The sequence below is a fragment of the Crotalus tigris genome, unplaced genomic scaffold (assembly GCF_016545835.1).
Source record: "Crotalus tigris isolate CLP2741 ecotype Arizona unplaced genomic scaffold, ASM1654583v1 scf7180000020151.727365, whole genome shotgun sequence".
NCBI classification, from domain to species: domain Eukaryota; kingdom Metazoa; phylum Chordata; class Lepidosauria; order Squamata; family Viperidae; genus Crotalus; species Crotalus tigris.
In genome coordinates, this window is record NW_024097879.1 from 212,340 (window position 1) to 284,428 (window position 72,089).

At 42.8% G+C, this 72,089-nt stretch overlaps 1 protein-coding gene across 2 annotated transcripts; it reads right to left on the reverse strand.

Annotated features, from left to right (window-relative positions):
• Window positions 1-22,748: 22,748 nt before the first annotated feature.
• TRIM29 (tripartite motif containing 29) lies at window positions 22,749-53,302 on the reverse strand. 2 transcript variants are annotated; one of them, XM_039365678.1, is made up of 9 exons: window positions 52,215-53,302; window positions 36,526-36,621; window positions 34,248-34,481; window positions 33,359-33,557; window positions 29,564-29,650; window positions 28,976-29,080; window positions 28,074-28,175; window positions 26,847-26,923; window positions 22,749-23,377 (listed from the first exon to the last, which is right to left on the reverse strand). In XM_039365678.1, exons 1-9 carry the CDS (start codon window positions 53,061-53,063, stop codon window positions 23,315-23,317), a joined length of 1,812 nt encoding a protein of 603 aa, XP_039221612.1. In that variant the 5' UTR covers window positions 53,064-53,302; the 3' UTR covers window positions 22,749-23,314. The 2 variants fall into 2 exon arrangements, with proteins under 2 accessions (XP_039221612.1, XP_039221613.1); XM_039365679.1 differs by lacking the exon at window positions 28,074-28,175.
• Window positions 53,303-72,089: the final 18,787 nt, after the last annotated feature.

Sequence of the window (72,089 nt, forward strand, 5' to 3'; positions counted from 1 at the left end):
TCAGCAGATAGGCAAGTGGTCTGAATTTTGCAGATGAGCCATACAGGTGGTCTCGAACTTACGACAGAAACAGTGTTGAGAAACAGAAACAGTGCTGAGAAACAAGGTATTGATATATTATTGACATACTACATCAAGTATACACAGATAGTCCTGTGTGTACATCAAGTATACACAGATAGCTTCAATGGGTCTGGCTTCCCCATCTGGCTTCCCAGCCTGGGAAGGTTACAAATGATAATCACACGGTCCCCGGGACACTGCAACCGTCACAAATACCAGTCAGTTGCCAAGCATCTGTATTTCGATCACGTGACCATGGCGATGCGGCCACGGTCACAAGCATGGAAAAACGGTCGTAAGTCACTTTTTTCAGTGTTGTCGTAACTGGAACGGTCACTAAATGAACTGTTGTTTAAGTCGAGGCCTACCTGTACAAGGAACATAATGTCTGAACAAATTCAGATCAGAGGTGAGGCATTTAATTCTTCTCGGCCAGCGCAATTCATTACAGGAATGGACCTCGCCAGCATGGCACCTGCTATGACATTTGCTACCTTAGAAATGAAGTTTCTGGCAAGGCATGGGGTGCCTCCTCCATCCCCATCCTTGCCCAATTAGAAAAGGATGAGAGGAAGTCAGTTTGAAGCACCAACTGCCTCCTTTCTCGACCTCAAAAATCTGTGAATGTTTACTAGAAGACGTGCGAATGCAGCCTCTTCGTTCCAGGAAGAGCACAGCAACAGGAACATCTTCAGAGGAACACCAAACACGGAAAGAGGCTATTTTTAGCATCTATAGGCCACTCTTTAACAAAGTCCTTGGGGCAACTCGCAGCCCGTCGTCGCAAAGCAATTCGACCCTGGATAAGCACTAGAGAAAGAGGAAGCCTCAATTCCACTGTAGAAGGGTTGCAGAAGGAAGAGAAAGAACTGCCCCTTAAGACAACCTTGTGGCCCATCTTTGCTTCTCCTATAAGCGCCGGAGCCCCAGATATGATGGAGCTTTTGCAAGCCAAAGGTTTGCATCATTACAAAGGCAGTTCCGAGCGAGGGCTGTTTGCATCCAATCTTCCTTCTGATTCTGCTGGTATGAATACAAATGATGCCTGGGAAATGTGTGTGTGTGTGTGTCTGTGTGTGTGTGTGTGTGTGTGATCATAATAATTGCTGCTGGTAATTTAGCATCACGGATTCCTGCCCTTTGGTTCACTAGAACGGCCCTACTCCCCACACCTCCGATGAAGAAGGATGGGGAAGGTGGGTAGCGCTCCAGCTTAGCTGTGATTGATGCAGCCCCGAATAAAAGCCCTAAGGACGGATGTGTCACCCCAAGCCATTTGATGGCCCCGCTCCCCAACTGTGTTGTCATCGGATTATTTTGATCTATCTCTTTTCAGGACACAGCGATTGGTAAAGCCAAGAGATTTGAAGCGGGACAAAAATCTTACTTAAAGGGATTTGCCTTTTTCTTTCATGTCTTCCCTTCACAACATCCTTTTCAAATGTATTTTATTAACAGGTCTATTCAATCCAAACTGAAACTTAAACTGCCTCGGAGCTTGAAAAGTTGGTTTTTCTGAGTCACTTTTGCTTTCGCTAATCCCCCCCCCCCATTCTCTCATCTTTCTTCTTTTTATACATTTTGCGTTGCTGTTTTTTCTTTCTCAGCACATTTTAATCCCGCATCAGACACAGAGTTGTTCTTTCTCCCCCCCACCCTTTGATCTGTTGCAGTAGACAGAGAATATTTCTCTCTTCCCTTTTGCCTTTCAGAGATGGTCCCACTCCCCAATCCCCATGTTCACATGGTTTTCTGCAGTGGGGATGATGGGCTGTGCACACGGCATAGAGAACAAGGCGGCTCTTCTGGTGTTATAACTACTGAAAATGTGGCTTTTATTGCTCCATGGCAAGATAATAGTTACTGGAAGGAGGAGGAGGGGGGGTCCTTTGGGGGCTTGCATTAGAGATTTTTTTTTTCATTTGCTGTTTATTTGATGGGTGAAAAAAAACAGCTTTAACCAACCAAAATCCTCAAAAGAAAGACAGGGAGATGAGAGAGAGAGAGAGAGAGAGAGAGAGAGAGAGAGAGAGAGAGAGAGAGAGAGAGAGAGAGAGAGAGAGAGAGAGAGAGAGAGAGAGAGAGAGAGATACACAGACAGATGATGGATGGATAGACAGAGATGTGTGTGTGTGTGTGTGTGTGTGTGTGTGTGTACATTAGCACAGTCATTAGCACAAAGTATGCTATGTTCCAAAGATCATCAGCACAAAAACATCAGCATGCCCAAAGAAGCTTACAGTCTAATCCTGCATTCAAATCTGTCATGCAGTTTTTCAAATATTTCCCCATGTAAGAGGCTTTGGTTCTATTAACCTTAGTTTAAACAGGGAGGGGGGAGGTTGTTTGATCACTAGAGATAGTGCAGGTGCCACTGATTGTATTTCTTTCTAGCAGCCCTGAATAAAAGCCCCCTCCTTCACTCTTCAGGAAGACTCTTTGGATACCCCCCTCCCCTTTCCAATCCGTAAAGACGCTGTAGGATAAAGTCTTCTCAGGTTCAGTTGAAAAATATTGTCGCATCTGAAAGTCTAGTCATCTCTTCTGTATTGAACAAGAAGGACCATCATCTTGTCCTTCATCTCAGGTTCAAAATGTCTTGGGGGCCATCTTGGGCTGAAGAAGACAAGAGAAATGTATTTGCAAATCCGTGGTGTACGTCTTCAAGATTGGACCAATGTGATGAGTTCTCCAGTGCTTGAAAAATGGCCATTTGGACAAAATTCAAGACATCGCAGAAAGGTCCCAGATAATATTTTGGAAGACGATGCAGGACCTAGAAATGAAGTAGTGAAAGGATGGAGCCCTCCAGCTAGAATTAGTAGGAACTCATGCCCTAGAAAAGGTCTTCAGGGTGACCTAGATAGTCTCCTTCATTGCTCCTTGAAACTGTTGGTGAGTTTTTAGTCACAAGCAGACATCTTCACACCCTACTTTAGGTATGGAGAAATTCTGGATCCACAAATCAAGGAAGGTGATGATTGAAGTGATGCTATTGAGCAGGTACAGCCAGGATTTAGAGATTATTTTTTCATGGCTGGCCAAAGAGACAATTCTGTGTTTCTCTTTGTTTTATAAAGTATCACAAATGACTTTGATATATACATTATATCAGCTACTTTACAACCTACACTGTATTTGCAGACCCTTCCCATCTCAAAAGGGCAAGGGACTGGGGCGCCAGTTCGGGGCAACTCAATCAGAGTGGCTCCAGGATCAATTCCTTTTCCACAACTGAAGAGGACCTCTGTGTCGTCATCATACAACATGCAGTTCACAAGTCTTGACAGTGACTGAATAATCTACATGTACATATATGGCCATGGAGTATTCATAACACATGTCAGTTTCTCATTGTTCAAGCACCTGGAGATATCATTTCGTCTAAACCAAACCAGCCTTCAAAATCTTTCCATTTGTCTTTCAAAAGCTCAATTACTACAATTATTTTCTTTAAAAAAGATTTAATGGGCTCACCTCCTGCCCTGCGGATTCCTACACACACGAGACACGGAATGGAAATTATTTTTCCACTGATTGCTTGGCTGTCCCCAACATTTAGATTTCATACAACCTAATCATCCTCATTAGCATAATTTGGGTGGATTCATTCCATATCTCAGTGACACGGTTGATTATTTATAGGGCCCAACAGCTGATTACAATTAACTTTGATTAATGAAAGACTTTCTGAAAAGAATCCCAGGACAACAGAAACAACAAAGCGTTGGGTTGTTTTTATAGCTCTGCTATCATTTATAATGCAGATGCAGGGTGGTTTTTTTTTTTAAAAAAAAGGAAAATAAATGTAACTAAATCATAAAGCATTAAAAGGAAGCATGAAAGTATGTGTCTCTGTGTGTGCGTATTTGTGTATGTCTTTGTAGTTTCCCTGTTGGCAATTGCTGCCTGTTTTTTAGCTACGCTATGCTAATTTATGCCTCCTAATGAGAAATTGCATTGGGCTGGTGTTCTTTCCTTCCTTGTCTACTGTATACTGAGTTGAAGGCTAAGCTGATGGAGTACGGGGCAGTGAATTTCCTTAATTTATGCAGATGCATGCGCAAAGCCAATATTTTTATATGTGAAGCTTGCAAAGAAAAAACAGGATGGGGGAAAAATGGCTCGTTTTATGAAGTGTCCATGACTAAGCAGACTCTTCATTCTTTCTCCCAAGATTCTTACCCTGGTGAACAGCCAGGTTAAGTGAGATAAATATGCTCATAATGATTCTGAAGAGGGAAGATGTAGACAGCATAACCCAAACTGATGTTTCTTGGAGCTGCAGGAGGGATTAAATACCTCTAACATCTCAAAGTAGGGGTCCACCAACTTCTATAGGATTTGCATCATCTAAAGCCATCAGGGCACTAAATCAAAGATACCTGGAGGAAATTAAGGATAGAAAGGATGTTACAGAGCTAGTAAATTCAGTGAGATAAGTGGCATATTTCAAGAACAAAGGACATTAAGAAATTCTTCCAAAATATGATTCTGTGATTGAAGGATCCTTGGTGCTCTCTGAGCTTGGTGGTTTTCTTGCAGATGTTTCATTACCAAACTAGGTAACATCATCAGTGCTAGATGATGTTAGCACTAGCACAGATGATATCACCTACTTTGGGTAATGAAACATCTGTAAGGAAACAAGCAAGCTCAGAGAGCACCAAGGACCCCTCATTTCAACCCTGAGCTACAAATATTCTCCTTTATTGATTCTATGATTGATTCTATGATTCTATGATTGATTGCTCTACATCTCAATCAGAGGCTCCATTTTAAGACAGTGGAGTATTTCTCGTTGCCCATTCTTCCTCAAATAATCCATTCCTTCTCTCCTTGTAAGTTTTGCCTCTCATGTAGACCTGCCCTCCCCCATAAAATCCATGTTAAATTTACTCTGGTGTGCAACATGGAACACCAGGCTCTTTCTCTCTTGGGTTGTGGGTCTGCTGTTCCAGCCACTTGCTCCACAGGGGGTTGCTTGTAATTCTGTTTCCTCAGCAGGGGCCCAGTGATCTGATAGGCACTCTAGGCTCCATCTGGTTGTGTATCTTCAGATCTTCCCCCTGGTATTTAGCAGCTAAGCTATGAGGGTGATTTTGAGCTTCTTACAAAGAAGCCAGCTGCTAATCTTTCCTTCCCATAGAGAGAGAAAGACAGAGAGAGACAGAGAGAAAAAAATAGTGGAAGGAGTTCAGCTCACTATGGTATTAATCACACTGGTGCACACGTGCCAAACGGAGTTTCCCACCAATGTTGGCTCACAATGGGTGGAATGGAGGACATTAGAAGAAGCCAAGAGGATCTCTCTTTTTTGTACAGTGGTACCCTTTGGAAGTATTACTCTACAGCACCCAAAATCTCCATCCAGCATGTCTGGATAGCCAAGGGGCAATGAAAGCATGAAAGTCCAAGACATCTGGAAGAAAGCCTGGAGAAAGTGTGATTAGGAGGTCCTTCTTGCTCACCTCACCATCAAAGCTCACCAGTCAGAGCACAGAAAAACTCAAACAAATAGTGCAAGATCAGAAGAGATGGAGACCTGGCCCATAGAATCGCCAAGAGTCTGACACAACTGAATGGATAACATCATCAACATCATCACCTTGCCCACCTAATTCTGTATGGAAATTGCCATTGTAAGATGCAGAATGCAAGGGTGTCCAACCTTGCCAACTTTGTGGACTTCAACTCCCAGAATTCCCCAGCCAGCATGAGGAAGTCTTAAAGTTCTACAGGTCTTAAAGTTGCCAAGATTGGACACACCTGTCCTAGAATAATGGATCTATCTTGGTCTAGCCCAGCAGGATTAATGTTTGCACCCGCTACCAAATCTGGCACAATTTGAGTATAGAACAGACAATAACAGTGACAAATTCATCTCTGCAGACATTTCAGATTCCTCCTCCTTTCCCTCCCCCTCTCCCTCTTCTTTGAAAGCTAGTTTCTAGCCCTTAAGGCAATGAAGCTGGGCTGCAGAATGCAGCTTTGTGAGTGACACTGATAACAGTGTTATGCTGAATTGGATTTTGTGGTGCTCCATAAGAAGACTAAGGTCTTTTTCAGAGTTGTCCTCCTCTTTTCACATGCTGGCTAGCAGGAATATCTGGGGTGGGGTTCACCCCCTCAGCCCACTAACCCACATATCTTGGAGCAGAATTCTTCCAAAGGATCAAATGCAAGATAAAAAAGCTTGTTTGCTGCTTTTTCACACCATGCTCAAAATCGCCTGACAACACTGTCTGGCTGAATACTTGATCCTCTGCGATAAATACTCATTCTATATTCATTTTAATTCTGCTCAAGATCAATAATTTATTTGGCATCTTTCTTTCTGTACATCTTTTCTCTCTCTGCCTTGCTAAAGGAAGGAAGAAGCCAGAGAGAACAAAATAATTCTCATGCTTTGCTGATCTCCAAATATTGCAAGGTGTCTGAGTGGTTCTCCAGGTGGGGAGGGGACTTCAAATACATTGACCCCAAAGATAAGGGGAGCAAAGAGGGTGGCCATTATTATTTATGTATTTAAATGTATTGACCACCCATCTCGAGTGAACTCTGGGCAGCCCACAAAACTAAGAGACACATAAAAAAAGAACTAAAAATATCAAATCAAAGATAGCCTGGACTAATATGCTCCAGTAAGAAAAGCTACAAAACCAGTCAAGGGGTCATTGAACAAATAACAAACATCAACCCTATTCCTGAGATTGACTCTTCAATCACATGGATCTATTGTTAATTTACATCTCCAAAGTCGAAAGTAGCATTTATGGAACTTAACGTACATGGGAACACAACACAACAGATCTCAGTCGAGCAGAGAAGCTATTTGCTATCTCTCGATGGAAGTCCAGGCTTCTCTTGACCTCTTTTGAGGTTCTCCATCAGATAGACAGACTTGTAAAAAGACAAGACATTGAAAAACAGCACTCCAGACTATCGTAGACCCAAACTGGCTAATTAAAGACTATTTTAACTTCATTTTTGGTATCCCCCAGAAGTCCACCAAAGCAAATCAGAAGTCCATCCTTGGAGACAGCTGGGTTCCTTCAAGCTCACTGTAGCCTGATAGACAGCCATGTCTGTCTATTAGAATGATAGATGATACCCTGGTGACCAAGCCATAGCTTGTAAATCCAACCGTACAGATTTCCTGACAAAACCAAGTTGCTTTCTTTGGGGCAGCTGAAATGGAGAAGATAAAAATGATAGCTTCCAAGTCTTTCCTCCAAAACTAATGTAGCTTCAGGGCTACAGCATGGGACAGGTGAAGGAAGAAATTATAAACAGGGAGCCTTCATGTCCTGTAGCTCATGTTTTTATGCAGCTAGGGAGTGAAAGGTGTCCTATGTCAGTTAAAAACCTGAGACACCACATTTTATTTCTGTTTTGGGACATGACCTGATAAGAAGAGGACCCAAAATGGATGATAGGATTACTTGCCCATTCACCTGGGACAAGGTGATGAGGTTTTATTGGGCAACGGTGTGCACCCATCCACCTTGCCACTCTAAGTTTTTCAAAATATTCACTTGGTGAACATGATGGGCATGTGGCAGAGCAAGGCACCAATTTTCAGCATGTTTATCTGCAACACTATCTTCAACGTTCAAGTAGTACAAGGGTCTCTCCAAGCATGGCAACTTTAAGACTTGTGGACTTCAACTCCCAGAATTCCCCAGCCAGCCAGCCAAAAAACAGCGAGGTTGATGAGCTAAGTCAGAGGAAGGAGGAGCATCTGACCCATCTTAAACCAGTGAGCTCTGAGGTCAAGTGGGGACTTCAGCGTGGGTCTAACTTGGCAGTGAAGCCCCCAAATGCAACATATGTGATTCCAGACTCCAGAATCAATTTTCTAGCCCAACTTCCTCCCAGACCATGTTTATCGGACTATCAATTTTTTTATGAGCTTTGAACGGCACAGCTGAAAGTTCTGCCTTCTCTGGATTCAATGTAAATGTATTTCTATCCTGCCCTCTTTACTCAGTTGGGCTGTGCTGCTTCACCATGCTGTGAAAGGCTACTTCGCTCTTACGTCTTTATGGAAGCCTCAGCTGCATTAGTGTAATTGATCTATTAGGCTATCCCATTTATGGATTTAATCACCCTTCTTTCTCCAACGTGGCTTGGAGCCAAGAGCCAATTAAGATCAATGCAAGAATTCAATGGATCTTGTATCTGGCTTTTAAGCAGGAGAATTTTTCAACACCTGGGATACACACACACACATTTCTGAAAACTGCCTTTTTACAGTAGTACATTTTCTTTTTGAGCTGCACGTTGGATTAAGAGGAAAAAATAATCCAGGAAGAACATAATAGCAAATCACTTCTCTCTATAATCCCCAGAGAAGCGTTTCTCAATCTTAGCAAGCTTGAAGATGCATGGACTTCAACTCCCAAAGTTCTCCAGTTGGACTTCATGGCTGGAGCAGGCTAGCTAGGGATTTCTGGGAGTTGAAATCCACATATCTTAAAGCATTCAAGTTGAGAAATGCTACCCTAGATGGTGGCAGTAGCATTTAGTCAACCTGGAAGACCACAAGAAACTAAACAGGTAGAACTAGGATAGGAGACCATCCATTATTGCCCAAATAATGGGCCTGATTAAAAAGCCAGAATGTTCCAGAAGAGGGCAGCAAACAGGTCCATATTGTTGCAGGAAAGTAATGTAGATATATCCATGAAGTTACCTTAAGGGTGACTGGGTTGAAAGAAGCTTTACCTTTTACCTGAGCTATTTGGGGGCCACAGATGCAGGACATCTGGCAGACAAAGACAGGCAAGCTTTGCTCAGCAGATAGCAAGCCACTTGTATATGAACAAAGAACTAACACAACTTCCTTCTAGCACTGATATTACCTAGCTGGGTCATGAAACGTCTTCAAGAAAACACCCAAGACTAGAAAGCACCAAAGGATCCCTCACAATGCTCATCCTCCTCCTCCTTCTCTCTACAAACCCCACTCCCTTCTAGCCTTGATGATGTTGGGTAGTTGGGTAATGAAACATCTGCAAGAAAACCACTAAGTTCAGAGAGCACCAAAGGGCCCACAGTCATTGTCATCCTCCTCCTCTTCCTTCTCCCCATAAACACCACTCCCTTCTAGCACTGAAGATGTTACTAGTTAGGTAACAAAATATCTGTAGAAAAACAATCACATTCAAAGAGCACCAAGGACCCCACCATCCTGTCCCTTCTCACAGCCAGTGATCCAGTGGATCGATTGGCTTGCAAAAAAACTGAAATGAGCCACACCATTGTTCAGCCATGAGCTCTCCCAGTTTGAGCATGCTAAAACACATTCTTCATATTTAAGTGCTGTTATCATCACTGTAAACCCTCCAAAGTTGTTACTGAGATGAGGTCTTCTTTTCCCCCTCTTGCACCAGATTCTTTTTTAGCAGCCATCCACAGCAAGTATCCATATGCTGAGATTCAATCCCTGCTATATTTCTTCGCTCTGGCTGTGTCCCCCAACCCAAAATCTCTGCTTTCTACAAGCTGTTAAAAGATAAGCAAATTTTACCTGCCTGGCTCTCTCTGCAATTTGCAATTCCATTTACACTTCAAAAGTAGAAATAGCAGGCTTGCAGGCCCAAAGGAGGTCAGGTTAATGATGGAAGAGGCAGGAGATTTTAATTCTGTTCACCCCAGTGGAACCTCACCAGATCAGTGGATTTTCAACTCCTTTCAGCATTTAAAAGGAAACTCCCTTTGGCACAAACAGGAATGCTTGATTCGGTCCCAGGCAAAGGGTAGTGGGGCGATCCAGATGGGAATTTTAACAGGTTCTCCCCAATTACACATCTCCTTCCCAGAAGAATGCCAAAGCAGACCAAGAGACAGTTGAAAAAGGAACCTAAAGAATGATCTCCAACGTTCATTAAAAGAAAGAAGAGAAGGAATGTCATGTGAGCAGCAACATGGTCTCCAAGGGGGCAGGAGACCCCAATGGTGGACTTTCAACCCATTTTTGCATTGAGCTTCCTATCACATCATCCAGAAGAGTGTTTCTCAACCTTGGTAACTTGAAGATGGTGGACTTCAACTCCCAGAATTCCCCATCCAGCAAGCTTGGCCAAGAGAAGTTGGCATAAGGGAGCTAGCCACTCATGAGACATCAGCAGAATCAACCTCATTTCTTAAAGCTGAAAAAGCTTCTTGGATGAGTAGTGAAACGTCTTCAAAGAAAAACCAAGAAAGTCCAGTTGCCTCCTGAAAAAGCACCTTTGGGACAACCATGACCTGGATGACTGAGAATCTCCACAGACAACTCCATTACTTGTGGTGTGGTGACCACCCAAACATTGAGGGCTGCAGGACTGAGCACCTGGGAGAACCTCAAGAATGTTCTCCTGGTCAAACATCACTTGAGGGAGAGACCTACCATTGTGGACAGTTTTTATTGAGAAGGGAAGCTTCTCTCCATGGACATGTACAGAAACTCAGATCTATACCAGCATGAATTGCAATGAAGCAAAATCCCTACATTTTGGTGGCTAGCAGTTGAACTGAATCTCCTTAGTGTTATTGTGAGAATCCAGGCAAAACTATTGCTTTCCAGCAAATGTTGCAAAAAAAAAAAAAATACAAAAAAACCCTTCACTGCTTTTCCACAAATGCTAAAAAAAAAAAAAATTCCTCCACATCAGACAAAGTTTATGCCATATGCTCCACTCATAGGGAGAAGGAAAGATAGTCATGACCTTGATCTAGAACTTTCTGTGCAGTGTATGAAAAATATATTAAAATTTGTTTGGTTATTTTCTGAGGATTTTTTTTTTCCTTGTATGGCTTGGCATTAAATGAAAATTTCAATCTGGCAATCCTGCTGCAAGATCAAAAGAGACCATTTTACTCTTTAGAATGCGCCTGACCTCCTGCAAAGGGGGAAAGCTTTGGGACCCCTACACTCAGGGGGGCTGAGGGGGGTCACCAAAGGATGCTGGCTAGTTGACAAGCTTCTGCTGAGCAAAAAAACAAAACAGCACCATCTGGGCACAGCTGTATCTCAACTCAGCCTGTAGATCTGTTGGATGAGAGCCTTTTGTTTGTTTGTTTGTTTGTAGCAATGGTGCAGCTTAGGGAACCTGATACCTTTTAATCAAATGTGTTGATTGGACAAGAGGCTAACAGACTGCTTCTGGTTTCCCAATCAGAAGGAAGCCTGCCTTGAGCTTGAGCTTGATACTAATTCATTTGTACTCCATTCACCTTTCTCTTTTAGGGTCTTACATAGCCATGTTATCAGCACATTTTCAGAATACAGAATAACAGAATTGGAAGGGACCTTGGAGGTCATCTAATCCAACCCCCTGCTCAGGCAGGAAACTTACACTATTTCAGACAAATGGTTGTCCAATCTCTTCTTAAATACTTCCAGTGTGGGAGCATTCACTGCTTCTGGAGGCAGGTTGTTCCACTGGTTAATGGTTCTCACTGTCAGGAAATTTCTCCTTAATTCTAGGTTGCTTCTCTGTTTGGTTAGTTTCCATCTGTTGCTTCTTGTCCTGCCTTCAGGCGCTTTAGAAAATAGTTTGACTCCCTGTTCTTTGTGGCAACCCCTGAGATATTGGAACACTGCTTTCCTCCCTAAGGTTGTCTCCATGGAGTCCCTGGTGCTCTCTGAGCTTGGTTGCTTTCTTGTAAACGTTTCAATACCCAAGTGGGGTTGGGAGAAAGAGGGGGGGAGGAGGAGGAGGAGGAAGAGGAGGAGGACTGTGAAGTCCTTGTTGCTCTCTGAGCTTGGTTGTTTTCTTGCAGATGGTTCAATACCCTACTAGGTAACATCAACAGTGCTAGTAGAGAGTGCAGTTTGTTCTGTATTATATAATAGTAGACATTTAATAGAAAGTTCAGTCCTGAGCTACTAATATTTACCTCTATCTGTTGTCTCCCTGCTTGATGTTGAATGTTCATGAGCAGCTCTGCCTTTTAGGCCTGTAACATGAGTCACCCAGCAGGTGATGGACATCTTTTAATTAGCAGGCAAGTGAGTTACACTGATACCAAAAAAGCCCATCTCTTCTTGACTGGCTGGGGAAAGGGAGATTCTCCCATTTTTGATTTAAGATAATAAATAAAAGGTGAGATGGGCAGCATACAAGTCTAATAAATTAGACTTGTTAGATAATGTCTGTTGCTGGTGCCAGCAAATTACAGAATGGATATTTACCAGGATTTGCAAATATTCAGGAGGAAAGCAGAAGACACAAGCAGCCTAGGAATTTATTATAATCTGCTGTGTTTGTTGGTTATATTTAAGGAAAGAGAGAGGTAGAAAAATGAAGCCTTCATTTGGGAGAAATTATAAGTTTGGACAGTTTTGCCAGCCTTTCTGGAATTCAGAAATGGAAGGTCTAACAGGGAAAGAGAAATTTTGAAATAAACTATGAGTAAACAACCTCTTAAGGCAGGGGTCTTCAAACTTGGCCTTTTTTTGGCTTGTGGACTTCAACTCCCCAAATTCCTCAGCCAGCATGCCTGGCTGAGGAATTCTGAGAATTGAAGTCCACAAGTGATAAAAGGGCCAAGTTTGAAGACCCCTGCCTTAAGGTTTTGTGAGTGGCCTCCAGACCATTTTATTTTATTTTATTAATTTAATTTAATTTATTAGACTCGTAGGCTGCCCATATTGCCTTTTATTTATTAAAAAAAAATTACACGGACGTCCAAGTCATACACTGTGACTCTGGGTAGTGTTACTGTGGTTCTAATTTTTTTTTTCAGATGGGACTACAATCATCTTTTTTTAATATTAGTGAACATTCAGTACAGTATAGTGGATTAGAAAAGAGAATCAAAGAAGAAAAAGTCACTGAGTTTTAGGCTGAACACACCCATACCCAAACCACGCTTCTCAATATATTCTCCAAGATTCATGTGTGACTTTGACCCTAGATCAAAGGAAAGTTGGCAGTCTATTTTTCTGCTGTTGGATCCCACCATTTCCCCCGCTAAAATACAACACCAGATGGAAATCCTTCTCCTGAGAGAGTGGATTCTCCACCCCACATTTTTCTGCTCTCTTCTAAAGGAGATTCACACAACAGTCCATTCATCAAAACACAGTCATCCAGAAGCTGGCTTGAAACAGGCCATAAATTCAGACAACCGCAAAACAAACAGCCCTTCAGCCACAGACAATGAATGAATGGAGGAAGGTTTTTCAGAAATGTCTCTATCATGATCAATATGATGTTGAATTGTAGGGCAGGTTAAGCTAAAATGAGAATACAGTGGTTTGTGGTTCAACAAAGCAAGGTAGTTGAACCAGGCCATTACCCTAAGCCAGGGGTGTCAAACTGCCAGCCCGCAGGCCGGAACCGTCACACAGAAGTCATGCTCACCCCATTGCCGGTAATAGCAAAACAGTCCCGCTACATTGCGCAACGTCAAGTGACGTCGTGAGTTTGATATGTCTGCCTTAAGCCAGTGTTTTTCAAACCTGGGTAAATTTGTCCCCAGTTGAGTAAAAGTAGCTTTTCTTTGAGTAATGACATGTGAACTCACCACTCACCACAACAAGGACCTTTAAACTGATTAAGGATTGAGATACTGTATATATTTGAAAATTTCGCAAAGTATTCCTATTCAGACAAAAATCTATGACATTACCAATGGGAATTCATTGAGATGACCTAAGGATCATTCAACCATATTTTATTTAAAATACGGGTAGTCCTCAAATTATGAGCTTTTGTTCCGCCTCTGTTCAAAGTTATGACAGTGCTAAAGAAAGAGATTTACAACCAGGCCTTGAATTTCAATAGGACTTTCAGATAAATGGTTTAGAGTAAAGAAAGAGAAAATTTAGGAAGCATTACAGTAAGCCATAGTAGGATTTACTTGTTTAGGCATCGCATATTGGGTGAATGTCATCATTTCAGCCATTCAGTCGTGTCCGACCCATGACCACTCTGCGGATCAGCACTCTCCATGCCCCTCTATCTCATACTGCCTCCTTCAGATCTGCCATGGTCATCCTGGTGACATTCTTTATAGCAGGGGTCCCCAACGCCCGGTCCGTGGATTAGTACCGGGTCACAGCATGCCAGCAACCAGTCTGCACCAAGAAGCAAAGCCCCATCCACAGGATGTAGGCAGCACACAAAACTACACACCCTTCGGTCCGTGGAAAAACCTCTCTCCATGGAACCGGTCTCTGTTTCCCAAAAGGTTGGGGATCTCTGCTTTATAGTGCCCATCCAGTGGCGATCCCTTCTCCTTTTTCCACTGATCACTCCCAGCATGATTGACTTTTTGAGTGAGTCAGCTCTCATGACATGACCAAAGTATGATGGCCTCTGTGTGGCGATCTGGGTCTCAAGTGATATTTTTGGTGAGGTTCGGTCTAGGACTTCTTTGCTTGTTATTTTGGGTATTATTCTGGGATGCATCATAGTCGCTTCCAGCTCCACAGTTTCAGTTTTCCTATTTGCCTTTTTCAGAGTCCAGGTTTCGCAGCCATAAGTAGCAATTGGGGAAAAAAAATATTGTGTTTACTGATCTGCATTTGATTTTGTGCAAATGGACCTCTTGTTAATCCAGGTTTAGGTATCAGTGTGTGGTGTGAAGCCAACCAGAGGGTTCTTTCCCATGTTGAAAAGATAGAACTTCAAATTGTTCCTAGGGATGGATCTTAAGGGGGTAGGGAAATAGCGCTAATTCCACCAAGGGCTGATTTTGCTGTGTGCTCCTCATTAGAGACCCAGTCCTGTTCTCATGGGTAGCAGAACAGAAAGAACAGCTGTAGCAAGTCAGATCACTTCTGGTCTAAGACTCCTTAATAGAAAAGCTGTGGAAGCCACGAGCTGTATTCACCCATGAAATGAAAGAGTGGCGCGCAGAGATTTATTTTGTAGCAAAAAGTGGGGGAAAGTTTCTGAATTCTTTCTCTCTCAAAGTTCTTTTCACAAGGATAGCAGGAAAATATATGAAGTGTTTAGAACATGGGATTGTTCATCTTCCCCAAAAAATATTGTGCTCGGATCCAAACAGCAACAAAGGAGGGCCTTTGAGTAACTGCAGGTTGTGTGTCAGTTATGCCCTCTCCTTTATTAACAATTCCTGATAACAGTCACTCGTGGCCTAGTTACCTCTTATCTTGATTGCTGCAACGTCCTTCCAGGTCCAAATCAAGATACTAGTTGTCATGTTGAAAGACCTCCGTGGCCTGGGGCTAGATTGTTTGAAGAACTGTTTTTTCCCAGACCCACCAGGATGGGGAGGCAGAGGATTTTATGGGTTGCTCTCTCTTAAGGAGGTCCATCTGGTGAGACAAAGAAGAAGGGCCTTCTCCAGGATGGCTCCCTCCCTGTGGAACATCATCCCTGCAGAGATAAGATTGGCCCCCATTTTGACACACTTTCACAAGATCCTGAAGACATGGTTTTGTCAGTGGACCTGGGGACTCCAGAGTGATATGGAGCCCATCAAGGGGTGTTTGATTGTTGTCACCAGGGGGTTGAGGTTTATTGGTTTTTGTACTTGGTTTTATCTTGTAAGCCACCCAGAGTCATCATGAGTGAGTTGGGCAGCCATATAAAAGTTCTTAATAAACATTTTGATTGTGATGAAACTTGATTTAAGGCAACTCTTGAAATATTTTGGCTTTCTTGATGCTTAGCACTGTGCGTTGCTGGCCCAACCAAGTAGCGTTGGACAAAGGGGCATCTCAAGAACATTTTGGCAGCCAAATATCTTGATGGTCTCCAAATAACTCAAATTTCCCATCCCAACAGCAACTTTTTTAGCTTACATGGAATTGGTCTGGGATGGTGATGAGGAACAGTCAATGATTGTCCAAAGAGCCTGGTCCTAGCTTGCTTAATGAAGCTTGGAAGTCATAAGAGAACTGGGTGATGGCTGATTGACAATCTAAGAAATTAATTCTTTTAATTTACATTGGGAAGAAGGAGGGAAACACATATAAATTAATTATTGCAATTTTCAGGGATGTGTCGGCTATGTTGCTTGACCACTTCCTGGAGGTTAGACTACACATTAACCTCCTGCATTTTCCAAAATGAGTTTATATCTGTTTAAAGAGATTAAGGTTAATAAAATGCTCTTTAGAATGATTCTTGCTAAGCCAGTGGAGGTAGAATAGAAGACTTGGTTCTCAGTTGTTTTAATAACTCCCTGCTGTTTAGATCTGGAAATGGCTCTGCAATTTAAAACTAGCTCTTTCTTTTGAATTGACCATTACAGATCCCATCAGCTGTGGCTAAATTTTGCAGTAAAACCTGGAATTGGCTTAAGCAGTTGCACAGAGATCTCTGAGTTTTATTTATTCATTGCACTCAGACCAGATTGAAAAAATAGAGACCCCCATGTCATGCTCAGCTCAGCCTGCAGAATAAACAACCATTAACTACATTTGGGTAACCATCTAGCTTGATTGTCAAGTCAAGGTGGGGTAGATGGGCTCACAAAACATGCCAAGCCAACAATTGTTGACCTTACATTGTGGGTTGGTGGTGTGAACTCAGCCAATATGTGTGTTAGGAAGGGCCAATGGAGATAATAATTTACAGCTGTTTTTAGAAGAAGAAGAAGAAGAAGAAGAAGAAGAAGAAGAAGAAGAAGAAGAAGAAGAAGAAGAAGAAGAAGAAGAAGAAGAAGAAGAAGAAGAAGAAGAAGACGAAGAAGAAGAAGAAGAAGAAGAAGAAGAAGAAGAAGAAGAAGAAGAAGAAGAAGAAGAAGAAGAAGAAGAAGAAGAAGAAGAAGAAGAAGAAGAAGAAGAAGAAGAAGATACAAAGCAGGACAAAAACATGGTTAAAGAAGATCCATTAATGCATCTACTTCACAGATGAGAAACATGGAAGCAGAGAGAGACCAGCTCTCTATGCAATTTATATTCTTGGACATTTGAGTGTTTCAGGCCCTGGCTATTCTCCCACAGCCTTCCAGAAATCTCTTTTACTTTTTAGATGATGGTGACATTTCCTCTGGAAATAAAAACAGAAAGAAGAGATCTGTAAAGCTAGTTATGCTGAAACTCTCTACTTAGATATTTGTGTAAATCAACTTTATGTCCTGAAGTATCATTAGGTTCCCAAGATGCAGTCTTTCTTATTTGCTTCTCAAAAAACTCCTGCACCCTGAAATCCTTACTTCTCAATAATTTTGACTGTAGCTCCAAAGACATAATGGAAAAAAAGAATCATAAAATTGGAAGGAATACTAAAGGTAATCAAGTTTAACCCTTTGCTGATGCTAAAACACTTGTGCTGTATCATTCTGGGGAATTGCTTCTGTATTAAAAGGCAGGATCAGCTGCTTACAGTTTCTAAGACTGAGAAACAGGGTATTCTACTACTGAGGTACTACAGGCAGTTCTCGGCTTACACCTACAACTCAGCCCCAAATTTTATGTTGCTCAGTGAAACATTTATTAAGCAAGTTTTGCCCCATTTTACAACCTTTCTTGCCACAGTTGTTACGTTTTTTAGTAACACGGTTGTTAAATGAATCTGACTTCCCTCATTAACTTTGGTCGCAAAAAGTGATTACATGACCCCGGACACTACCACGGTCATAAATATGAGACAGTTATCCAAGTGTCCGAACTTTGACCACAAGACCAGGGGAATGCTGCAACGGTCAGTGTGAAAAATGATTATAAGTCACTTTTTTCAGTGCTGTTGTAACTCCAAGTAACAGTAACTAAATGAATAGAATAGAATAGAATAGAATAGAATAGAATAGAATAGAATAGAATAGAATAGAATAGAATAGAATAGAGCTGGAAGGGACCTTGGAGGTCTTCTAGTCCAGCCCTCTGCTCAAGCAGGAGAATCTATACCATCTCAGAGAAATGGCTGTCCAGTCTCTTCTTTAAAACCTCCAGTGTTGGAGCGTCCATAACATCTGAAGGCAAAGCTGTTCCACTGATTAATTGTTCTGACTGTCAAGAAGTTTCTCCTTAATTCCAGGTTGCTTTTCTCTTTGGTCAGTTTCCATCCATTGTTTCTTGTCCTGCCTTCTGGTGCTTTAAAAAAATTAATTGAACCCCTCCTCTTTGTGGCAGCCCCTCAAATACTGGAATACTGATATCTTGTCAGCCCTAGTCCTTCTTTTCTTTAGACTGGCCAAACCCAAGTCCTGCAGCCGTTCTTTGTATGTTTTAGTCTCCAGGCCTTGGATCATCTTAGTTGCTCTTCTCTGAGGTTTTTCCAAAGTCTCAACATCTTTTTTGTAATGTGATGACCAAGACTGGATGCAGTATTCCAGGTGTGGTCTTATTAGCTTTATAAATGAAAGCTTTATAAATGAACTGTTCTAAGTTGAGGATTGCCTATATTACAATACTGATACATTAAGAATTCATTGTACTGCTGATAATTCATCAAGGTAGTAGTAAGTGTTAAGGGACGAGTAGCCTAGAATGGAGTGTAAAAACTGGCTATTACTGACTGAATAATGGAATCTACGACTTTCATACCCTGCCTATCTCTGTCAAACTCATCATGTCCTTTGCCTGCGTGTTTTCATTCTCGACCAACTGTAAATGGGAAAACAATGTATACCTCCCGATCCGAGAAAAGATCAGCCAATGTGACAAGCCAAATATCCAAACCAGAAGCTTCAGGAACACAAAACAGTATAACAGAGCCAACACTGGATTCAATTGCAGTGGGACAGTGACATCTGCTGTCCGTTTCTTTCTCTGCAGACCCACGTTTTTTTTTCCCTGTTGTTTTGTTTTGTGATGCTGCAATAACAAATTACAGTAGCTCGGATCTCAAACCTGGGCACTGAGCAACCGGGTGAGTGCCCATTCCTTGGCCCAGCTCTGCCCACCTAGCAGTTCGAAAGCATGCAAATGTGAGTAGATAAATAGGTACCACTTTGGTGGGAAGGGAACTGTGTTCCGTGCACCTCAGCGTATAGGCATGCTGGCCACGAGACCCTGGAAAATGTCTTTGGACCATGCTGGTTCCCTGGGCCAAGAAATGGAGATGAGCACTAATCACACTTGGCCAAATTATTCTATTCTGTTCTATTCTGTTCTGTTCCGTTCCGTTCCATTCCATTCTATTCTGTATTTCTATTCTATTCTATTATGTTCTGTTCTGCTCTGCTCTGCTCTGCTCTGCTCTACTCTACCCTACTCTTTTCTGTTCTGTTCTGTTCTGCTCTGCTCTGTTCTATTCTATTCTATTCGCAGAGACAGGTTTTGGACTCTATTGTGGTCATAGGTCAAGGGCTGCTGTAGATGATCCCTTTTTCAATATGGATTTTATTACATCACACATAATAATCCATCCCTCCTTTGTGTTTTTCTCTTCTTTATTTTCACAGCCTCTGGGCTATAAAATCTCCCACCTCCCACATTCCCACATGGGCTGCTGGATAGAAGAATCCAACTGATCATGGGGAGAAAATGGCGGCCCACCCCCTCATCCTCACCACCAGCTTTGTTTCCCCAAAAACAACAGCTGGGCCTTTTCACAACTTAACAATCAACGGGATTCCCCGGGAATTGATCTCCTGGTGGGGCCTCTTGTTCAAAAGCACAGCAGTGGGGGTTAACTAAACAGTTGGCAACCTCGCTTTCAAAGGAGTAGATGTGTGTTTTTTTTAAACAAACAAAAAAAGTTATCTGGGTTTATCATAATCTACAAATGGAATTAAGGACACATTGGGAAGTTTTCTATAATCCTGGGTGGGAAGTTTTGTTTCTACGATAAGTGGTTCTAGACCTTCAGGCATCAACAGAGCTCAACAATATTTCTGTCCATCCTGCACACACACACAGACAGACAGACAGACTGCATCCTTATCTGGGTTTCTGCCTCTTTTTTCCAGGAAAACAAAAGCAAGGAATGCAAAGCACTGACGGAAATCACTAATAACAGGGCTTGTTTGCCATCTGGTGGCGCAGTGGTTAGAATGCAGCATTGCAGGCTAACACTGCCAACTGCCAGCAGTTCGATTCTGACCGGCTCAAGGCTCAATCAACCCAGATTGTTGGGGGCAAGAGGCTGACTTTGTAAACCGTTTAGAGAGGGCTGTAAAGCACTATGAAGCAGTCATTTTGCACAGTTTGACGTCTCGCAAAAATAATAAGAAAAAACACATGCCAATTTTGTTTCTTGGTCATTCCAACATTTTATTTTCCGGGAATACTTTTAAGTAAACATATTTGATGATCAAAACTTGGGCAAGGAAACTGACATCAAATCGTCCCTCTCAAGGTTTTGAATGTATTTAAAAAAAAAAAACTAGAGAAAAGTTTCTACCTGTGATTTACATTCAGAAAATGGAATATCACAACATTCCTGCCTCAAGCGGGAGAAAAACAATAATCAAATCAAGGGCTTTAGAAGCAGATCCAGTTTTAAAAGGGGAAAGGCAGGAAGCAGAATGCAGTTTTTGCTGCAATTCGGATCAATCGAGACTCAGCATTTACGAAGGAGGAATGTCCCACTGCTGGTCCTCAATTTATGACCAGGATTGGGACAAGAATTGCTAAGCGAGGTTGTTATTAAATGAGTTGTGGCTTTTACAGTCTTGTTTGCTACAGTTGTTAAGTGACCCAGCCAGTCATTAAGCAAATCTGATTGCCCCCACTGACTTTACTTGTCAGAAACCAGCTAAGAAAGTTGCAAATGGCGATCACATGGCCTTGAACACATGACCTCGATCACATGACCCCAGGATGGTGCATTCATTGTAAATACATACTGGTTGCAAAGCGCCTGAATTTTGATCACATGACTGTGAGGATGCTGCAACAGTCATAAGTGTGAGGACTAATCAAATAGTTATAAGAGGAGGAGGACTGCATGCAATTATTCCATTTCTCCAAGATTCAGACCTGGGAAGATTTTAAAATAAACCTTTAAAATATTTTCACAAATGTCTTTCTCAATGAAGTTAGAATTGTTTTGGCCCATCTAGTTTTCTTTCCCACCTTCCCCCACATCTTTTCCTCTAATTATCCCTGAAATATTACAACATACTTTCCTTTCAATTTCTTGTTGGAAAGGAATCATTTTTAAAAAGAAAAAGAAAAGGAAAAAAAAAGGAAACGTTTTGTGAATTTTTTTGCAATAAAAAAGGTACGCTTTGCAAGAAATTAACTGCTGCGCTAGGACTGACTCACAAAGGTTCGGCTTCCTAGCAGGCTGATCCACCACACTTAAGCAACATAATAAAAAATGGCCAAGAGAAAAGTCAACATTGCAAATGTCTGCAAGCTTTCAGAAAGGACAGAACGACACTCCTCGTTGTGATCTTCCCTGTATTTCAATAATGCCAATAGATGTTGCAGTACTAGGTTAGCACTTACTCACAAATAAGACCAATGGAGCTCCTAGGTCAGTGTCTAGTTGGGTAATCCTAATGTTGTCTTTGTTTGTTTTGTCACACATGCAAGAAGAGATCCGATGCCTGGCTTTATAAAATGGCTTCATTCATTGGTAAGAGCTGCTTTTGACAGTAAGAAGACTAGTCGAGATTGAATTAGCAATCAAGCGATTCTCCCCCCCCCCCCCCAAAAAAAAAATCAGGCTTCTTTTTAGAAGAAATTGAACAGAAATTTACCTTTTCTTTTTCCCTTGCTTAGGGGGACCTACAAGAGGATTTTTTTTGTTCTGCAGCAGAGTCCAACACAAAAAGGGAAAGAAAGAAGAAGGAGGAGGGAGGGAGGGAGGGAGGGAGGAAATAAGGAAGGGGGAAGGAAGGAAGGAAGGAAGGAAGGAAGGAAGGAAGGAAGGAAGGAAGGAAGGAAGGAAGGAAGGAAGGAAGGAAGGAAGGAGTTGCTTATATCAGAAAGGGATGTTCCTTCAAGTCATTTTAAACAATTCCCCCTTATTCTGATCAGTATCCCATCAAAGGGTGCTGATGTGTGTTGGTGTTAATTGCCTACATGGGAATGGACAAGGAAGCCTATCGTGAAAGAACAAAAAACAACAATCCAGAATGAAAACCAACATGACATTCCCTTCTCAACCCAGTCACCCTCTTAAAAAGTTTATCCTAGAAAGGGTATATTAACCTTCCATCTCCAGCTCTCCCAGATTTGGAGACAGATAAGGTCCCCTCAATCTCGTAGGAGATGTTGAAGGCTAGATACCAGTTTGGGGATGAGACAATCTGGTTCCCCGGGCAACTCTAAGAGATTCTTTTGATCTGGAACATTTCACAGGCTTCCACTCATCCTTGGCCTGCTTCTTAGCGTCCAACGAGAAAGAAGCCCAAGAGAAGATACAGCCGCATGAACACGCTTTTAAAAATAATTCCCCCCAAATGTAAACCGAACCAATGAACCAAAACACATCAGCCAATATCATCAGTGGAGGAGAAGAGCATAGCTAAGACATCTAATCAATCTTCCATGGATTTTTTTTCTCTCTCTCTCCTCTTTTTCTTCAGTAATTTGAACAACCAGCACAAGGAGGAGAAATTGGGAAGATGGACAATTGACGGAGCCTTTTAGCTATAAGTTCACCACCATCAGCTGACTAGTGGCCAGAGGGAAGCAGTTAATATTTAGTGCACTTCTTTGATTTTTTTTTTATTGTAATGCACCAGAAGGCAAGACAAGAAACAACAGATAGAAACTGAACAAAGAGAGAAGCAGCCTAGAACTAAAGAGAAACTTCCTGACAGTGAGAACAATCAATCAGTGGAATAACTGGCCTTCAGAAGTTGTGGGTGTTCCAACACTGGAGGCTTTTAAAAAGGGGACTGGATAACCATTTGTCAAAAATAGTATAGGGTCTCTTGCTTGAGCAGGAGGTTGGACTAGAAGACCTCCAAGGTCCCTTCCAACTCTGTTATTCTGATTGCTATGTTCAAGCAGATGCCTTTGGAACGGTGTCGACCAACCAAGTCTCCATTAATGTCAGCAACAGTTGGACCTGCAACTAGAAGTTGGCCACTAAAGTCACAGTTTTAAGCAGCAGCTTGTTTGCTTCAACCCAATGTATCTTGGGAATATGCTGAATAAACACTGGCGAGGCATTAGTAAGAGCAAAGCAGTTACATCAGGGAAAGGGGAGTCATTAGTTAACCAATATCTATTTGGAGTGAACTGACTTCTCAGGGGCTACAAAGCATGGATCAAAAAGAGCAGGGTGGGATGTGCATCCTTTGCTCTAGAGCACTTGCCCACCCCCACCCCCATTTTTAAAAAAGAAGAAAGAATTAGGACAATTTGGTTAATACAACAGCAGGAATATCCATGGACATTCCAGTTAATTTTCTTCCTCTTCCACCATCGTCTTGTTCAGGGGGCTTCATTGGAAGTGACGCCGTTGCCCTTGTTGACGTAGAAGGGGCGGTAATGAGACTGGATGGAGAAAGCAGAGAAAGAGAGCAGTGAGCGGGCTGGTCTTCAGTCAGCTCCATCAACCCAATTAGGTTTGCCTGCCTCACTGACTGACTGACTGTCTCTGTCTATCTATCTGTCTGTCTGTCTGTCTGTCTGTCTATCTATCTATCTCTATATCTATATCTGTCTGTCTGTCTCTATCTCTCTATCTATCTATCTCTATCTATCTATCATCTATCTATCTCTATATCTGTCTATTTATCTCTATCTATCTTTATCTCTATATCTGTCTATTTATATCTATCTATCTATCTATCTATCTATCTATCTATCTATCTATCTATCTCTATCTGTCTGTCTATCTGTCTATCTATATCTATATTCTGAAGAATGCTAAAAACAAAAAAGTGATTCCTGGGTAGACTCATGTTTAACTAGCAAAAATGCAAGAACACCAGGAAATATAAAACTATAAAAAGTTTTAATGTTAAAATACCAAGCTTTCGCTGGCAACTGCCAGCATCGTCAGTGTAGCTTCCAGTCGATGGGAGAGGCTATGTATGGATATGGCGTTCTTTGCGCCCGGCTCCTGGACCTTGTTACAGGTCCCAGCCAATCCACTTGCACTCTGATCGTAGTTTCCGTGTTGCTGATCGTTATTTTCTTGCTTTCCTTGTTTGTATCTATGTCCCCACCCCCCTCCTCATGTGGCCGTGGATTGGGGGAGCCTGTATGTTTTCGCTGTTTGGAAAGGAGGATGAGGAAAACACTTGGCTTTTTAAAGAGCAGCTTGGGGTCCCTGGGGATCCCTGTAAATCCAAGAGGCTGGTCTAAATCCTCAATGCTTCCTGTGGCCCCTCAACAGCCTCTTCACAGTCTCCAGAAATCTCTTGTGGCAGATTCCAAATTCTAAATCTGAATGAGGAGGGAGTTGTTAAATGCATGACTGGAGAGTAATCACATGGACTATATTATTTTTAATTAAATCTAAATGTCAAGGAAATGAAGTCCATTTCATTTTTGTCTTGATTTCCTCCCTCTTCCCCCCCCCCCCCCACGCCAACCCCAAGAAAGCATATACTCCAGCAACTCTCTGTCTGCCCCTAAAAATTTAGTTGCAGCAGCTTCTGGTAGAGCAAATGAGGTGATAGATGCTGGGATGAGCTTTGTACATTTTAAAATTAATACTATTGTTGATTTTGATGCCAGGCTCCAACAAATCCATTCTGAAAGGGTCTCGTTAAAAATTTAAATTACATTTGGCCCCCAGTTTATTCTTTTTGCAGCTCTGATCTGATGCAAACCAAGGACTATGCTTCCAATAAAATGTACCGAGTCGAGTGTTAACCTTGAAAGTCTATTGTGCATTTCCTTCTTCTTCCTAAAAATATATATAATGTACCAATAGAAGAGAATATTTGTAATTCAGGGTCGAATTGAGGGGTCCTTGCTTGTCCTCTGAGCTTGGTTGTTTTCCTGAAGATGTTTCATTCACCAAACTAGGTGACATCATCAGTGCTCGGATGATATTACCTACTTTGGGTAAAGAAACATCTGCAAGGAAACAACCTCAGCGAGCACTGTCAGCATAAAGAAACAGATGTCCTGTCCTCACTTAAACACAAGAGAGGCACAACGTTGAGCCTTAAATACGTGTTTTCCATGCCATCAGCAACATTGCAGCACCCCAATGTGGCCCCACCCTGTTTCTATGTGGATTGTGACATCTCACAATGATAAAAGGGTGAATTCCTGTGGACATCACCACACCCAGCATGCCTTCATCTCATTCCCAAGCGCTGAGGGGACAGTTTTAAGACATCTTTACTTGCACTGATGCTTTCTGTCTTCCTCCAGCACCATCTAAGAGGGATCCAGAATCTGTTAGGCTTTATCCACTATTCTCTCAGATCAGGAGCTCTCCAAAACTGGCAACTTGAAGACTTGTGGACGTCAGCTGCCAGAATTCCTCAGCCATCCATCAATTCTGGGAGTTGAAGTCCACAAGCTTCTGCTGGCTATATAAAATCCACTTTAAGTGCATTTTGTCTAGGAAAGCTTAATGTTGCTTATTTATCAGTCCAATTGTTTGCTGTAGTGTCTAACTGGGGCACATAAATGGACTTTTTGAATTCCAAGCAGTCCTTCTGGATACTGTCAAAGCTAGTGTGCATTTTGTCTGTTCTCTATAAGAGCAAGGTGAGGTTGGGGGCAGAAATGCTGGAATGCAGAACAGGACTTGAGGAGTGGGATGGGCAGACATTGTCTAGCACCAGAAGTTTTTGCTTTGATTTACCACCTACCTGGGCAGGTAAGGATCCAGCAGAATAAAGACCCCCATTTCTGCAGATTGCAGAGGTCAGATGTGCTGGCACAGCCAAGCTCAGAATACATTAAAGCAGGGTTTCTCAACTGCCGCAAGTTTAAGATATATGGACTTCAACTCCCAGAATCCCCCAGCAAGCCAGCCCGCCATGGGGATTTCTGGGAGTTTGAAGTCCACACAACTTAACGTAGCTGAGGTTGAGAAACTGCATTAGAGTCACCGTGTAGCCTAGGATTTTTAAATCCCTTTCGTATTTTCTGCTGTTTCTTAGGATGCTGTGCAGTTAATTATTTTCAGCATCAATATTTTCTGCCCAAAACAGAGCTTAGCCAGTGTCTTAATTGTTTTCTCGTAAGCCTAAGCCCTCCCTGACTACAATTTCTTCCTCAGAGACGGGAGAGTGAAATGCACTAGAGAATAAATCTCAGGGCAGAGGACTGCTGGGACAGGAGTGTTTCTAAAGTACAGGTACTCCTTGACTTACAACGATTCACTTAGTGACCATTTGATGTTACAACGGCACTGAAGCAAGGGAGTTATGACTGGCTCTCACACCATCACAGCATCCCCATGGCTATATGGGTTTGCAGCAACCTGGGGATCATGTGGTCACTATTTGCAATCTTCCTAGCTGGCTTCTGACAAGTAAGAGAGACAGTTTTGTCTAGTGGTTAAGGCACTAGGCTGCAAAGTGGGAGACTGGAGTTCTAGTCCCGCCTTAGCCATGAAACCTGGTTGGGTGACTTTGGGCCAATCACCAGGAGACCGGGAGTTCTAGTTCTGCCTTAGCCATGAAAGCTGGCTGGGTGACTTTGGGCCAATGGGGATGGTGAGTTCTAGTCCTGCTTTAAGTACAAAAGCCAGCTAGGTGACTTTGGATCAGTCACCAGAAGACAGTGAGTTCCAGTCCCAGTTTAGGCATGAAAGTCCAGCTGGCTTCCTGACTTTGAGCCAGTGACTCTCTCTCAGCCCAACCCACCTCACAGGGTTGGGGTTGAAAATAGGAGGAGGAAGGTGTGTTGGATATGTTCAGACTGCTTTATTTGGGTGACAATCGCACAGGCGGGATACAGATAAATAAAATCACGATAAATAAGTCAATGAGGGAAGTTGGATTCACGTAACAACCATGTGTTTCGTTTAAGAACTGCAGGGACTTACCAGCATGCTTTGCTTGGAAGATTTCCATGTCTGTGGCTGCGCCTTAGCAGTCTGGTGCCTCACGATGGAAGGATAGGCTGGGAGGGAGACACAAGGCAGCTTCGGTTATTTCCAAAATGCGCTTCCTCACCTGCACTGCTGTGCTTTGCTGAAGCAGAAAAACATGGAGGGCCACATTATCCCGTCTCACCTCCACATTAGTAAGGTCGAGCAATTCCAGAACAGAGGAGCTTTTGAGCAGACCAGAGTAGGAAGAGATACAGGCAAGTCCTTGACTTACAACTATTTGCTCAAAGTTATACACTGAAAAAAGTGACTGAAAACCGATCCTCACACCTGTGACTGTCACAGCATCCACGTAGTGACATACTCAAAATTAGCAAACCGGCATGTATTTAGGATAGCTGCAGCATCCTGTGGTCACATGATCACCATCTGTGACCTGGCTTCTGACAAGCATGGCCAAGGGGCAAAGCCAGACGGGCTTAATGATCACCCAATTCACTTAGCGAGTGTCCTGATTCGCTGAACAACAGTGACAAGAAAAGTCATAAAATGGGCACGACTCGCTTCTCAGCGGCCATGCCTAGCAAAGAAAATTCTGGTCCCCCTGTGATCGTAAGTCAAGGACCACCTTGATTTTTCATTCTCATGTTTCCAGCCCAAAACTCAAACAAAGAGGGCCTCCAACCTGCAAAAGCAAATGGATGAAGTCTATGGGGCCACCATTTTCACTGAAAATCGTTCAGAATAATAGAACAACGGAGTTGGAAGGGACCTTGGAAGTCTTCCAGACCAACCTCCTAGTCAATCAGGAAACCCCATACCATTCTGGACTGTCCAATCTCTTCTTAAAAACTTCTAGTGTTGGAGCATCCACAACTTCTAATCATTCCACTGATTAATTGTTCTCACTGTCAGAAAATTCCTCCTTAGTTCCAGGTTGCTTCTCTCCTTGATTAAAACTCATTCCGTTGCTTCTTGTCCTGCCTTCCGGTGCTTTGGAGAATAGCTTGACTCCCTCTTTGTGGCAGCCCCTGAGATATTGGAACTTTGCTATAATGTCGCCCCTGCTCCTTCTGTTCATTAAACTAAACACCAGTTCCTGCTGTTCCCTAAGTAATTGTGGTCATAAGTCAAGGACTACCTGTAGGAACAAACAGAGAGGAAAAGACAAGCTAGGAAGGAAAGGGGCCAAAGGAACAACAAGTAGAAGCCCTGAGATACCATTCTTAGTATAGAGGCTGCCGTCAGACTGCTTGCTGAAATCCCCGGGTGAACTCTGGCCAATTGGGGGAAACTGATATGGCATCTTGGTTCCATTGCCAACTGGAAAATAGAAGAAGCAACATGATGGTGAGGTGGATAGAACTCTCCATGTTTTCCACCCCGTTGGGTGTGATCCCCCAAGTGCTGAACGAAGACAACAAATTGATTGATTGATTGATTGATTGGATGTATGTGCTGCCCATCTCAGAGTCGAATTTAGGCTGAAAAATCCCAGAATCTACATCAAGAGAAGATCAGGAGTGGTCAAGTCTAGCAGGAGGACCACCGCTTAAGGAAGCAGGTTGAGTTTTCTACTCAGAAGCACTGAAGAGCTTAACCTGCTGTGTCAGGAAAAGGAAAATTGAAAACCTGAACTCAGTAGAGATCAGGAAACTGTAGGGGGAATATCCAGCCCTTCGAAATTTTGGGGTTTCCATTGGCATAAACCCAGATGCCAAGTTCTCCTCAAATTTTCCAGGGTCCCCGTATTTGTACACGTATTCCTACAAAGACGTCAGGTAATAAATATTACATTCACTCATATATTTAAAAAAAAGAAAAACGAAAGAAATCCGCCATCTAATCACATCTGATGTTGTTCTTACTTACTTGCATAATAGACCTATTATTCTCTTAATAATAATTAACGTCATACTGTAATCTTCTCAAAAGATTACATGATCCCTTTTCTTTTGGAGAGGAAAAACAATCTAGGCAATTGCGTTACATTGTGGATACCACAGTTCTGACACAGGGGGGAAATAGTCTGCAAAACCGTTGTAGACCTGGACACAGAAACAAGGTTAAAGGAGAGGTGGAAACCTTTCAAAACGAAGGAGGGAAAATTGAGGTTAAAATACCTTTCAGGGAGAATGCTGAGTTCCCAGCTGTGAGTGTCTCTTCGGCAGTTTGCATGGAAGAAAACTCCCAACCTCGGGTGTTGTAATTCCCTCCCAAATTTCCTCCTAAACGAAAGAACAGTCAACAAGATGAGCAAGGCTTTTCTGGAGTCATCATTGAAGCAGTAGTAAGCGGGAGATTGGAAGGAGATAATTGTCTCTTTGGGGAAAGAATTTTGTTCAGAAAACATTTTTTCCACAATGGTTTCCTCTGAGTGGACATTTAATGACTCACTCGTGGTCTATGCCTTGGTCCAATTAGGTGGACACTTACACTGTGGAAGACAGAAATAGACAGGTCAAGATGCTCTTTTTGAGCCAGGTAAAGAAATTGAAGAATGGTCTCAATTTAAAATAGAGACAATTGAATCTATTTAATTGTGGCTTGCAGAGGTAGCGAGGAGATTCAAGTTCTCCTCTCCTGGTTCTTAGTCTGGGAAAACTGGAGCAAAGGTTTGCTTCAGATCAAAGTCAGGAAAAAGAAAACCATCTCCAAAACCCCAAAATGGACAATTGGATACTTTGTGTGGAAGGGGTGGTTTTCGTTACCTTTTGGAGACAAGAACATGGAAAACCTCTTCATGTTATCCGGCTGGTTCCAGTCGGAAAAGTTGTTCATCATGTAACGGTGATCTCCTACAAAATGAAGACACCGAAGGAAAGAATCGTAGTTGTCAGGAGATAGATACACAGCAACGACAACATGAGAAGGATTAGGTAAAGCATTGTAAAGGCAGACCAATCTGTACTTCTTAGCTCAGATGGAGCGGGTGGAAATATAGATCAACAATTGGTGTTGGTCATCAGTGGACAAGACGGGTGGGGACTGCCTTCAGAACCTAGGGGTGCTCCATCATTGAAGGCTTTTAAGAAAAGACTGGAGACCCCCTTGTCTCCAGACCTTGGTATAGGTCTCCTGCTAGAAGACATCCAAGGTTCCTTCCAACTCTATTATTCTGACTGTTTAGTCAAGTGTCCCAGTCAGTAGGAAAAAGTGGTAAGTTAACCATGAAGAGAACCAAGAATTACTTGTTCAAACTTCAGCATGCAGAAGTTGGCAGCCTGCATGGATTCATGAGACTGCAGAAATCTGACATTTTATAGTTTGGCCTGTCTTTGTGAGCATCAATCAACTCCCCCCCCCCAAAGATACTTCCTTCCTGTGCCTTTTCTGCTGTTCCAACAGTAGGAAGTTATCACTTTGGGCACTGCCCATTGAATTCATCCAGTATGAAAATTGCAATGTTGATGTCTTTAAATGAGATGCCAATTAAAGAGGTGAATATTAAGGTCCTTTTTCCCCTTATGGGCAAAACTAGGTGAGGTAAGCAGGGAGTTATGCTGGCTAGGTGTGGCACATATTAATTTGGAAGAGAATATTTGTAGCTCAGGGTTGAACGGTGGGGTCTTTGGTGGTTTCTGAACTTTATTTTTTTTTCTTGCAGACATTTCATTACCAAACTAGGTAACATTGTCAGTGCTAGAGGGAAGTGGGGTTTGCTGTCTACTCCATTCAAAAAAGACAATCCAAAAGCTGAAAAGGAAACAAAAAGACCAGAATATCTCCTCAGCAGGAAACAATATCCATATAAGCATGGATTAACACCAAGATTAACACCAGACCAATAAACAAACACTAAACAATAACCCAGTCAAGAAAATACCAGCTCAGACAAACATTCAAACAGTAATTACAGTCTAATCAATGATCCACCAAGAACACTCCCAACCACACTGACAGGGGAAGCCATTAGTATATAAACAGGGAGAAAACCCCACTCCCTCCTGTACTAATGATATTCCCTAGTTGGGTCATGAAACATCTGCAAGAAAACAATCAAACTCAGAGAGCAGCAAGGACCTCACAGTCCTTCTCCTCCTTCTCCTTCTCCTTCTCCTCCTCCTCCTCCTCCTCCTCCTCCTCTCTGCACGCCCCACTTCCTTCCAGCACTGATGAAGTTATTTAGTTGGGTTAATGAAACTTCTGTAAGAAAACAATCCAGCTCAGAGAGCACCAAAGACTCCACCGTTCAACCCTGAGCTACAAATATTCTCATCTACCATTCTTGGTTTTGTTCTTATTGTTAGGATGAAATGTCAAGGTCATTTTCATTGTCGAAATAGCTACACATGCACAAAAGCAGTAGTGTCCAGGGATAGAGAGATCGAAATTTACAAAGTGCCAAGGCCAGTGTTGTGTTCAGAATCCTGTTTTTTGTTTATGCAACATTGCACATAGAGACCAAGGGGGGGGGGAGAGAGATTCTGTCACAGGGCTGCACCTGCCATCTTGCAGATTTTGACTTCTTTTCAGAAATTCATGGACCACAAAATTATTAGCCAAATGGATAAAGAAATAGACAGTACAAATATCTGGATATTTTCTCTTCCCTGTCTAATGTAACTATATCCCTTCCAGTCTAAATTTGGAGGACTTGCTTTATGTAAGACTGACGCTTTGAGGAATGTGATATACACTGGGGGGGGGGGCTATTTAATGATACACATCTAGACACTTCCACCATCTGCCTCTTCATTCCTAATAGCTTTTGTATTTTGAAAAATATATATTTCCAGGGCTCTGCATACATTATCTCAACTCATACTATAACAGCCTTGGAATGCAGGCTCAAACAGCATTTTCCTCAGTTTACGAACAATAGAGGTGAGGCTAGGAAGAAGTCAAAAGGATGGTTATTACTACAAGCTCCAGTTCTTTCCTCTCAGTAGTGTGAATAAGGCTACAATGAATTGTGGAGACACACCCACTATTCCAACCCAACTGTTCTCCAATATGGTCATTCTCAGGATGCAGATGTATAAACTGCTGGTGTGGCTGAATGCTGGCTTAGCAACCGAGCAAACAATCAGATACCTGGATTTGCATTCACCATTGTTCCTCCATGTATTCCCATATATCCCCATACTGTATATCTATCTACATGTATGTGTCTTCTGTCTATCTATCTCTCTCTCTCTCTATCTATCTATCTATCTATCTATCTATCCATCCATCCATCCATCCATCCATCCATCCATCCATCCATCTATCTATCTATCTATCTATCTATCTATCTATCTATCTATCTATTGTATCCATCTATCTCTATCATCTATCATATCTATCTTCTATCTACTTATCAATCCAACTATCTATCTATCTATCTATCTATCTATCTATCTATCTATCTATCTATTTATTTATGAGACTTATATACCGCTTTAAGTGCAAGCACTCTCTAAGCGGTGTACACCAGTAAGCAATGTATATATATATTTACATTGCCCCCAACAATCTGGGTCCTCATTTTACCTACCCCGGAAGGATGGAAGGCTGAGTCAACCTTGAGCCGGTGAGATTTGAACCGCTGACCTGCTGAACACAGTCAGCTAAAGTGGCCTGCAGTACTGCACTCTAACTATCTATCTATCTATCTATCTATCTATCTATCTATCTATCTATCTATCTATCTATCTATCTATCTATCTATCTAACTATCTAACTATCTATCTATCTAACTATCTATCTATCTATCTATTATTTCTCCAGATGCATTGGGGTCTCCAAATCTCTATCACTTAGGTGCATCTGAAGTCTAGAGAGAATTGGAGACTTTTATCTTAGTCAAGGAATAACTCAAGATCTGTTTGATGAAAATCTTAATGAAGGAATCTGGGTAGAAGTTTCCACAATGACTTTCAACAAGTAATGGATCAAAGACTTTCTCAACAAGTAACAGGCTGCTTCCTCCTCCCTTCTTCCCAAATGAAAAGATGATAAAAGCAGGCCTTGGTCATCTCCCCCAAACCTCCCCTTGCCTTGGGTTAAGCATCTCTCAGGCTTTCACATCCCTGTATCTGAAGGAATTCATTTTTGTTCTCGCAGCCTCTTACGAGGTGGTGAAATTTTACCTCCATTTTAGAAATAAGTATCTCTAGATCAAAATTGCATTCAGCATCTTTTCTTCTTCTTTTCATAATTGTGATCTAGCAATTCTCAGGATAGCAATTTGACTAAGAATTATGTTAAATATTAGCTGGAGTTATGAGTGATTGCACAGCATGGGTAAAAACAGTAAGACGCAGCAATAAAAAAATATCACTAGATCTTCATTTAAAAAAAAACTGATGTGATGCCACCTATGATATCATTCGGAGCTTGACTGAGGCACATCTAACTTTTACAAGTAGGACAATGTTCTCCTGGTTATGGGGAACAATGGACAAACCAGGTACAAATGTCTCCTCCTGCACATCATGAGAACTAATGCCCCTCCCAATCTGTGTCTCCCAAGATGGCCCCTTTTCATAGTTGAATGGACATCTGTTCTCAGTTCCCCCTACCATTTTCCATGTGGTTTCTTTCAATGAAATTCCTGCTAAGGTCTGCCTTGCAGATTTTCTCAACGTGCCTCATGCATACATTCAGGAGGTCATCTCTGAGTATCCCCATTGCTGGACTCATGTTCTCTCCTTCAAGCAAGATGTTATATGTTGGCAGAGATGGAGGAATAACATAGCTTCTCATCATTGCTCCAAATTCCTGGGAAAGAGAAGAGAGAAGAGAGGAGGGAGGAGGGAGGAGGAGAAGGAAGAGGAGGAGGAGGAGGAGGAGAAAAAGAAGAGAGGAGAGAGGAGGAAGAAGAGGAGGAGGAGAAAAGAAGGAGAAGGAGGAGAAGGAGAAGGAGAAAAAGAAGAGAGGAGAGAGGAGGAGGAGGAGGAGGAGGAGAAGGAGGAGAAGAAGAAGAAGAAGAAGAAGAAGAAGAAGAAGAAGAAGAAGAAGAAGAAGAAGAAGAAGAAGAAGAAGAAGAAGAAGAAGAAGAAGAAGAAGAAGAAGAAGAAGAAGAAGAAGAAGAAGAAGAAGAAATATTTTCAATGTCAAGTTACATTGCAAAAGTATAGGAGGCTACCCATTTCAGCACATACTTAATGGCATAGGTTTACCTCAAATGTAAACCAAATTAAATACTTCCTAATTAACCTTATTAAAGCTGTCCCAGGTGGATCCTGCCCTATTGCCAGGCAGAATAAATATACATCCCCATTAATATGTATCAACAGTTTTAATGGGAGCAGGGCAGCATTGCTACCAGGTAAATCCAGACACGTTCACATGGAAATAGAAGCTTTTCTTAGTCTAACGAGATTATGTCATGAATGCATTAGCAGTTGATTAGCTTGCAATCATGTCCATGGTTGGATTTGTTCTCCCAAACAACTGAGAAAACTGTACCTGTAGGAAGAGCACCGAATCGCTGATCAGGCCAATGTGTTCCCTGGTTTCCTTATCCTCCTGCAACAATTTGACTCTTTCTTCCAGTTCCTCCACAATCTCCTTGATGTTCTCCACCGCCACCTTCTCCCTGTGATCCAGACCAGCCTTGACCTCTTCACGTTGTTTCTCAATGTCACGGATCAGCTCTTTGAAATGCTGGTCAACCGTGGCTTTTTCATTGGCAGTAAAATTCTAAACAGAGACCACGAAAGGGAGAAGGGAAAACCAATTTTCCATTAAAAATCCAAAACAGCCATCACAGAGCAACTATCAATTTAACATCTTTCTTCAGGACTTTGTATTTGGTAAGGATGTGAATGAACCTCTCTTTTTTTATGAAAAATCCTCATTTTAAACCAGGGGATTTTAATTCTTTCTGAAAATTCTCCCGATAAATCAAAGTCTCTGAAGACTTGGGGCATAACCCCCAGAGATCTCCAAAGGTAGCTATAAAATTATAATTTTCAAATGTTCATACAGGAGAAATTCTTAAAGACATGATTGGGGCATAATCTTTAACGAGATGCAATCTTAATAATAAATGACTACAACTTTTTGGAGCATGGCTTCCAGTTAAAAGAAAAGCAGTACATCTTGGCTGTTTTTTAAGTAATAAGTTTAGCAAAGTTTCCTTTTCCTAGCAATGAATTTAGACATGGGATAGATAGAGAATCCAGAGGTGGTCATTTCAATGTTGTCATTCACATTCAAGAAGCTTTCGATGGAGCTACCACTTCTGAGCAGTGTGTAGAATCCCAGAGAAGGAAGCATCCTATCTAAGAACCAACCGTGTATTTTATTTTTTGAGAAAATTTGCAGAGCAAGGAGAAAGTACAGAAGTTGTCTGCAAAAAGCATGCCACAGCTTGCAGTCAAGATCTAACGAACCCTCTCCTTGTGGCTTCCTCATTCATTCATAATGTTTCTCATCATACTTTCAAGTCAAGCGATTGGTTTCTGCTGAGAACTTTTTTCTTCTCACATAAAATTTCTCTACTAAATTTCTCCCAATACGCAGATAGGTTTTTTTGCGGTTACAGCGGTCACATAAATGATGTGAAATTCTGGCAGCATTGTGTGTGTGTGTGTGTGTGTGAGAGAGAGAGAGAGAGAGAGAGAGAGAGAGAGGGAGAGAGAGAGAGAGAGAGAGAGAGGGAGCATAATTCTTAGGTATGTATATGGATAGCCTCAAACTAGAGACATCACTATTTTAAAAGTCACAGGAAATAACAGTAATCAGAGTTCTGAATTGATTCTGCTTTGATCAGATCTCATCTCATGGAAACAGGTAAGTTCTGGGTGCCCCTCCTTAAGAAGGACCCAGAAAACCAGAAGAAGTTTGGAAAAGAGCTGTCAAGGCCCAGCAATGGTATCCCACCAAAAAGATTAAAGAGATGGAAACATCAAGAGAAGTATGAGTAGAGGTGGGATCAAGTACCTGAAGAAACAAAAGATTAAAATTTAATGTTCATCGTTCTGAGGCGAATCATTTGGAAAAATGGATTTTAGCTACAAGGAACCAGATTCTGACTGGGGACGGGGAGGAAATCCTATCAAAAAGTTATGATCAACAAAAACAGTTGTATCCTGTTGCTACATTTGGAAAAGCCAATATGGCACAAATTAAAAGGTGACCGGCAGCATCTCTGCATGATCGCCCTCTAGGGTGAAAGAGGAGACTAAGGAGTGAAGAGGTAGGCATTTCCAGGAAAGAGACAATGGACCTCCAGCACTGCAAATCCAAGCCAAACTTGCAATGATTCTCAATAAACTCCAGTTGAGTCAGATAGACCTTGATGGAGCTGATGAACAGAAAACAGCATATAGGAGATGACTAGGCTGAGCCTGAGGGAGGGGTCAAGTACGCCATCAGTCTTGAGTCCTTTCGTACCCACAAGAGATCTAAATCCCACCCACCTTGAATTCCTTTCATTCTACCTACTGCCAATTTGCTTGAACCGTTAATAGCTCAGATTCTTGTAGAGAGCTTAAGCTTGCAATAAATCTTTATACCCATTTGAAATGCCTGGATTTTCTGGCACTTTATTTCCCTAGCTGCTTGACAGAGCATCATGAAATCCCCAAAGGGCCATGTTGACGTGGGATGGGTGTCAAACCAACATGGGCCAAGACTAAATTGCCATGGATGATCTGGTTAAAAACAAGCAAACTCAAAATGGGAAGTCAAGGACCACCACGAGAAGACCGAAGAGGAAGGATGCTGGTGCTGTGCTCACCTTGATACGGTCCCTCTCCTTGTGCCACTTGTCCACTTCATCTTCAAGCTCGACAATCTTCAGCTGCAGCTGCTCTTTTTGCAAAGAAAGTTCAGTCTACATGGGGGAGAGAAGGGGAGTGATGAAATCGCACAGCCCCAAGTCAACGTTCGTGTCTTTGGCTTCTGAATCATAGGGCCTCCAGCTACCACTTCTTGGCAAGCTCTGACTTGGATTTGAAAGCCACCCACCCAAAGCTCTGAGCTCCCCAATCAAAGCTGTGAAGAATAAAGAGGCTTAGAAACCCATCAGATCTATTTATATTAATCGCTTGGGAAGAAAGGGGGATGGGGGGAATGGACAAGAGGGGCAAGGAGAAGAGGTGGATTTCAAAATCCAGCCAGGTTTGAATCAAAGAACTGTGCCCAGGGTGTGCCTTTCCAACTATAAATGCTTTTCATGTAATTACGGGATGATGTCACCTTGGTGTTGCAATAGATCGGAAGATGCCTTTGGCAGAAATGGGGTTGCAACATGACTATGGAGTTGGGCCTGGCCCTTTGGCATGCGTACAAGGGAAGTGGGAGGGGAGAAAGGGAGGCTGCTGCTGAGTTTGATCTCAATCCATCCATGCAGCTCCCATTTCCCCTTTTTGAGTTGTGATCTGCGCAGAGAGGAGCTAAACTGTAAGAGACACCTTGATGGGTTCCATGGGAAGTCCACGAGCAAAGTGCCAGTCTGATAACCCACAAAGGACCCTAGAAGAGAATATTTAGAGCTGTGGAGTCTTTGGTGCTCTCTGAGCTTGGTTGTTTCCTTGCGAATGTTTCATTACCCAACGAGGTAACTTCATCAATGTTAGAAGGGAGTAGGGTTGTGTTGTATATAAACAGAGACCAAACCCCATTCCCTTTTAGTACTGATAATGAAAGGTCTGCAAGAAAACTGCCAAGCTCAGAGAGCACCCAAGGACTCCACAGTCGTTGTCCACCTCCTCCTCCTCCTCCTCCTCCTCCACCTCCACCTCTCCACAAACTCCCTTCCCTTCTAGCACTGATGAAGTTACTTATTTGGGTCATGAAACGTCTGCAAGAAAACAATCAAGTTCTAATCCTCCTCCCCCTCCTCTTCCTCCTCCTCCTCCTCCTCCTCCCCTCCTCCCCCACTCATTCTCCTTCTCCTCCATTCCAGAAACCCTCCTCCCTTCTAGCATTGATGATGTTACCTAGTTTGGTAATGAAACATCTGCAAGAAAACCTCCAAGGAACCCACAATGGAACTTATAGCATCCATGGCTGCGTTCATATTTGTGCAAGCTGAGGAGCTGATATGGCATCCAACCATTCACAGTTCCTTACCTATATGATGTATACCACATTAACGGTTAATCCCACATCAGTTCTATGTTTTTCATATCCAAATGAGCCCCTGGATTCACAAGCAAACTAACACAATCTAATTGCAGCAACAAAGTTGATACAGTCCAGCCTCCAGATAGAGACAACTGGGATGGTTCCTGAGAACCTCAGATTGAAAACCTGAACGCCAACTCTCTGCCTTGTTAACAATGTACAAAAATACACTTCATATAAATACGGAGGTGCCATTTTGTTGCGGTAGCTAATTAATTCATTAGCTGTTAGGTTTAACTCGTGGCATTCACCTCCTCTATGCAAATCAGCATTCCAGCCTCAGATAACATCCCAACTTTTGCTGAAGAAACCGTTCAAGTTTTGCTTCAGCTGCACGGGTCCCCGAGGCTGCCCATGACCCCCGGGAACCACTCCAAAAGTTGCTTCATTGTAATTTTTAATTTGGCAGAAGAGGGAAAAGATGAAAGGCATGAAGCGTAATCATGTGAACTGTATTAAATTAATCTAATTTAATTTGCATGGAAATTAAATTACACACTATTTAACGCTGGGCCTTGACCTGCCTCCTACTCGGTTCTGGTGGCACCACATTTTCGTGGTCCCCACCCCCTTCAGGTGGCCCGAGGCCTTTAAAAAGTGGGTTTGGCTCATGAGGCGGACCTTCCAGACTTCAGATCTCTAAGCCAAGCACCATCCCAGGAGTTCGTTTCTATCTTGGATCAGATTACCTGTTGGCATAAGCATTAAAGTGATCCTATTTGTAGGTTTCTCCCTTAAGAGAGGGATGGGAGGGGTGAAAAACATTTCTCAGTCCTTTGGACTACTTACAGAATTCTATCTGCCTGAAGCAACCCTGACATCCTTAATGAGAGTGGCTTTTCTCACACTTCTTGTCTGTTTGCAAAAATTTGAAATGCTTTTTTTTTTTTGAGAGAGAGAGAGAAAGAGAGAGCTGGTGTGCAGACTAATAGCTAATGTGATGAGCTGAAGAGGTGGAAGGACTCTGTTCGGTTCAAAGAAGGCCTCGTCTCCTCTAGTGCTTTGCCACTGTACAAGCTGTTCGCATCCTGATTTCATTAACAGTAAAAGCACTTGAGCAACTGAGCCTCACACAGGAGGTGTAAAATAGAAAACAACGCACAATAGAAGCACGCCCCAACATTATGACTTTGTGAGATGTGTGAACCAGCCAGCAAGAACAGAGAAGCGCGTAATAAGAAGCAATTATAAAAAGTGTGCAAATAAATTGTGAAAAGAACGGAAGTGTTAACACAGAGGTGGATCTTCCTGCCAGCCAATCCTGACACTTTCCATGTGTAAAGAAAGAAAAGCAGAGGGGCTCCTGGGGGGGGGGCACCTGGGGCGCACCATGGAAATCAAGACTTGGTCCTGATCACGTCAGGTGGAATCCCACCTTGATTCTGATGGCCGTGGAACTGCTCCAGGCCTATGAAATATCACCCATAATTAATCTCTTCTAACTTTCGCCTTAGAAAGTGGAAGTTCTATTGACACCAGGATCTGGGTGGCTGCTAATGAAATGGATTAACTGGGGCGGTCCTAATTATGGTTGTAGGCATGCAGCAGGGAGATGGTGAGATGTAACCATGTTCTGTGGGTGGTGCCTTATGTAATTCCAGCTTTAGCAGCTTTTCTCCCAGAATTCTCACAAAGAATTCTTTCTGACCCAAGGACTTTCTCTTGGAAATATCTGCATGGAAAAGAAAAGAGAAACAACACAATCGGGTGCCTTCTTTCATCACAATCCTGCATAATGAAGATGCCTCTCTTTCTCCAACAAAGCTGTTGAAGTGAGGAGACTACCCTTTAGGTCAGTGGTTCTCAACCTTTTTAATGCCGCGACCCCCAACCGGTTGTAAGTCGAGGACTACTCAACCAGTCATAAGTCGAGGACTACTCAACTGGTGCAGCACCGTTTGCAGAATGGGACTTTTGGCAGGCTCAGCAGGGCAGAGACAGCCTGGACAATTCCTATTGGCTTTTGAAAGCCAATAGAATTAGACTCTATTCAAGAGAGTCTATTCTATTGGCTTTCAAAAGCTAATAGAATAAAAGGGAGTAGCACAGCTAAGGAAAAGGGGGGAAAAAATGGCGGACTGCATTGTTTGGCGACCCCCGTGAAATGGTCGTTCGACCCCAAATGGGGTCCCGACCCACAGGTTGAGAACCGCTGCTTTGGGTCATTTCTTAATAATACTCATTTACCCGAAACTCTCTGGAAACCGAGCTCTTCAAGTATCACAGAGTGATTCCCCCCCCCCTATGTAGAACACTCTTTAGTTGAACAAAAGCTTTCTCAACCACATCTGAGAAAGAAGAGGTCATCCTTCAAATACTAGCGAGTTCTCGTTCACTCCCTTGATTTAATTATGTTTTATTTACACATTCCATACGATCTGCACACTAGCTTAGAAACTGCATGATGGGTTTTCTGCAACTGCATTGCTTCAGGTTACAGAATGACTTGTGCAAAAGGTACATGTTGGGGAGAAGACAGGAAACATGAGGAGCACCTGCATCGTTCCAGCACCTGCCTATTCTCAAGGTCTGTCTAGGACAGGGTTTCTCAACCTTGACAATTTCCAATTATATGGATGCCTAATCATTGCTGAGAAATCTGGAAGTAGAGGTATATTCACTTTCAAATTGCCAAGATTGGAAAACACTGATCTATGGTATTTGCATGGGTGTGTCCAGTGCTTACTCAGGAACAACCTTCTTCAACCTGGAATCTTTCTGCAGCATCAAAACAACCAGAATTCCTACTCAGCACCCAAGGATTTGTCTTACCAGGAAGAGGTATATAGGTTCTACCCTATTTTACATAGCCAGTCTTGTTTGACTATTGGTTCTGTGGAGGTACCAACAATATCCTTGGTTTTGAACTTCTTCTACACTCAGAAGTTGCACATATTCAAGATGATGCAGTTTAGAGAAAATCAGCTTCCAGTTGGTTGGTTTCCTACTCCAGAAGACTTATTGTGAAGACAGATTTGAAGCTTCGTCTCTGAAGGTGTAGAACGAATACTTTCTCAGCTTCTGGGATTTCTCTCCTTCTCCATGGTGTCCTTTCACATCTCCTGTCCTCCCCAGGTGATCTGAGAAGGAGTTCTGCACACAGAGGCTTGTTAGATGGAGTCTTTTTCTTATCCACCATGGAAAACAAATGTGAGAAGGAAAAAAATGGGACCACGTACCACCCAATAGCCTCTTTGGACAAACACATGTTGGCCACCTAGGCAAAATACTGACTATTGTAGAAGAAGACTAAGCAAATGGACCTTCTGCAGAAGGTTTAAGGCAGTGGTTCTCAACCTGTGGGTCGGGACCCCATTTGGGGTCGAACGACCATTTCACGGGGGTCACCAAACAACGCAGTCCGCCATTTTCCCCCCTTTTTCTTAGCTGTGCTACTCCCTTTTATTCTATTGGCTTTTGAAAGCCAATAGAGTAGACTCTCTTGAATATAGTCTAATTCTATTGGCTTTCAAAAGCCAATAGGAATGGTCCAGGCTGTCTCTGCCCTGCTGAGCCCGCCAAAAGTCCCATTCTGCAAACGGTGCTGCACCAGTTGAGTAGTCCTTGACTTACGACCGGTTGAGTAGTCCTCGACTTACAACCAGTTGGGGGTCGCGGCATTAAAAAGGTTGAGAACCACTGGTTTAAGGAAACAGCTAGTGGCTGAGTTGGTCTCAAATGGCCCAGAACTGTCTACTTTCACTACCTTCAAGAATTAGCTGTTGATATATCCCCAGAAATAATGAAAGGCAACTGATTAAGAATCAGTCCAGCCCTCTCAGTGAAACTTGGCCGCAGCATCATATAATTAGATCTGGAATATATTACGAGGGAGGGACGGCAAGGTTAGAAGTCAGCCAGTGCTCTGATTTATTAAACAGGCACATCTGGTGCATGCAGAAATCAAGAAGCCATGTGGACTGCCAGCCAATGCTCAGTTGTCGGTGCTCAGAAAAGTTCTGGGTGTGCTCCCAAATGTGCCCTCTCCAAGCTGCCGTGTTCAGAACGGGGAGGATATATGATCCTGCCTTGCAGGCATGATTTCTGCAAGATCATGTGAGGTCTCTTGAAACTCAAAGGGGTGCAAAGAAGGGCCTCTTTTTGAAATTCCTCCCAGCAACTCACTGGGATTGAATTTCTTTCTAGCCAGGTTCCCAGGGTGTGTTCCCACGGCACCTTTGTGGGAACTGAAGCTCAGTTCTTCTTGAGAACATCAGGTGACCTAACCATGGCATAGAACAATATCTATCGGCTGTGGCCAGGGGGACCTTTGCCCAGGTTCGCCTGGTGCACCAGTTGCGGCCTTATTTGGACCGGGAGGCTTTACTCACGGTTACTCATACCCTTGTCACCTCAAGACTGGACTACTGTAATGCGCTCTACCTGGGGCTACCCTTGAAGAGCATTCGGAGGCTGCAGTTGGTTCAGAATGCAGCCGCGAGAGCGATTGTGGGTGCACCAAGGTACGCCCACGTGTCACCTATCCTCTGCGAACTGCACTGGCTTCCTGTGGGTCTCCAGATGCAATTCAAGGTGTTGGTTGTCACCTTTAAAGCCCTTCATGGCTTAGGACCAGGTTACTTACAGGACCACATACTGCCGCATAGTTCCCAGAGACCGGTGAGGTCCTTCAGATTGGGCCTCCTTCAGGTCCTGTCGGCCAGACAATGTCGGCCGGCGGGCCCTCGGGGAAGGGCCTTTTCTGTGGTGGCTCCGATGTGGTGGAATCAACTTCCCCCCGAGATTCGAACTACTCCCACCTTGCCGGCCTTCAAGAAAGCTATTAAAACTCTCCTGTTCCGGCAGGCTTGGGATTGATGTCCCCGGGTGGGGGGATTCGATTGGGACGTGTGAATGTATTCATTTTTAATTGTTATACTTGTTGTTTTAATTTTGTATGCTGCCCTGAGTCCCTAGGGATTGGGCGGCATATAAATTTTACTAATAAATAAATAAATAGATGTTAGCTGTTGACTTACCAGTCTTCTAAAGACTAGCAAACACTCGGGTGTATAGCATTGGTTCACAAGCTTTATAGAGGTCTTCTGTGAGTGAAGGACAAGTAGGAATAGTGGTGGGATTCAGCCGGTTCACACCAGTTCAGCAAAACCGGTAGCTAATTTTTTGTTGCCCTGGCCCAGAATGGACTTCTGTTATAACAAATTGTATTGGTTTTTTTAACTTTTACAACAGAATGCTCAAGACACACCATGGTGGTTAGGTGATCAATCAGCCCAAAATAAAATCATACAATAACTCAAGTAAATACATTAAATGTTCCCTCTCTATTTCCCTCAAATAATATAACCTATTTAACATAATCCATTTCTACATTACATATCTATAAATCCTAATCCTGTTTTGAACTTTATTAATTTGCAGTTACCATAGTCCAATTTAATCTTAGATAAACGTATTATCACTTCAGGTATCCCTTCTAAAATACTAATCCAGATATATTCTAATTCATAATCTCATAAATCATTGATTTTATCACAAATCTCTCTTATTTCTTCAGATAGCATTTAAATCTCATTCAAATAATTATCATGTCTATAAAAAAGAACACACCTATTATTACACAAAACATCGTCTTACTAACTTAACACACTCAATTAGTTGTTAAAGCAATCCAAATTTCTAAAAACCTCTTCATATTCTTATTCTCATTCCATTACAAAATAATTTTCATACAAATAAACATATTATTCCAAAAAGTACATTCTTACTCTGTTTAACATATATATTCTAATAATCACAAATTTTCAACTCTAAATCTTAGTCCTTAAATCAATCCATATTTCTCAAAACCTTTTTAATCCATTACATATAATTTTAAATTTCTCTTTTTAATCTTTTTCTGGCTTTCTTTTTATGTGTGGAAGTGGCATCCACACAGAGAACCGGTTGTTCACATATTTGAATCCCACCACTGATCTGACATACCTATTTTATGCAGGTTTTAATAGGTGTCTTTCTGAATATGTGGCCTTTCAGCATGGAAGGAGCAAATAATACACAAGACTATAAGGAATCATGAAGAGACAGGCAATCTGAGAAAATGAATGCTACTATTGTCACATATTTCATTTCCATCCTGATCAAGAGAGGAAGCCAGTAAACAATGGCACATTAGAGTGAATAGGGATAAAAAGGAGTCTAATGGCCAAATCTTTCCATATTATTTTCAGATGTTCTGAAATGGGATGAGATAATTAGTGGAGCCACTATAAAAGTTTCAGTATCCACAACATCTTATTCTCAAAATAAGATGCAAGGCAAAATATTTTTCTGATAGTTTCAGGGTTTTTTTTTTCCCTTCTAATTGCTTTTAAACTCAGCTTTCTGTTTTCTTAGTTGCTCCAAAATATTGCACTTAGCTTCAGATTTCTGCTCTGCTAAATGGTGTGTGTACGTGTGTGTGTATGTGTGTGTGAGAGTGTGTGTAGTTTTGTAGGAACCATTTCAGTCTCTTAAACTAAGGAAAGGACAAAAACAAGGAAATCACCTACCTAATATTAGAAGTTTTCATCATTACAAGGAACCTGTTTTCCGGAAAACTGATGACTCCCATTTTATTGTTCGAAACCAATTTACCCCAAAAGTAATTTGCACTAAAACAACATGTTACTCACCATATATGTTTGCTGGGAAAAACCTACAGTTCCAACTACTGTGAGGATTGTAGCTCAATATTAGAAAGGATTAATGAGGGCAAAATGGGACATTACCAATGTGAGTGAAAGAAATATCCCATCTCCTGGCCCTGGTTCAAAAGTGTGGAATATGTCAAAGAGATTGGAGACATTTAAGTTAACCAAATTGAAATCCTACTGACTTCACATGCAACGCTAAGCCGTGTTTGATTAATTCTGGTTTATGAACTACACAACCATTGGTTATGCAATAGATTAAGCAACTGTCCATGGCTTACAAATATGTGAGCAAGCCCAGCATTTAGTTCAGCTATCACATAATCCTGTTTGTTTTAATCATGGTTTGTTCATGCATTTCATGTAACTGTTCTATTTTGTAGACAACTTAGATTCATTTTTTAATGCTTGGGGTTTTTTTTTCTGAAACAGCAAGAAAGCACTTGCAATAACTAAAAGACATAAAAGTATCTGGCTCAATAGAACTATCTTGAACAAACCACGGTGAGGCCAAGACGGTGACATTGTTGCAGCATGATGTATGTGTATTCTAGCATGCGATGCAGGTCCATAAGTCATGGGGATCATCACCCTTATACCAACGAGCACAACTTAGCCCAATGTGGCTTAGTCAACAAAACCATCACAGGTCCAGTTTATCCATTGCTCTAAGCCAGAAGTGATGGTTTAAAACACTTCCAAAAAGCATTTCCCCTCTTGTATCGTCCATCGCCTTCACCCAATTATACCCATTTGAGACACTGCTGCTTTCTGGTCTCTTTATTTATTCAGATTTCCAACTTGCTCTTCAACACCAACCTCTGAGAACCTGGGAACCACTGATCACTCCAACAGATTCATTGAAGGAGAGGCATTAAGATTAGATGGTGACACCCTGAGGTTAATGGCACAGAGTGGAGCAAATCTAGGTGTCCCTTGCTTTTCCCAGACGACCCTGGCATTAGAATCCTGAACTTGAACCTGTGGCAATTGAACAACTTGAACCTTAAGGAGAAAAGGACTTCAGGATGAGATTGTCACAGGTGTAACCTGAAGTGCAATTGAAACTCCCATGGAATCAGGTTCATCATGGCCCACTACTTTTACACATACAGTTCTAGTCTCTAGTAGACATTCTACCAATGTTTGACAGGGGTACTGGAGTATAACACCCATAATTCCCTTCCAGTGTGCCCCAGTGTCTAAATCCTCTTTCCTTAAGGAGCCATCTGTTGAGCCAGCTGCTTTGGCAGAAGAACGGGGAAGAAGAGAAAGGAATATTATTTAATTTCTAGTTCATTCGTTCAACTTCTCTGGGGCGTTTGAATCATTGTCTCCAATTGCCTAAAAATTTAACTTCAGCAGCTGCTTTTTGGCGGGTCATCGTCACCAGCTCCTGGCTTTAGAAGAGGACGCAAGAGAAAGCCCCTCTTTTGTTGTTGGGGAACCAGAAATTCGAAATATCTCTCTCTCCCTCCCTCTCTCTCTCTCTCTCCCTTCTGTGCAATTACTTAATTCTTTTTTAATTGCTACCCCGACAGCCTCCCTCCTACACATTCCCACATCATCTTTTCAAAAGCTTTTTTGTCCTTCAGTCTCTTTGTGTTCCCTTCTGCAGCAAAGAAATTGGAGAGTCTTCATAACCTTTCTCAACCTGGGTCACTTCAAGATGGGTGGACCAACTCCCAGAATTCCACACCCATCTTAAAGTAGCCCAGGTTGAGAAACACGGGTTTTTGGGGGATGGAGAATCAGCACTTGCTAATTAATGTTGCAGGATCCATTCTGGGTCGGTCACCGGGACCAGAGGTTTAGTCTTCCAAGCTTTCAGACTCTGAAGCCCATCCTCAGGGAGTTTCTCTCTCACCAGAATCTGTGCTTTGGGATATAGAGATTCTCCATCATCCAGGTCATGGTTGTCCCAAAGTTGCTTTTTCAAGAGGCAACTGGAATTCCTTTGTTTTACCTTGAAGACATTTGGCTTCTCATCAAAGAAGCTTCTTCAGTTTGTATTCAATGCATAGAATAGCCCATAGTCCACATTCTGGAGAGAGAAAAGTTCCCTGAGGATGGGCTTCAGCACAAGTCCAAAAGCTCGGAAGACCAAACTTGTATCCTGGAGGATCCGACTCAGATTGGATCCTGAAACATTATTCGGGGATATGTATATTTGCTTTCACTCATAGTTTGTGATGCTGCATGGACTTCTTTTTCCATAAGCAATTGTCTTCACATTAGTCCCCATCTCTAAAACCTGTGGCATCCACAATGTGTATGTTGTGCATAAAAACCATAAGGAAGCTAGTTACGACCATGTTATTGAAGCCTCCAGTCTTGTTATATACATTGTGAGGGCGTCAATCATGCCATTGCAGATATCATCTTAACTTTGTTGATCCTTCTGCAGATACTCCTGCATAGGAATTGCTCCTTTCTTATCAAAATAACTCTGGAAATGATGCTCAGGTGAGAGAAAACTATTAGTCTAGTGCAGTGGTTCTCAACCTGTCGGTCGGGATCCCATTTGGGGTCGAACGACCATTTCACGGGGGTCGCCAAACAACGCAGTCCGCCATTTTTTTTCCCCTTTTCCTTAGCTGTGCTACTCCCTTTTATTCTATTGGCTTTTGAAAGCCAATAGAATAGACTCTCTTGAATTAAGTCTAATTCTATTGGCTTTCAAAAACCAGTAGGAAGTGTCCAGGCTGTCTCTGCCCTGCTGAGCCCACCAAAAGTCCCATTCTGCAAACGGTGCTGCACCAGTTGAGTAGTCCTTGACTTATGACCAGTTGAGTAGTCCTTGACTTACGACCGGTTGGGGGTCGCGGCATTAAAAAGGTTGAGAACCACTGGTCTAAGGTCATCCAGTAAATTTCCAACTAATTTTCATCATCAAAACATTGGGGTATGCTTCATGCACCACACCAACCCCAAAGTTGGGTGACTTGAGGATGGACCACAATGGAAAATAAGTTCAAATCTCCTACAAAAAAATCAAGAAGCAGGGTCTCCTGCTTGAGCATGGGGTTGGACTAGAAGACTTCCAAGAAGCAACGGATGGAAACTAATCAAGGAGAGAAGCAACCTAGAGCTAAGGAGAAACTTCCCAATAGTGAGAACAATAAAACAGTGGAATTACTTGCCTTCAGAAATTGGGGTGCTCCATCACTGGAGACTTTTAAGAAAAGACTGGACAATCACTTGTCTGAAATGCTATAGGGTCTCCTGCTTGAGCTGGGGGCTGGACTGGAAGACCTCCAAGGTCCCTTCCAACTCTGTTATTCTGTTAAATCATTGACATGGTGTTCTGACAGACTAAGTTAGAAGGCAGGATAATTCTTAAAATAGCTCCAGCCAGAACTTGTCAGTATCTTAAAACACCTTCCCCAAAATTCCGCAAAATACAGGAAATCCTGGTCCCACTGAAAACTGAGTCTATCCATGTTAGAACTAGCCAACCAGCTGGGTTGGGCGAAGCTTGTACCTTGTTCAGGGTGGTGTGCAAACCCAGCATCTTGGATTAATTCAGCAAATTGAGGTTCAATTAACCATGAGTAATATGCTGGGCGAACCTAGATGTGAGTGAGATATTTACATTATATGTCTAGCCGACCTGACCAACACCTTCCCCTGCCAAGTGTATGCCCCACAGCCACAAAAGAAGAAAAAAATGCAAGTAGTTCTTGACTTACAACCACAATTTATGTTGCTAAGTTAGACAGATGTTCAGTGAATTTTGCCCTATTTTAGGACCTTTCCTGCCACAGTTGTTAAATGAATCATTGCCGTTCTTAAGTTAGTAATGTGGTTGTTAAGTGAATTTGACTTCCCCCATTGACTTTGCTTGTCAGATGGTTGCAAAAGAGGGATCACCTGACCCCAGGACACGGCAACTGTCATAAATACGAACCAGTTGCCCAGCATCTGAATTTTGATCATGTGACCCTGGGGATGCTGCAACGGTCATAAGTGTGAAAAACAGTCCTAAGTCATTTTTTTTCAGTGCCGTTATAACATCAAACTGTCACTAAATGAACTATCGCAAGATAAGGAATACCTGCATTTTTTTTAGAACAGGGGTCCCCAACCCCTGGTCCGTGGACCGGTACTGGGCTGAGGCATGCCAGCAACCGGTCCACACAAACAAGCAAAGCCCCATCCATGGGATGCATGCAGCACATAAAACCACGCACTCTCTGGTCCGTGGAAAAACCTCTCTCCACGGAACCAGTCCCTGGCGCCCCAAACGTTGGGGACCTCTGTTTTAAAAAACCCATATCCGTCTTTGACAAATCCCGTTTCCCAACTTCTTTTGCCTGCATTCCTAAAGAGAAAGGATCCTTGTTGAATTAAATCTTTAGGCAAAAGGAAATGCTATACAGTCATTTTCTTTCTTTCCTTCTTGAGCCTCTATCACATTGGTTCTCAACCTTTTTAATGCCGCGACCCCCAACCGGTCGTAAGTCAAGGACTACTCAACTGGTGCAGCACCGTTTGCAGAATGGGGCTTTTGGCGGGCTCAGCAGGGCAGAGACAGCCTGGACAATTCCTATTGGCTTTTGAAAGCCAATAGAATTAGACTCTATTCAAGAGAGTCTATTCTATGGGCTTTCAAAAGCCAATAGAATAAAAGGGAGTAGCACAGCTAAGGAAAAGGGGGAAAAAATGGCGGACTGTGTTGTTTGGCGACCCCCGTGAAATGGTCATTCGACCCCAAATGGCGTCCCGACCCACAGGTTGAGAACCACTGCTCTCTCAGTTTTTAAAACTTCCTTTACAATGTCCCTTTAAATGAGTGGAACCGAAAGCTTAGCAAGACTGACTAAACAGTCAACAAGAACGGGGCGGGGGGGGAAGGGGGGAAGAGAGAGAAAGAACCGAACAATTTCAAATGTAAATTGGGTTTCTACTACAACGCTTCGGATTTTTCAGCCTCCGCCATCCACGCGGCTCCAAGATCCATGTAATCCTGGCAGATTCCCGCAAATTGGTCTAATTTGCCCCTTTGCTAATCCTTAAAGCATTCGTCATTGACTACAAGACAGGATTTTAAAAAAGTCTTGTGTAATTGCAACACTTAGGGGTTTTTTCACAAATATGGGAATGAGTTCATGCATCACTTTATAAACCAGCTTCTTTAACTGTGGTTTACTAAATAAATCGCTGGCAAACCGAACTGAGGCAAAACCAACCTAAACCTAGAGAAATGGCTTCTTTAAAAGAGGGGGCTCCAAACTTGGCAACTTTAAGACGTGTGGACTTCAACTCCCAGAATGCCCCAGCGAGCACGGAGTCCTGGGAGTTGAAGTCCACAAGTCTTAAAGTTGCCAAGGGTTGGACACCCCTGCTTTAAAATATAGGAAGCCCCAACATTTATCTGACATATTTTTAAAGATTTTTGCTAATCTTGCTGGTGGCAAGTGCCATCTATAAAACATTTTGTATAGATTTTCTTTATAAGAAGTTGACATTAACAAATGGCTTTGCCATTTCTCTCAATTTGTATTGTATCCAAAGTTCTTTGCCCATGTTATCACTGTTTCTTTTATTTGTTCGTCTTCCATTTTCAAATTTAATAGAAAGTTATACATTTTCTTAATTAGTTTTTCATCAGAGGTTAATAATATCTGATCAAACAAAATCTGCTCTTTATAAAATCCATACACTTTAACATTTTTATCGTATCTCACTTGCATTTGTAAATGTGACCACCACGATAGATCAATACCCTGATTTTCCATCTCTTGTCTAGGTTTTAAGTTCCCTTCAGAGTTCAGAATATCTTTATAGGTCCATATTTTCTCAAGACTGACTAGAAACACATCTGCGTGGGCTCATTCTCAACTTCATCAACTTTACCAGGCTGTTGTAAGAATAAAACAGGAAGAGAGAAGAGAGGAGAAGAGTGGGATGGGATGTACAAATAATCTGCAGCATTTGAAAATGCAACAGGAAAAGAAAAAAAAAGAGATAATCTGAATGCTTGTGGATTTAAAGCCCTTGCTGAAATCCTCACTTGGATTGTTTTAAAGTGGGTCAAGCGTTTTGTCTCTTGTCATAAAGCAAGCACTGATACCAAAAATTATTTCCTTGTCTCAAGCATCTCTCGCTCAACCAGCTCACAGAAAGGTCTCTCACGTGGATTTCAAGAAGAAATAAAGTGAAAAACAACCTACACTTCCCCGCCCGTATCTGCATTAGCAGTCAATAGATTTCCAGAACATTTCAGCAAGAATCAAGTCACAGCATGTCTTGTGAATCACAGCTTGGGCACAGGCCTTGCAACCAGGCTGGGAAGACTTATGGATATGGGGGTAAATAAAAGCAGGTTACTGGGGTTTTGGTGACAAGGGCTATGGGTCAAAACCATTACTTAAAAAAAAAATAGAATTATTTTCCTTGCAGTATGTGTTATGGCTGAGAGGTCAGGGAAATAATTTGTCCACAGTAGATTATCTTTGCAGGGACTAAAGGGAGAATGAGATGTTTTTGTTTTTTTTTCCTAACCATCTTCTCATAAATAAATATGACATGCATGGCTTCACTGCCCCATGTAAGTTGATGTTTTACATTTTAAACCCAGTGGTTGCAAGAGGATTCTTCAGGATGATGAAGGGAAGGGGAAGGGGAAGGGGAAGGGGAAGAGGAGAAAGGAAGGAAGGAAGGAAGGAAGGAAGGAAGGAAGGAAGGAAGGAAGGAAGGAAGGAAGGAAGGAAGGAAGGGAATAAAGAAATGGTATGGGAAGGGAAGGGTATAATGAAATGGGAAGGGAAGGGAAGAGAAAAGATGGGATGGGATACTGGAAAAAACTTCTTTCTATCCATTGATGTACATACCATTCAATAAGTGATCAGCAAAGATGATCATCTTGTTCTCCTTCATCAACTTTTTTGTAGTAATATCTCCCACCCATAATCTGGGAAGCAAGAATTGAACATCTTTTCTAAGATCTAGCCCTCAACACAATTCTTACTTTTACACACTTTTGCAGTAGTGTGTCAGGGGAAGCTCCAGTCCTTGCTAAAAGTCTACTCATCTCTTCAAGCCAGGTCAGAAGTTATATTTTCTCCTAACAACTTCTTTGTAAACACACCCAAACATTGCTAATGTCCTTCCAAAGACGTCCAGTTTTAAGAAACTCAGTGCTGTCTAAAATCCACCCCATTTCCCTCCACCTCAACTTTTAGGTGATGACTTTAGGTCAGAATCTTTGTGATAGGAGCCGCATATATACTGGAGTAAATAAATGTGAACCCTGGTTGTCTTTCTTCCTGAAAACCAGATTTAGCTCATACAGGCATGTTCTTTGCATAGCTATGGCAGCCTCAAGACACACTTTGAAAATGAGAACAAGAGCGAAGCAACAATTCACTGAGGTACATTATCTTAAATGAAGTGCTTTTAAATGTAAGCAACGCAATCATGCACAGGTACAAATCAGGACACACCTTGAGCAATTCAGTGATGGATATACCTATGTCAATTAACTCATTGTAGAGTCCAGAAACAGAAAACCTAAAGGGCTAAATATCATTTAGCATTCATTGTAGGTTATTTGGGTGAAAATGCTTCCTTGCAAAGCTCCTAATGGGATAGGAAAGAGTAAGGATGCAACAATATGCCAAAAAAAAAAAAAATACAATACCTCTTTGCCCGATTTCTCAATCTCTACGGTCACGGTGGTATGATTCTTGTGTTCTTGGAACATGCAGAGGTAACAGATGCAGACTTGGTCGGTCTGGCAGAAAAGCTCCATCGTCTTGCCATGGATGGGACATTTCCTGGCTTCAAAGTCTTTGATGGGATCCAGCAGCTGGTGGTCTCGGAAAGCAGCCCCTTCAAAGTGGGGCTTCAGGTGAAGCTCACAGAAGCTGGCTTGGCACACCAGACAGGACTTCACCGCCTTCTGCTTGTTGTCGATGCAAGAGTCACAAAGGACCTCTTCCACAGTCACCCGGGGTCTTCCACTAGGTACCCTACTGACCCGGTTGAAGTTGGTCCTTTTGGTCTCTGCAGATTCCCCTAGGGAGATGATGGGTTTTCTTAGATCGGCAATTTGCCCACTGGAAAACACTGGCTTTTTCCCTTCTCCTTCACCGCCGAAAGATTTCTTGGTCTCCACATTGAACAGGGGCTTCCTCAAATCTCCTCGCTCTGGAAAAGAGACTTGGGACCGCCGAGTTTCTCCTAGCTGCCCAGTAGGAAAACCTGACTTCTTGGCCTCCCCTGCTTCCACATTGAAGTAGGTTGACCTCTTCTCATCAGAAGACTCCACAAATTGGATGATTGGTCTCTTCCAGTCACTTCCGGCAAACATAGAATTCTTGAGTTGGGTTGTCTCCAGGATTGGTACCACATTGTTTTTGTTGGCTTCTTTCTCACCTTTCTTTGGGCTGCTGGATTTCTTCCCTTCTTCTGTCTCTTTCTTGGGTGAAGAGGGAGTCTTGGCTTCCTCTTGTTTGCCTGCGGTCCCGTTTGTCCTTGCCGTTTCCATCGTGGTCCTTTATCCCCGTGTTGGCTTTCTGGCTTCTTCTCTGCAGCCACGCTCTGTGAAGGAGAGAATCAAATTGCAGCCTAATTTGCCCCTTTCTTTCTCTTTCTCTACAGAAACAGTCAAGTTCTCAGGCCTTGATCCCAGCGAGGAATGAAAAAGGAACAGGGAAAGCACTACCTAAATGCCACACCTGGAAAATGGGGAGGAGAAGGGAAACACCTAGATCATACAGGTAGAGCCAGAGAAAAGACAGGCGAAGAGATATTACAAAAGGCATCAAGGAATCCTGCTTAATTATAGAAGGTGCTCCACACCCAAAAAATACCTGTCTAACCAGGTTAGGGAGTAAAAAGCTATTTATGTGTCACCCTACCTTCTTCTTCTTCTTCTTCTTCTTCTTCTTCTTCTTCTTCTTCTTCTTCTTCTTCTTCTTCTTCTTCTTCTTCTTCTTCCTCCTCCTCCTCCTCCCCTCCTCCTCTTTCTTCTTCTTGCCTCCTCCTTTTTCTCCTCCTCCTCCTCCTCTTCCTCTTCCTCCTTTTTTTTCTTCTTCTTTCTTCTCTCTCAAAAATTATTTTCATTATGAGGCTTCCAGCAGGCCTGCTACCTGCTTCAAAAAATAACTACTTCTTGACAGCAGGAATGCATAAGTAGAATTAGCCAGAGAGGTGAAAATATCCACCAGGCAAGTTCTATTAAGCGGGACGCATGAACATAAGCAATTTGGCTTGCAGTTAAAATTCATGAAGAGAATAAGAAACCAGCTACTAGACATCAAGAATGAGAGAATAGCACCCTCAGACACCAGGGTTGTCTGTGACCACTAACAATTTAGAAGAAGTTGATCATCTCAGACATTGAAATTCTGCTTCAGGTATTATCTTTTCAAGGCCTTCCACATTAACCCTCATCTATTTTATTTCCAGAATATAATTGAAAAGTCCCATGCTGTTTCTATTTAAATAAATGAGGAAAGGCTAGAGGACCATGACTAAAAATGTAGCTTTGTGCTCACCATGAAGACCTGGTAGAAACCATCTTATGGACACCAAGGAAAGAGGAGATCCTCCTCACCTCTTTTATTTCCACTGCCATGACCTCATGAGTGACACTACTACTACTACTACTACTACTACTACTACTACTACTACTACTACTACTATTATTATTATTATTATTATTATTATTATTATTATTATTATTATTAGTTTTATGCAAGCATCCACTTACCTTCCTAATGAGGCTGCTCAGTAAAAAAGGATATGGTATGTGTTTGCTTGTAATTGGCCACTAAAGTTTTCTCATGGGTGCACCACAACTCCATTTCAAAAACACCAGTCATGCTCCAATTTTTGAAAAGAAACACTCTGTTAATTTATTTCTTAAAACAAATACTACTTAGGACATTATAGGATGGGTATCTTGGGTTGCCCTGTATGGTGAGCTGGTTTCGTCCAACAGTAGCCTGCAGGAATGTAAGATGATGAAAGAACGTTCCCAGGTTCTTGGGTGGAGTTCGGTCTTCTCAGATCCAGAGATAGTCCTCAACTACCTGTGAACATTGGAAGTTACGATGGAGCAAACATTGGAAGTTACAAAAGCATTGTGAAAAAGTGACTTATGGTTGGCCCTCACTCTCATGACAATCAACAGCATCTTCACACTAATGTAATCTAAATTCAGGTGCTTGGCCACTGGCAAGTATTTATAATGTCTGCACCATCTTGGGCTCAGGTGACTGCCATTTGCAACCTTCCCAGCCAGCTTCTGACAAGCATACAAGTCAATGTAGGCATATCACAATCCAGTGGATTAGGACAGAGATACCCAACTTTTTGGGCACTAGGGACTAGTTACGTGGAGAGAAGTTTTTCTGCAGACTGGAGGGTGCATGGTTTTGTGTGCTACCTGCGTCTCGTGGGTGGGGCTTTGCTTGCTTGTGTGGCCTGGTTGCTGGCATATTGTGGCCTGATACTGATCCGTGGACTGGGGGTTGGGGACCCCTGGACTAGGACACTGGTCCCGATCCTTTCTGGCTCCAAGAACCAGCAGCAGCAGGAGTGGGGAGGAGATGGTTTTGCACACGCAATCTAGCTCCTGTGCATTCACGAATGAAGCTTTGCATGTTCACTGGTCAGTTGCACCGCCCAGTTCCCAACTGGCCATGGAATGGTACTGGTCCATAGCCTGTAGGTTGGGGATCCATGATCTAGGAAACATGGATGAACACCATTCACAACTAGGATAGCTGGAGAGACCTTCACTGCTTCTTCTTCTCCTCATGATATCCTTCAGCCAAATTTGACTGTCTTCAAGGAATTGGCTTTCACTGCATTACCTTCTTTGATCCTGGCTTGGCTAGAATCAGGGCCTGCAAGGGGAAACCTAGTACAGAAAGCACCATATCCTGAGGTTATGGAAAAGCTTGAAAAACGAGTCAGAGAAGGAAGCGTCCGAGATCTTTTCACCTCTCTTTTTTCATCCGTCATCGCCCTAAGTAATACATCAGCCTTCTGTGGATTTATGCAGCGCTTTGAATAAAACCAAGGCTAGCAATGATCGAATCATCCCACTCCATGGGTGTGGGGGAAGTGGGGAGAATTGTCAAAAGGTCATACTTAATCTTCTGGCTCAATCAAGTATGTAAAATATCTAGATTTAGAGGGCATGTCCAGGGAGACACTTCTGCTCCTCTTAAAAATTGGCCAAGCCCTGTTGAGAAAACGTCATTCGTTGTGTTTGACTTTCCTGCAGGAATTTGTCACCCAGGACCCGTGTCTCATGTCTCAGTCGGCGTTGTGATCCTTTTGTCATTCTCTTCCACGCCAGACCTGTCTAGACGCTCTGGGGTGGAGTGAAGTGCCAGGAATGAGGGTGACAAAGTGCCACGGTCAACGCCTCCTAGTTATGGAGCTACAGAGGCTTCCTCATCCTCTCTTTTTAAAAAAAAAAAAATGCAATACCGTCATTATCATAATTGCTGGGTAAATGTTCCATTTATCATCAAGGGTAGTGAAAGCCATGTCACCCATGGCTGTGGGCCAGAAAAAAGCACAAGGGAAGCCGATGCGTACTCAGCTAAAAGGGTGTTTCATGGCTCTCCTTTCAGTGAAAGAAAACCTGTGTGACTGTTGTGTTGAGCTGCCTTAGAGGGCAGGTGTCATCTTTCAAGGTTGTGTAAACAATCAAGGTTGCCTCCAGATTTTGCCCAAAACTAAACTGATTTTATTTTATTTTATTATTTTTAAGCATCTGTAGATTATTTGAGGAATGTCAAAGGATGTCAGACTGGTTTCAGACTAGCCCAATTGCTTAAGGAGCAGGTTGGGGTTCTATCTTTTAGAGAATTTTTTTCTGGGGCAGAAAAAGTGGAAGGTTGAATTCGTTTTATCTCCCAAATATAAATATATTTCTAAGTGTCTTTTTTTTTTCAAGAACTATATCATTATATCCTGGGACGTACAAAATTGAATAAATTAAGTCTAACCAACTCATTATTTTAGGAGGCTTCACATGGAAAGTTCAAAGACTAAATCATTCAAGGGTCCATGCTTTGTTCTGTTTAAAAATAAAAAAAATCCAGAAAGTTCTGATCACCAATTGATACTATTGCTATCCATTACTCTTTCTTTATTGCCGATCTTCTTGTTGTGCTTTACAATACCATAATTTAATTGTTGTTTTAATTTTGAATATGTTTGTCTCTCTCTTAGAAAAGGGCTTTCTTGAGGATCCCTTAGGTCTCTGTCCTTGAAAGAATGGAGATATTTTATTACAAATACACAGCAATCTTTGCTGGAATTCCCCAGGAAGACCCACCCAGTGAGGAAGGAAGGAAGGGAGGGAGGGAGGGAGGGAGGGAGGGAGGGAAGGAAGGAAGGAAGGAAGGAAGGAAGGAAGGAAGGAAGGAAGGAAGGAAGGAGTGATTGAGTGATTGATTAAGTGGAGGGAAGGGAGGGAGGAAGGGAGGGAAGGAGGGAAGGAAGGAAGGAAGGGAGGAAGGAAGGAAGGAGGGTACTGTATCTGCAAAGTTCATGATTAAAGCTTGCTTCAAGGAAAGTTATACTTTAAAAAGTGGCTGTTGACATTTGCCTGTTTAAAAGTTTCTTAGCTAATTTATGGGGGAAACTGCCTATGTTAAATTGCATAAAGAATCTACATAGGTTAAGGGAAGTTATAAATGAAAACAATGCCGATATGCTTTTAATTGCTCTTTCATCTTTCATGGGTGATTGATGCAAAAAGCCACTAACCAGAGTATTCGTGTAACCGGATGCAGACTGACCAACTCCTCTCCCCTCCACCTCCAGCACTCAGCCCCAATGCTGGAAGATGTGATTCTGAATCTACCCTAAGGAAAAGCTCCCCACTTCTCTTGTAAAGGGGATGCTTTGAAAGAAGAAGCAGAAAGGAAGTGGGACCATTAGCTCAGAGCCAATTATAGCGCTAAAAATAAGTGGGATGGCCTGCAGTTCTACTCCAATTCAAGTCCAGTTGGCACAGGGTCAGAGGTCAACCTTCAGAAGATAAGAGTAAAGGATGAAAGACTGCAGAAACAGGACAATCAAATGCAAAATGAGGTTGCCACGCCCTTTGTTGGGGCAATTTCACTCCACGAAACACTCCCACAGCCTGTGTGGGGAAAACGTGTTTAGACAAGAGAAGGGTTCTTCTCAGTGCAGTTGAGTCAAAGCGTCAGGATTCCCACCCACTCCTTCTTCTCTAGGCAATTTCTTTCTTTCTTCTTCTTCTTTTGATGTTGCAGTTCAATAAAGTAATAAGAGAGGAGCTTGAGGGTGAACATCAGAAGGCCAGGAGATGGAGGAGAAAGAAAAGGAAAGCAGATCGTCTTGATTGAGAAATGGAGGAAGATAGTAGTCAAGGGAATGAGACACACAGAAGATAGGGAATGCAGAAAAAAGGAGACGTAATTTTTTTTTTAAAAAAAAAAGCTGGTTGAGGATCTCAGAGTACAATGAACCAAGAAAAAGCAAGCTCGCACCAATTTAAACCCACAAAAGTATTTATCTGGGCAACAAAGTAGACTTTCCAATAAAGGAGAACATCTGTAGCTCAGGGCTGAACTGTGGGGTCCTTGGTGCTCTCTGAACTTGGTGGTTTTCTTGTAGACATTTCATTACCCAACTAGATAGCATCATCAGTACTAGAAGGGAGTGGGGTTTCTGGAGAGGAGGAAGAGGAGGAGGAGGACGACTGTGGGGTCCTTGGTGCTCTCTGAGCCTGGTGGTTGGCTTGCAGATGCTTCATTACCCAACTGGGGAACATCGTCAGAGCACTGATGTTGTGGCTAGTTGGGTAATGAAACATCTGCAAGTCAACCATTAGGCTCAGACAGCACCCAGGACTCCAGAAAAGACATTGTTTTTCTGTGATTCATCACAAATCTTTTCTAATACAAGTTAGAAGTGGTCACACCACTGAGATCCTTCAACCTCCACAACTCTTAGTTGTGTCAGGCTTCGGTCCATATTCAGAGATTTCCCAAGAGTAAGCTGTAGCCACACAAACCTTCCGAGAAGCCAACTTCCAGTGGGAACAGTACTCATCAAAGAGAAGCAGCATGTTCAGGCAAAGCCTCCTGGCAGAAGAGTTACAGTGTGGTTGGTGACTTTCTTCCTAGCAAGGAAGCACCCTTGGATGAAACACCCAAATCATACTGGTCTCTTCTAGCAGCCAGCGGGCAAAACCTCCCTCTCTTGGATCAGCAAATAATGTTGAGCTACCTCTGCAGAAGCAAAGCAGGAAGGCCCAGGAAGATGGAGGGAACAAAAGTGGGGAAGAGGATACACCAGAGTTGCTATTGCTATGGAACTTCGCGGTATCTAAACCCAGGTTAGGACAGTCTGCCGTCCTTGCAATATTGTTGGACTCCAATGCCTATCAGTCTCTGCAGCACATCAGTGTCCAGGATGATGGAGGAAGTAGACGGTCTAGTGTATCTAGTGCAGTGGTTCTCAACCTGTGGGTCGGGACCCTATTTGGGGTCGAACGACCATTTCACGGGGGTCGTCAAACAACGTAGTCCGCCATTTTCCCCCCCTTTTCCTTAGCTGTGCTACTCCCTTTTATTCTATTGGCTTTTGAAAGCCAATAGAATAGACTCTCTTGAATAGAGTCTAATTCTATTGGCTTTCAAAAGCCAATAGGAATTGTCCAGGCTGTCTCTCTGCCCTGCTGAGCCCGCCAAAAGTCCCATTCTGCAAACGGTGCTGCACCAGTTGAGTAGTCCTTGACTTACAACCGGTTGAGTAGTCCTCAACTTACGACCAGTTGGGGGTCGCGGCATTAAAAAGGTTGAGAACCACTGATCTAGTGTAAAGATGGCAGGAGATTGGTCTCCATTTCAATTGAGGATGTTTATTTCTAGGTACTTGCTTCTCCTAGACACAGTCTTCTATTTAAAGGACTTTCCCGCCAAAGTCTCTTTGCAGATAAAGCCTCCCCAGAGGAGAAACTTTGAACTTGCCCATCAATAGCAAAAGTGCAGAAACATTATTTCACAGCTAACACCTGGACTTTCAATTGAGTGGGTACCCAGGTCATAGTTTTTCCTGCTAAAGGGACATTATTCTATTTCTGTTCCAATTATTCTAATTATTTCTAAATGTGCCCTTCTTGTTGTTAATTAAAATGCATGCTTTTCATCCCAATCTGTGCCCTCATGCCCTCTTAAATGTATTTATTTATGTCATGCGTTTATATTTGTTTTCCAGCTTTCTTCCAAGCAGATTACAGTAACCTCCTGTTCTTCAGAGAAGATAGAGAAAGGCACGAGGGCCAGAGAAGAGCCAGGATTTGAACCAGCTTTGGAACAAATGGCTTCCGATGCTGAGATGATATCAAACTCTGGTTTCCTAACTTCTCACTTTTCTCCTGCGATCCAAAAAGTTGTTGTCCTCTGGAAATGGAAAAGAAAAGTCAACCACTGTAGTTCAAGCATGTTGTGTCATCCATGGCTTGTACATTAGCAGAGCAATTCCAAACCCCTCTCCGGCTGTTCTCATCTTGGAGAACCTCAACAGCCCAGCTGTCTGCAGACCACTATAAAAGAAAACTCTGGGATCCTGAAGGATTGTCTCTCCTTTTGGTTGATCCTTCTGCCTGGAATCCTTCAAAGGTATCATCCTGCTTATATCTCCTCTCAAAATTCCTTCTGAACCCCACTTTCCAACCTGTAGAGATGTACAAAACATTTCAAGGTCCAAACAAATCAACTTGTTCCCAACTGGGGATGGCCAATCCGAACATAGCAACATTTTTCTAATGTCAGAACAGAGCGAACAGTCTAAACATGGTGGAATAGGTCCAGCTTGAAAACAGGCCACCGTGTCCCCTCTTTCACAGGAGAATGGCCTAGCTTTGGATCACACCATTTTCAGTAATTGGTTGGGATGTGGACTGGGAGCGAAATATGAGCTGTGTCCCATGCATTTCCCAGAAAATAGCAGCTTCCATCCTGCCTTGCACTTCATTTCCTATATAAAAGAATCTTTGTAGCTCAGGATAGAACTATGGAGCCCTTGGTGCTCTCTGAGCTGGTTGCTTTTTTGCAGATGTTTCATGACCCAACTAGGTAGCATCATCAGAGCTAGAAGAGAGTAAGGTTTGGGGGGAGGAGGAGGAGGGGGAGGAGGAAGGGGAGGAGGGGGAGAAGAGCAGGAGAGCAGGAGGAGGAGCAAGAGGAGGAGGGGGAGGAGGAGCTGGTCCTTGGTGCTCTCTGAGCTGGTTGCTTTCTTGCAGATGTTTCATGACCCAACTAGGTAGCATTATCAGGGCTAGAAGACAGTGGGGTTTGGGAGGAGGGGGGAGGGGAGGAAGGAGAGGAGGAGGTGGTGGTGGTGGTCCTTGGTGCTCTCTGAGCTTGTAGATCAGTGGTTCTCAACCTGTGGGTCAGGACCCCATTTGGGGTCAAACGACCATTTCACGGGGGTCACCAAACAACGCAGTCCACCATTTTTCCCCCTTTTCCTTAGCTGTGCTACTCCCTTTTATTCTATTGGCTTTTGAAAGCCAATAGAATAGACTCTCTTGAATAAGAGTCTAATGCTATTGGCTTTCAAAAGCCAATAGGAATTGTCCAGGCTGTCTCTGCCCTGCTGAGCCCGCCAAAAGTCCCATTCTGCAAACGGTGCTGCACCAGGTGAGTAGTCCTCGACTTACGACCGGTTGAGTAGTCCTCGACTTACGACCGGTTGGGGGGGGTCGCGGCATTAAAAAGGTTGAGAACCACTGTTGTAGATGCTTCATGACCCAGCTAAGAAACTTCATCAGTGCTAGTTCAACTTCACTACTTCACAGCTTCACAGTGCAACTTCACTTCCTGCTGTGCACACTATTTAATGAGTTTGAGTTTTCCTGCAGTTGAGAACTACAACATCTGGGAGGCACCAGGTTAGAGAAGACACCCTCCCCCCCCCAAAAAAAAAATAATCCCTGAATCTCACACTTGCTGGACATTTCAGGAGCCCAGGGACAGAATAACAAGAAAAAAACCTTTAAAAAGTTCAGCAGGAGAAGTAGAAAAGGATCTTCTGCTCTTTAGGTTCCACTATCCTATTGCTTTATTTCTTTGGCCTTCATCCCCGGCTGTGTTTGTGTGAACAAGAGTGGATGCCTTTTTTTTTTTTCAGCTAATTACAAATCACTTAAACACTCCATCAAGTCCAGACTCAGCCCATGGAGCGTCATGGGACTAGCTGACGCCCAAAGTTTTCACACTAGGATAGCCCCAGGGAGACGCCTGGCCTACATCACGGTGAGGGAGGGGCTGCCTCCTGAATCCACCCAGACCCCTCTACTTGTCTCCCCAGGGTTAGCCTCCTCTGCCAGGCATGAAAATGCACCAGGATTTATCTCAACTGCCTTGCTTTCTACAGCCAGGATAAGGGAAGAAGTCTCATGCTCTGGATTTCGCACTGGGTCAAGATATTTTTCCTTGTTCTCCTTCCCTGATTGTGCAAATGCAACCAGGGTGGCAGCGCAATCGGAACCAAGAATGCTTGTGCCCTAACCCGTCATTAGCTTATGGAGTTCTCTTTCCAAAGATGAGAGGATAGCAAAGCTGTAGGACAGCAAGGTCGCCGAGTGGATAGCAATTGGGATTGGAGAAGTTGAGATGAGTCTGCTGGTCACAATAGCTAAATAGAACCTCTGATTCCAGGAGTGGTATACCACTGAAGAGCTGTTTTCAGGGATTACCAGTACGAGAGAACCATCACCTTCAAGTCTGGGGTTTAGTACTGTGTAGAGGTTCTTCTGACCCAGCAGAACTCCATTTGGCCACTGAGAATTGCTTTCTTCACTCTTTCTCAGGACTTTTGCTTTCCCAAGATTACTGCTGGTTCCTGATTCGTAGATTCGTGCTAAAAATCCCAGTCAATCAGGGATCTAATTTCTGGATAAAGTCAGTTGGATTCAGACAAGGGAGGATGTCTCTGGATCTAACTGAGCTCTAGTTATTTATTTTATTGAAGAAACTTCTATAGTCATCCATCTACACAAAAAAGAACTCGGGATGGTGGACCAAACAAAAGCGCCATACAATGAAACTGAGATTTAAAACAAGAAACTACTTGGAGGCCCTGATTAAAAACTCACATCCATTCGTCAATCATCTGCCAGCTCTATGAACATATCTTGGTCCTAATGCCAGTGGGAAACTTCATGGCTTTCCTGAAGGCCACACTTGGAATACTGCATCCAGTTTTGGTCACCGTGATACAAAAAAGATGCAGAGATCCTAAAAAGAGTGCAGAGAAGAGTCACAAGAAGTCATGATCAGGGGTCTGGAGGCTAAACTGTACAATGAACAATTGAGGGAATTGTCTAGTCTAATGAACAGAAGGACCAGGGGTGACATGATAGCATGTACTTGAGGGGCTATCCCAGAGAAGAAGGGTTGACTTATTCTCCAAAGCAGGAGAAGAAGTCATGAGTGGAAGGAGAGGGCAGGAGAAGGGCAGGAGAAGAAGTCATAAGTGGAAGTTTCTTAACAAGAGATCCAATCTAGAACTAAGGAGAAATTTCCTGATAGTTAGAACAATTAACCAGTAGAAGGGCTTGCCTTCAGTAGTTGTAGGTGCTCCATCACTGGAGTTTTTCAAGAAGAGATTTAGACAGCCATTTTATCCAGAATGGCATAACGATCTCCTGCTCAAGCAAGGGGTTGGACTACAAGACTCCAAGGGCCCTTCCAACCTTATTATTCTATGCTCTATATCTCTGGGAAAGGCTGTCCCATAAGGGAGACGTCATGACATGCGTCCACTTTGCCAGATGTAGTTGGGCAGAACCCCGTGAGGAGAGATGGTCCAACAAGTAACTTGGCCTCAAGTCATGTAGGACTTAAAGGTGTCAACCAGCATCTTGAATTGTACCCAGAAGCCTACCAGGCCAATACAAACGACAGCCTAACTTCTTCAAAAGCCACACCAAAAGAAATAAGCCCGTTTTGAAAGGACTTAATCGTTTTTGGAACTCTCCTGGAATTTTTGTTTTAATACCCGAGTGATTTTAAGAAGTTTCTGTTCAAGTGTTACTTGCGCAGGACAATTGAAACATTTAATCTGTGTGAATTCCGCTGTCAGCCAAGGGCACACCTTAGTCATCACCCATGGAATGTCAACCCTGCAACACACGGAAGGAGATGGCTGGATTCAGCTTGATTAGGGCAAGTCAAAATCTTCCATGCATTTGAAGAGCACGTCTTTCAACCACATTGGCAAATCAATTGAGCCCCAATTCATTAAATTGCTACCCCGAGTCAAACTGGAGCATCAAGTCAGATGCTTTGTCTCACATTTTCAACCGATCGCCGCGTCCTGCAGTCACGTGATTATGCTATGCGACTTGTTTTTGCTGATTTACAGCAAAAAAACACTCACCAGGAAAACTAGATTCGCTTAACAACTGCATGCTTTGTTTAATAATTGCCATAAAAATTGTCTCGACTTTAATTCAACTCATGACCACAATGCCTTATGGCAGAAATTCCAATCCCAATTATGGTCATAAGTGAAGGACTTCCTGTAGTAGATCCAGCATATAAACGATGGGGGGGGGGAGTCTTCCTTAACTGCAATAATCGTTTGCAATGCTGCAGATCAACCACTAGGTGTCCTCATCAGCACAGATTACACCAAAAAAGATGAGAGTTAGAGGTTCACATATAGAATAGAATAGAATAGAATAGAATAGAATAGAATAAAGATGGAATAGAATAGAATAGAATAGAATAGAATAGAATAGAATAGAATAGAATAGAATAGAGCTGGAAGGGACCTTGGAGGTCTTCTAGTCCAGCCCCCTGCTCAATCAGGAGAACCTATACCATATCAGACTGGTGAATGTCCAGTCTCTTCTTAAAAACCTCCAGTGATGGAGCACCCATGATTTCTGGTGGCAAGCTGTTCCACTGGTTGATTGTCCTCACTGTCAGGAAGTTTCTACTTAATTCCAGGTTGCTTCTCTCTTTGATCAGTTTCCAACCATTGTTCCTCGTCCTTCCCTCTGGTGCTCTGGTGAACAACCTGGCCCCCTCTGCCTTGTGGCAGCCCCTCAGATACTGGAACATTGCTATCATGTCTCCCCTATTTCTTCTTTTCTTTAGACTAGCCAAACCCAAATCCTGCAGCTGTTCTTCGTATGTTTTAGTCTCCAGGCCTTGGATCATCTCAGTTGCCCTTCTCTGAATTTTTTCCAAACTCTCAACATCTTTTTTGTGATATGGTGATCGATCAATCAATAATATTTTTTCAGACAATGACCAGCCCAAAATAAAAAGAGAGAGAAAGTGAAGCAAATAAATACAATAGTATATCAACATCTACCAGAACAAAATGCAGAATATAACATTCACTCTTCTATTGCTATGTTCATGCAAAATAAAAACCAGGTATCCCCAAATCTCAATCCCATTTCACTTGGGTCTGTTGTAGCGGAAAGGCTGCAGTGGCAACTCTTGTTTCTTTAGACAGGGGTGCCCAAGCCATATTTTGAATTTCAGAAGGAGGCATCTGCTAGATCTGCCTTCATTTGTCATTTAAATTCTTCCTCATGTATTAATCAGAAAGTTCCACAAGAGACTCTTTGTGGACAGGAAGTGGGGTGGCACTCAGTAAATAGGAATCCAGCTGTTGGGAACTTATTCGGTCAGAATTATTCTTCCATAAAAATTTGCGGTTTTCCTCTTCATGTATTCAGGATAGATGCCCCCAAATGAGATGTTCTTTAAAAAGTCCTCGGTTCTTTCACACGGTCAGTCACGCTGGAAATCTGCCCTGTTTTTTTTGGGACCTGCTCTTCACTCTGGACAACCTGTCTCTGTTGGAGCTGAAGAAGAAAGTCGTCTGGACCTCTGATGGGTCTTGCAGACCGGCCACTGGCTTTGTTTGATGACTGCTCTACGCAACTAAGACTTCAGAATTGCCAAGGTCAGGCCAGAGAGTGGGAATCGTGTTTGGTTTCACTGCTTGTGAAATGATCAAGAATGACAGATGATCAAAAATGGACAATCTAGGCCAGTGATGGCGAACCTTTTAGAGACTGAGTGCCCAAACTGCAACCCAAAACCCACTTATGCATCATCGAGTGCCGGGTGGGAGTGGCCCATTGGCTGGGCGTGGCCCATTGGCTGGGTGTGGCCCATTGGCTGGGCGTGGCCCATTGGGTGGGCGTGGCTGCAGTGGTAACAGCAGACTGGGTGGGACTAAAAAGTTCAGTCAATCAATTCCCACTTTGCAAGATCTTTTTTTTCCCCGTGAGAAGTTGAAATTGACTGATTGAACCTTTTTTTTGCACACGGTTGCGGAGGCCTAAAGCGAAAAGGTTTTATAAAATCTAGCTCAAGGCCTACGACTGGGGCGACGGCATGCATGCCCACAGAGAGGGATCTGATTGCCACCTCTGGCACCCATGCCATAGGTTCGCCACCACTGATCTAGGCAGAATTTCTTCTTTAAAAAAATGAAAATATAGTAACAGAATGACAGAGTTGGAAGGGACCTTGGAGGTCTTCTAGTGCAGCCCCCAGCTCAAGCAGGAGACCCTAGACCAGGGGTAAGCAATCTTGGCTCTTTTATGACTTCTGGACTTCAATTCCCATAATTTCTGAGCCAGCATAGCTAGCTCAGGAATTCTGGGAGTTGAAGTCCAGAAGTCATAAAAGAGCCAAGGTTGCCTACCCCTGACCTAGACCATTTCAGACAAGTGGCTGTCCAGTCTCTTCTTCAAAACCTCCAGGGATGGAGCACCCACAACTTCTTGTGGCAAGCCATTCCACAGGTTAATTGTCCTCACTCTTAGGAAGTTTCTCCTTAGTTCTAGATTGCTTCTCTCCTTGGATCAGTTTCCATCCATTGTTCCTTGTCCTGCCTTCTGGTGCTTTCGAGAATAAGTTGACCCCCCCTCCTCTTCTTTGTGGCAGCCCCTCAAATACTGGAACACTGCTATCATGACACTCCTAGTCCTTCTTTTCTCTGGACTGGGCAGACTCAGTTCCTGCGACCGTTATAAAATAAAGGAGGGCTTTTAAATTCAGGAGAAACTGCCAAGCAGTTATGCAGACACAGAAAAATCTGGAACATAGGGATAAATTCCTCCACTTTGCTGGTGGTGAGGGAGAGGGGGAGGGGCTCAGAATGAATTATCAATTTTTTCCCCCTTTAGGTACTATAAGCTTTCAACCCCTAGCCGAGCACCCTTCTTTTTGGCAGATCTGTGTTAACAGATCTGTGTTAACAGGGGATTGTAAATACAGATTTGTCCTTGACTTACAATGATTCATTTAAACCTACAACTGCATTGGAAAAAAAATGACTTTTCTCTCACAGATCCTCACACGTACGACCATCACAGCATCTCTACAGATCTATGATCAAAATTCGGGTACTTGGCAACCAGAATGCGTTTACAAGGGTTGCAGCATCCCAGGGTCACGTGATCACAACCTTCCCAGCTGGTTGCGACAAGCGACGTCCATGGGGGAAGATGGGTTTCTCTCAACATCTGTGTAATTGATTTAACAAGTGATTCGCTTAACAACCGTGACACAAAAGAGGTTATAAAATTGGTGTGATCTGCTGATCAATGGAATTTCCAGTCCCAACTGTGCACATAATTTGAGGACTTCCGGTAGCCTTGCTATAAAATCTGTGGGCTAAACTTGTTCTGACGTTGTCAAGATGTGTTTGCTTCAGAATAAATATGGGACTAAAAAGTTCCATTTATTTTATGAATAAATTTTAGAGTATTATTACTGTTACTATTATTATCATTAATAGTTTAGTATAGTGGAAATTTTATGATATTGTGTTGTTTAAATATTAGGATTTTAATTTGTTTATATGATTAAGTTTATTCTTAAATTGTTTACTTTGTGTTAAAAGAGAGTTAAAGCGCATTATATTTGTTTATCTATATAGTTGGCTAATGTTAGTTAGATTATGATTATTATATTTATTACCCTGTATTCAGCTCTGGGAAGTGGGGTAGGAGGGTGGGGGGGGGTAGGGGGGTATATTTTGTAATTTTTTGTAAAACTTTTCAATAAAAAAAAGATGTGTTTGCAATGGTTTTGGTTTTACGTGTTGTGTGAAGCCCTATTGGGTTGTAACCATGACCTGTGGCTTGGTTCATAACATCAGTCCAACCCATGGCGCTCATCCAATAGCCATGTTGAATCAAATGATCATTGAGCAGGCTAGAACGTGGTACGAGTTCCTTCACTTTCTACTGAAAATTTGAGAACAGCCTCTGCCACTTGGGATCTTTCCGGAGTTGCAGAAATGTAAACGTTTTGGATTTTAAAATTCCCATTGTTGGACGAGACGCTTGCTAAACAAGGAGAACTGTTACTATTTGATCGATGTAATATGGGATGGGGTAAGAGCGAACACTTCCTCTCCTAGAAGCCTATTTATATTTAGCTGGTGATTATGCTGATGGCTTTCAGGATCTTCTCAGGATCCTATGCCAGCACCAATCAAAGCCACCATGAAGCTTCATGGATTATTGTGTCCATGCAGAGATGAAAGGAACGTTGCTGCTAATCTTTGATTGAGCATTTAGATGTCCTTGACCACCCACTTAATCCTCCTTCCCACCCACTCAGCCCTGCAGGTAAGCAGTCTGAGCTCCACCCCAAATTCTCTCCTACCGTATCTCTATGGATTGCTGCCCTGATGTGACCTCTCTTGATGACCAGCCATGGGTGATCTTTGGACCACAGCAAACAGAAAGAATATTTATCCCCAGCCCCTGAAAGAAATAAAATTCTGGCAGAAAGGAAGGGCAGCTCACCCCCTCTTTCAGAACATGAAGAATTGGATTGTTGACCTCTTGGGTGATCCATTTCTCCATTTCAATCAGTGAAACAGCTCCAGGGGGTTCCGCCAATTGCACAGGAGTGGCCCAAGCAGTGGGTCTACCAAAGGTGATGGAGGTCTGGACAATGTCGCCTCTGGGGAGACCCCACCACCATCCATTACCACCAACAGGTTCCATCAGGGTGAACTTTCTCCAATCATCTCCTCCTTCTACAAGGATGAAGAAACATGGATATTGGGCCCCAAACTTTTGCCTAGTGGAGTAGTCCTATCTGATTGGTTCTCACTCAAAACTAGGAAACATATGTGCGATTGATCTTACTGTACAAAATTAAAGCACCACCTGAACTTTTGATGACCACATGGACATGTTCATAGAGAAATGATTTGCCATTCCTTTCATCCAAGATTCGTTTGGGAGTTTTTTTTCCACTAACCTGTTACCCTGGTCACTCTCCTCCAGCTTACTCATTGGACTTGATCCTGCTTAGCTTCCAAGACAAGAAAAAGTAAAAAAGGTTGTGCGCTGCCACCCACTGAGTAGAAAATACTGGAGACCAAATCTAGCCATCCTCCACCACTCAGTTCTCGGTGCCCTGGGCAGAAAGAGTTGCCTAAAGTAGTTTCAAGTAGTTCAGGAATCAAATCTGGAGTCTTCAATACGCGCAGCTGTTTCACAAGTTGCTGCTCCTCCTGTATTCCGCATTATCTGTTATTTTTCCCATTCTCGCTCAATGCTCTACCTAGCTTTGCTCCCTCCGCCTTGTGGGAGTAATAAAACACACTCTGCTCTATAGTTCTTGTAGAGATCTTTCAAATCAGCAGTCAAGTACAGCTTTTGGGCTGTTGTCAAATAATAGGACCATTTGCATTATAAAGTATTGCAACAGAGATTAAACAAGAGAAACCAAGGCCTTCAGGAGCATCCCTCCAGTGCCATCTGCTGGTCCGTGGCCCACGGCAGCAGTTGAGGGTGAGTTTGTCCAAGTGTAAAATCCATTAATCTTCAGGGCAAAGGTGAGCCTGCCTTTTGGTAGCTGGTCTGGAAAAGAAGAAAAAGAGCCTCTGATGTGTTGATAACCAGAATAGAACAGAATAACAGAATTGGAAGGGACCTTGAAGGTCTTCTAGTCCAACCCTCTACTCAAGCAGGAGACTCTATACCATTTCAGACAAGTGACTGTCCAGTCTCTTCTTAAAAACCTCCAGTGATGGAGCACCCACAACTTCTGGAAGCAAGCTGTTCCACTGGTTAATTGTTTTCATGTCAGGAAATTTCTCCTTAGTTCTAGGTTGCTTCTCTCCTTGATCAGTTTCCATCCATTGTTTCTTGTCCTGCTTTCAGGTGCTTTGAAGAATAACTTGACTTCTCCTTTTTCTTTGTGCCAGCCTCTCAGATATTGGAACACTGCTATCCTTTCATCCCTTGTCCTTCTTTTCACTAGACTAGACATACCCAATTCCTGCAACCGGTCTTCATATGTTTTACCCACCAGCCTGCTCATCATCTTTGTTGCTCTTCTCTGCCCTCTTTAAATGATTTAAATTGAGGGTGTCAGACTCGTAACATCACATGACGTGTTGTGACGTATCATGACTTTTTTTCCATTGTCAACAAAGGGGTGGGTGCAGTTTTGGCATGACGCATCCGGCCCGCGGGCTGACAGTTTGACACCCCTGGTTTAAATGATTTTAACTGATGAAGTCAGAAGTTGAAGTAAAGTTGAAACAAGTTGGCTTGTTTTCCAGATGATCATCAAAATTGATCTAATCTGCTAGTCCACATTGGTTGATCAGATGCTGCTATTTAGGCTACATTCTTATGTCCACTCTCAACTATAGGGTAGAGGCTACACTTCACCTTGACCCGAGTCACATCAAGAACCACCAGTTACATTCACCCAACGTGCTAAGTTTAATTAATGTCAAGCTGAATTCTCCTGTTGTAGTTTAGTGGGGCGTGCACACTCCTGATTACCTTGCAATCCTGGTATTGTGTGAATCTAGAAAATAGGTTTATTCAGGAACTCGCTTAAGCAGGACATATGAACCCTGCCTATAATTCTGTGACTACTTCCTCACCTTCTAAGGGATGGAGAATAGGGAAGATAAGGCTTGCTTTCACAATATTTTTTTGCAAGGTGATAGATACATAGATAGATAAATAGATAGATAGATAGATAGATAGATAGATAGATAGATAGATAGATAGATAGATAGACAGAGATAGATAGATAGATAGATAGATAGATAGATAGATAGATAGATATAGAAAAATGGAGATAGATAGAAAAATGGAGATAGATGGGGAAATGGAGATAGATAGATAGATGATAGATAGATAGATAGATAGATAGATAGATAGATAGATAGATAGATAGATAGATAGATAGATAGAAATGGAGATAGATAGAAAAATGGAGATAGATGGGGAAATGGAGATAGATAGATAGATAGATAGATAGATAGATAGATAGATAGATAGATAGATAGATAGATAGCTGGATAGATAGCTGGATGGATGGATGTAGATAGATATTACTGAATTTTAAGATATTTTGCTTGTTTCAAACTTCTAGACTGAAGCTATGGATTCTCCCCACTGATCCACCCTTCAATATTCCTTTTTTTTGTCTTTCTTCCCCCCTCCCTGCCCTACAAAGACTGGGTCCCCTTTATCCAAGGAATCTCCCCCCCTTTTTTTTCCTCCGCCCCTAGGCCAAGCTCCAATTTCAGCTTGTTAGCTTCAACTGGGAAGTGGATTTCTTTGAACTCGCCTTGAATTAATGTCTCCATGGCAATGGGTCAGCAGTTTTGTCTTCCCTGAGCTGCTTTTTGCCTTCCCCCACCCAAGAGACTTGGGCTGGGTGGGTGGGTGGGTGGGGAAATGAGGGCGAGAGGGCATTGCACCTTGAACAAATTAAGCTCCTGCCGAGAAAACCTTGTGGTGGACAAAGATTGTGGGTTCAGGAGGGTGAACCTTGTCCGAAGCAATTTAATTGCAGACAGTCTAAATTGCTCTCTGACTGCAGAAACAAAAAGCAAATTGAAGGGGCCAAACTTACTACCGGTAGTCCTCGACTTACGACGACAATTGAGCCCGAAATTTATGTCGCTAAATGAGACGTTTGCTAAGGGAATCTTGCTCCATTTTGTGACCTTTCTTGCCACAGTTGTTAAGTGAATCACTGCAGTTGCTAAGGTAGTAACCCGGTTGTTAAGTGAATCTGGCTTCCTCCCATTGACTTTGCTTGTCAGAAGGCCGCAAAAGGGGGATCCCGTGACCCTCTGGGACGCTGCGACCGTCGTAAGTCTGAGTCACTTGCCAAGCGTCTGAATTTTGATCACGTGACCATGGAGGGGGATGCTGCAATGGTCGTTCAGTGTGGGAAACAAGTCTGAAATCACCTTTTTCAGTGCCTTTGTAACTTCGGTCACTAAATGAACTTCGTGAGTCGAGGACTACCTGTGTAGAGTGAATGAGGCCGCTGTGTTCGTCTCAGCTCCCTAACCTTGCTCTGGGTTACATGTGGAGACCACATTTTCCCTCCATTCAGTCCCAATCCACACCCCAGCCGCATTCCTGCTTCAGACAGGGAGGCAGTGCAGAGAGGGGTGAGGAGGGCAGGAAAGACGATGGGCAGCTCCCTCCCTCCCTCCCATCCAGGACACGGCAGGTAAGCGA

What these genes read in the sequence shown, in the direction of transcription:
- TRIM29 (XM_039365678.1), bottom strand. Translation starts at nt 53,063, where the DNA reads ATGGAAACGGCAAGGACAAACGGGACCGCAGGCAAACAAGAGGAAGCC. An exon ending in ATTCGGTGCTCTTCCTACAG is followed by an intron (nt 33,558 to 34,247) that starts GTACAGTTTTCT and finishes TCTCTTTCCCAG; the next exon opens with GAATTTGGAGCAATGATGAG. An exon ending in AAGAAACCACATGGAAAATG is followed by an intron (nt 29,651 to 33,358) that starts GTAGGGGGAACT and finishes TTCATTTTGTAG; the next exon opens with GAGATCACCGTTACATGATG.